General features: G+C 40.3%; 1 protein-coding gene across 1 annotated transcript; it reads right to left on the reverse strand.

The window, feature by feature from the left end:
• Nucleotides 1–10,299: 10,299 nt before the first annotated feature.
• On the reverse strand, nt 10,300–50,091 carry DNAJC12 (DnaJ heat shock protein family (Hsp40) member C12). Its single transcript, XM_046026231.1, has 5 exons — nt 49,851–50,091; nt 36,973–37,051; nt 23,573–23,712; nt 18,968–19,172; nt 10,300–10,619 (listed from the first exon to the last, which is right to left on the reverse strand). The coding sequence occupies exons 1-5, from the start codon at nt 49,926–49,928 to the stop codon at nt 10,525–10,527; spliced, it is 597 nt and encodes a 198-aa protein (XP_045882187.1). The 5' UTR covers nt 49,929–50,091; the 3' UTR covers nt 10,300–10,524.
• Nucleotides 50,092–72,089: the final 21,998 nt, after the last annotated feature.

Genomic DNA, 72,089 nt, shown 5'->3' on the forward strand with positions numbered 1-72,089 from the left:
TGCTATGTCATGAAGTTAAGCCATAACCCCAAAATAAATGGCTTTGAAAATGTGCTGTTGTACATACATGTGACCATAGTTGCTAGACACACTGGAGAATTCAAACAAATTATTGAAGAAAACTTGTCCAGGTTTTGCCTTACTTTTCATTCAAAGAGAAAAACTATATTATCAAAGCATAGTTCCCTCCCTTTATAAAGTTTGGTTTCAGGAAAGTATGTAAGTGTTTAAGAATAAAAGGTGTCCTGCTAAGATACAAGGGAGCAAGTACAGGAAGTGCTATACAGAGCGTGACCCATCATAAACCCACATTCTAGTGGAGCTATTTCTCATTTCTTACTTGGAGGTTTCAGACCATCATGGGAGAGAAGAGTAAACAAGAGCTGGTCTCAATCTTGTCAACAACTGGGAAGTGCATCCGTAATAAAAACGAAGTGGACTGCAGGAGTGGGAGTGGTTTGCCCCTCGACAAGCGCTCAATGTCATCTGTGCTGTAAATCAGTCTGGTGGAAAATGGGGCGGGGGGGGGACTAAAACCCTGATTCTTAGATTCAAAAATTCCCTTATTCAGTCTAGTATTTGTTTGAGGGCTCACCGGGGCCACACAAGCCTTATGACGGGCAACTGTAGCCCAAAATTTCGTTTTATTAACTTAACATGCTCTATTTCTTCACCCCAAGGATGTATCTGGTGAGATGCTGAGGCTGCAGAGGCTGACCTCCACCGCTGGCCCCAGTTCCGCACTGTGGCTTGGTGCTCTCTGACTGCTTCCTGACCTGGGATCAGACCCAAAGTTCCCCCAACCAGGCCTCCCCTGAGACGCCCCACTCTCAGGAGAAGAGCCCCATGTCCAGCCCGGTTGAGCTTGAGATTTATTTCTCCTCACACCAACTCCCACACAGGTCCTTTGTCTTTTCTTTCTTTTTTTAAACAAGTGGGGAAGGGCAGAGGAAGAGGGAAAACTGTAAGCAGTCTCTACCCTCCAGCAAAGAGTCCAGTGCAGGGCTCGATCCCACAACCCTGAGATCATGACCTGAGCCAAAATCAAGAGTCAGTTACTTAAACAACTGAGCCAACCCAGGCACCGCCGGTCCTTAGTCCTTTAGTGTTCTTTGAATAAACACTTTATTTTCCAATAAAATTAAAAACATGCCTTAAAAAATTACTTTGTTTCTATTTCGAAGCAAAAATTTGCAGATATGGTAACAATGCCAAATCATATTTTACTGAAGTGGTAAAATTTTAATAGAAATAATTCTCTAAACAACTGGTTTTGATTTTTTATTTGATAAAAAGGTAAAAATTCAAATAAAGTTAAGGGAACAAACACAAAATTGTATTTGTTTAAAAAAAAGTTTCATCCAAGAAAAAGGAAAAACAAAGTTTTCATCCATGTTATGGACTAAATTGTATACCCCCAAAACTCGTATGTTGAAGTCCTAACCCTCCTCACCTTAGAATGTAACCTTATTTGGAAATAAGATCTTTAAAGAGGTGAATGTGTTCAAAGGAAGCTGTTAGAGTGGGGCCCTAATCCAATGTGACTGCCATCCTCCTAAGAGGAGGCAGAAATACCAGGGGTGTTTGTGCACACAGGTCATGTGAGGACACACTGAGAAGGCAGCAAGGCAAGAAGAGAGGGCTCAAAAAAAAGAACAAGCCTGCAGGGACCTTTGGGTGGCTCAGTTGGTTAAACATCCGCCTTCAGCTCAGGTCATGATCCCAGGGTCCTGGGATGGAGTCCAGCATCAGGCTCTCTGTTAAGCAGGTAGCCTGCTTCTCCCTGTCCCTCTGCATGCCACTCCCCTAATTGTGCTCTCTTACAATAAAATCTCAGAAAACAAATTTTTTAAAAACCTGCAGATACCTTGATCTTGGATTTTTAGCTTCCAGAACTATGAGAAACATTATTTAAACCACCCAGTCTGTAGTATTTTGTTATAGCAGCCCTTGCAAACTAACACAATCTACTATGATACTATTTCATAAAAGGAAACACATTTTAAACCACAAAGGACATAATTACTAAATAATGTAGCTTAAAAAAAAAAATAGAGTGCCTGCGTGGCTCAGTCAGTTAAGTGTCTACCTTTGGCTCAGGTCATGATCCCAGGGTCCGGGATTATGCCCCCTTTGGGCTCCTCGCTCGGTGGGGAGTCTGCTTCTCCCTCTCCCTTTCTCCACTCCCCCTCGTGCTCTCTCTTGCTATCTCTCTCTCTCAAATAAATAAATGAAATCTTTAAAAATAAATAAATTAAATATAAAAACTTTCTATATTCTTTTTTCTCTCATTTTGCTATGAACACCAGTGAAAACTCTGTAATTGACTAGTGAAAACTTTGTCATTGACTAAGGAACCCCTGCTCTAAAATTGTTTTTCTCTGGGGCTCCTGGGTGGCTCAATTGGTTGTCTGCCTTTGGTTCAGGTTGTGATCCCAGAGTCTTGGGATAAGCCCTACCTCGAGGAGCTTGTTTCTTCCTCTTCCCCTCCGCCTCCCCCTGCTTGTGTGTGCATTCTCTCTCTCTCTCTCTCAAATAAATAAAATCTTTAAAAATAAAAAAATAGATTGTTTTTCTTCTTAATTTTTCATTCATTTGTTTGCAAACTAAAACACAATCACAGACTACACATGATCATCAATAATTCCAACCTAACAGGCCTATTCTCATTGTGAGAACATAGTTTATAAATATATCACTTACTATATATAACAAAAGAAATCTTGTAAAAACATGTCTTCTTTTTTCTTTTCATTCTTTTTTTTTAATTTAATTTATTTTTTTCACTGTTCCAAAATTCATTGTTTATGCACCACACCCAGTGCTCCATGTAATACGTGCCCTCCATAATACCCACTACCAGGCTCACCCCACCCTCCCCCTCCAAAACCCTCAGTTTGTTTCTCAGAGTCCACAGTCTCTCATGGTTTGTCTCCCCCTCTGATCCCCCAACTCACTTCTCCTCTCCATCTCCCAATGTCCTCCATGTTATTCCTTATGCTCCATAAGTAAGTGAAACTATATGATAATTGACTCTCTCTGCTTGACTTATTTCACTCAGCATAATCTTTTCCGGTCCTGTCCATGTTGATACAAAAGTTGGGTATTCATCCTTTCTGATGGAGGTATGGACCGTATCTTCTTTATCCATTCATCTGTTGAAGGGCATCTTGGTTCTTTCCACAATTTGGCGACTGTGGCCATTGTTGCTATGAACATTGGGGTAGAGATGGCCCTTCTTTTCACTACATCTGTATCTTTGGGGTAAATACCCAGTAGTGCAATTGCAGGGTCATAGGGAAGCTCTATTTTTAATTTCTTAAGGAATCTCCACACTGTTTTCCAAAGTGGCTGCACCAACTTAGACTTCCACCAATAGTGTAAGAGGGTTCCCCTTTCTCCACATCCTCTCCAACACTTGTTGTTTACTGTCTTGTTGATTTTGGCCATTCTAACTGGTGTAAGGAGGCATCTCAGTGGGGTTTGGGTTTGAATCTCCCTGATGGCTAATGATGATGAACATTTTTTCATGTGTCTGTTAGCCATTTGTATGTCTTCTTTGGGGAAGTGTCTGTTCATGTCTTCTGCCCATTTTTTGACATGATTATCTGTTTTGTGTGTTTTGAGTTTGAGGAGTTCTTTACAGGTCTTGGATATCAGCCCTTTGTCTGTACTGTCATTTGCAAATATCTTCTCCCATTCCGTGGGTTGCCTCTTTGTCTTGTTGACTCTTTCCTTTGCTGTGCAGAAGCTTTTGATCTTGATGAAGTCCCAAAAGTTCATTTTCGCTTTTGTTTCCTTTGCCTTTGAAGACATATCTTGAAAGAAGTTTCTGTGGCCGATGTCGAAGTGGTTACTGCCTATGTTCTCCTTTACGATTTTGGTAGATTCCTGCCTTATATTGAGGTCTTTTATTCATTTTGAGTTTGTCTTTGTGTATGATGTAGGATAATAGTGAAGTTTCATTCTTCTACACATAGCTGTTCAATTTTCCCAGCACCATTTATTGAAGGAAATTCCTTTTTACACTATATATTTTTTTCCTGCTTTGTCAAAGATTATTTGACCATAGAGTTGAGGGTCCGTATCTGGGCTCTCCACTCTGTTCCACTAATCTATATGTCTGTTTTCATGCCAGTACATGCTGTCTTGGTGATGATAGTTTTGTAGTAAAGCTTGAAATCAAGCAACGTGATGCTCCCAGTTTTGTTTTTCTTTTTCAACATTTCCTTAGCAATTCGGGGTCTCTTTTGGTTCCATATAAATTTTAGGATTGTTTGTTCCAGCTCTTTGAAAAATGCCCGTGGAATTTTGATCAGGATGGCATTAAAAGTACTGATGGCTCTAGGCAGTATAGGCTAGAAAAAAGAACTTTTAACAATGTTTATTCTTCCCATCCATAAGCATGGAATGCCCTTCCATCTTTTTGTGTCTTCTTCAATTTCTTTCACGAGTGTTCTGTAGTTCTTCAAGTACAGATCCTTTACCTCTTTGGTTAGGTTTATTCCCAGGTATCTTAGGGTTCTTGGTGCTATAGTAAATTGAATCAATTCTCTCATTTCCCTTTCTATATTTTCATTGTTAGTGTATAAGAAAGCAACTGATTTCTGTACATTGATTTTGTATCCTGCCACATTACTGAATTGCTGTATGAGTTCTAGTAGTTTGGGGGTGGAGTCTTTTGGGTTTTCCATATAAAGTATCATGTCATCTTCGAAAAGAGAGAGTTTGACTTCTTTGTTGCCAATTTGAATACCTTTTATTTCTTTTTGTTTTCTGATTGCTGTTGTTAGGACTTCTAGTACTATGTTGAATAACAGTGGCGAGAGTGGACATTCTTGTCGTGTTCCTGATCTCAAAGGAAAGGCTGTCAGCTTTTCCCCATTGAGGATGATATTCACTGTGGGTTTTTCATAGATAGATTCTATGAAGCTGAGGAATATTCCCTCTATCCCTATACTTTGAAGTGTTTTAATCAGGAACAGATGCTGTATCTTGTCAAATGCTTTTTCTGCAACAATTGAGAAGATGATGTGGTTCTTCTCTCTTCTCTTATTGATTTGTTCTATCACATTGATTTGTGAATGTTGAACCACCCTTGCATCCCATGGATAAATCCCACCTGGTCATGGTAGATAATCTTTTTAATGTACTGTTGGATCCTATTAGCTAGGATCTCGTTGAGAATCTTGGCATCCATATTCCTCAGGGATATTGGTCTGAAATTCTCCTTTTTGGTGGGATCTTTGCCTGATTTGGGGATCAGGGCAATGCTGGTTTCATAAAAAGAGTCTGGAAGTTTTCCTTCTGTTTCTGTTTTTTGAAAGGGCTTCAGGAGAAGAGGCATTATTTCTTCTTTGACTGTTTGGTAGAATCCATCAGGTTCTGGGTTCTTGTTTTTTGGGACGTTTTTGATCACTGGTTCAATCTCGATACTAGATATTGGTCCATCCAGGTTGTCAATTTCTTCCTGATTCAGTTTTGGAAGTTTATAAGTTTCCAGGAATGCATCCATTTTATCTAGGTTGCTTAACTTATTGGCATATAACTGTTGATAATAATTTCTGATGATTGTTTCTATTTCCTTGGTGATAGTCGTGATCTCTCCCTTTTCATTCATAATTTTATTAATTTGGGTCCTCTTTCTTTTCTTTTGGATTAGTTTGGCCAATAGTTTATCAATCTTATTGATTCTTTCAAAAAACCAGCTTCTAGTTTCGTTGATGTGTTCTACTGTATCCCTAGTTTCTATCTCATTGATCTCTGCTCTAATCTTGATTATTTCCCTCCTTGTATCTGGAGTTGACTTAATTTGTTGTTGATTCTCCAGTTCTTTAAGGTGTAAAGAGAGCTGGTGTATTCTGGATTTTTTCAGTTTTTTTGAGTGAGTCTTGCATAGCTATGTATTTCCCCCTTAGGACCACCTATGCTGTATCCCATAAGTTTTGGATGAAAGTGTTTTCATGAACTGTTTCCATGAACTGTTTAAGTTCCATGAACTGGTTTCCATGAACTGTTTAAGTTCTTCTTTGATTTCCTGGTTAATCTAAACATTCTTAAGCAAGGTGGTCTTTAGCTTCCAAGTGTTTGAATTCCTTCCAAATTTTTCTTGTGGTTGAGTTCCAGTTTTAAAGCATTGTGGTCTGAGAATATGCAGGGAATAATCTCAGTCTTTTCATATCAGTTGAGCCCTGATTTGTGACCCAATATGTTGTCTATTCTGGAGAATGTTCCATGTGTGCTCAAGACGAATGAGTATTCTGGTGTTTTAGATGGAATGTTCTATATATATCTATGAGGTCCATCTAGTCCAATGTGTCATTCAATGCTCTTGTTTCTTTATTGATTTTCTGCTTGGATGATCTGTTTATTACTGAGAGTGGCTTGTTAAGATTACCTACTATTAATGTATTCATATCAGTATGACTCTTTATCTTGATTAACAGTTGTCTTATGCAGATGGCTGCTCCCGTATTGAGGGCATAAATATTTACAATTGTTAGATCTTCTTGGTGGATAGACCCTTTAAGAGTTACGTGGTGTCCTTCTTTATCTCTAACTACAGTCTTCAGTTTAAAATCTAATTTTTCTGATATGCAAATTGCTACCCCAGCTTTCTTTTGAGGCCCATTGGCATGAAAGATGTTTCTCCATCCCTTCACTTTCAGTCTGGATGTATCCTTAGGTTCCAAATGGGTCTCTTGTAGACAATATATGCTTGGATCCTGTCTTTTTATCCAATCTGCGACCCTGTGCCGTTTTATGGGAGTGCTTAGGCCATTCATGTTGAGAGTGATTATTGAAAGATATGTTTTTATTGACATCATGTTGCCCATGAAGTCCTTGTTTCTATAGATTGTCTCTGTAAATTTCTGTTCTATGACACTCTTGGGTTCTTTCTTCTTTTATAGAACTCCCCTTAATATTTCTTGTAGTGCCGACTTGGTGGTCACATACTCTTTTAAACCTTGCCAGTCTTGGAAGCTCTTTATCTCTCCATCCATTTTGAATGTCAACCTTGCTGGATAAACTGTTCTTGGCTACATGTTCTTCTTATTTAGTGTCCTGAATATGTCTTGCCAGCCCTTTCTGGCCTGCCAGGTTTCTGTGGACAGGTCTGTGTTATTCTGATGGACCTTCCCCTGTATGTAAGGAATCTCTTCCCCCAGCTGCTCTCAAAAGCTCTTATCTAAAATTATGATTCATCAGTCTTGCAGTCAAGTGCCTTGATGTCTTTCTAGATTCGTTCATCTTAGGGGTGTTCTTTCTACCTCTAGGACACAAACGCTGGTTCCACTCCCCAGATTGGGAAAATTCTCGATGAAAGAATTCCCTTTCTTTTTTTTTTTAATAAGATTTTATTTATTTATTTGACAGAGAGATCACAAGTAGGCAGAGAGAGAGAGGAGGAAGCAGGCTCCCTGCTGAGCAGACAGCCTGACGCGGGGCTCAATCCCAGGACCCTGAGACCATTACCTGAGCCGAAGGCAGGTCTATCCTGAGCTACCCAGGCGCCCCTGAATTCCCTTTCTGACATACTGTTTATGTCCATACCCAGTAGCTCTGATGGAGAGGGCACAGTCTCTGAATTTTTCCTCTGTTGGGTGTTCCTCCTCCTAGTCATTTTGGTGAGAGGTCATTGAGGGGATGTGTAGCTGAATATATCAACTGTGATCCTGGCAAGGTGCACCCTGAAACACTTCTGAGCAATCGGAAGTCACCACCAAAAAGAAAGAAAAAAGAAAAAGAGAGAGAGAGACAGAAAAAAAAGAGAATACCCAGCCAGAATGGGCCCCAAAGGTAAGATTTATAAGGTATACAAACACAAACGGACAAACCAAAAAGACTGACAAAAGTAAATGACAAGAATTTAAAAAAAAAAAAAAAAAGAACCCAGCCAAACTGGACCCCAAGGATGAGATTTATATAATACCAGAATAAAAACAAATACAAAGAAACATGGACAGAAGAAAAAGATGGGAGGGTGATTATAAATCCTTGATGTGGGCCAGGACATTTGATTCTTCCTGGATGTATCTTGATATCTTTGTTAAAGGACTCAAATTTCCAGAGACAAAGGGAGATTAAAACTGGTTTATATATAGGGGTAGTATTGTTCAGAGCAAGAGGATTACCTTGAAACTTGTCTCTATATGTATATTTTAAAAAATAGAAAAGATAACGAAAAATACAGGTATATGTATAAAAAAACTAAAGTTAAAAGGTTATTATGGAATACATTGTATTAAACCTCTAGTTGTAATGATAAATAGGTTAAAAAATTTAAAAAGAATAAGAATAGTGAGAAAAAATTAAAAATAAATGTTGTATCTATGAAATATACAAGTTTTAGGGCAATACCGGGAGCTTAATATATTGTTTTCCTCTGATACTGGGATTTTACAGTTTTGTGGGGACCCTGTGGTGGTGTCCTCTCATTCTTTTGGCTGGCTTTCTGGGGGAGGGGCCTGCCGAGTTGTTTTTCAGGCAGTCTTGCTTGGGTTGAGTCCTTCTGCTCCCTATCAAGGGGCTGGGCTCTGTGGAAACCAGCTTTTTAGGCTTTTGTTCTTTGGAGGTTTTTGTTCTTTGGTGACTTTTTGCGGCTTATTGGAGTTTTAGTGGAAAGCAAACTGCACCTAGACCTCCGACTCAGAGAGAAGCCTCAGTCCGCTCCCCTCTGGGTGGTCCAGAACACCCCAGCTCCCCCTCTGCAAACTGCTGAGCCGTGCAATCTCCCATCAGGCAGGGCCCGTTCCCAGTCACCGTCTCAGGGGTTGCCCAAAGCACCCACTTGGCTCCACACCCTCATGCAGCTAAAACCCCTAGCGATATTGGACCAGGGAGCCCCACTTCAGGTGGCTTCCTTTGCCAGGACAAAGGGGTAGTTCCTTCAAGTCTGGGCTAGGAGTGTTCAGACTCTCCGCAGATCCTAGAGACCAGAGGCTAGCACCCAGAGCACTCTCAGGTGCGGGTGGGGAGCACAGTTCAGACCCCAGTGGTCGCGCAGCGAGCACAGTGTGCAAAAGGCTGTGGTTCTAGAGAGTGCCCACCAGACTCCCTCACAGGCTCCCTCACGGGGGCAGGAGTGCACCCCAGCTGAGTGGTGGTGCAAGCCTCACAACCCTGAGCGTTCTGGGACCAGGAACTGGAGGCTCCACTGCCGCACTCTCTCTGGCATGGGTGGTTGCCTGTGGTGGCCGACCTGGGTCTGTGGGCTTAGGCCTGTGCCTGTGACTGCCTCATTCCACCAGTTGCCCGTGAGGATCTTTTGCTCTTTTTGAGTGCTTTTAAACCAGACTCCATTTTTTTAAAAGATTTTATTTATTTATTTGTTAGAGAGAGAGCGCGCGCGAGCGAGCACAGGCAGACAGAGTGGTAGGCAGAGGCAGAGGGAGAAGCAGGCTCCCTGCCGAGCAAACAGCCCGATGTGGGACTCGATCCCAGGACGCTGGGATCATGACCTGAGCAGAAGGCAGCCGCTTAACCAACGGAGCCACCAGGCGTCCACAGACTCCATTTTAATGCTGATTCCCTACCACAGGGCACTTTCGTGTCGGGGTATTACTTTCCCATGGGTTGCTTCTGGTGGCTCCCTCCCCCTTCTGTTTATCCTCTGATATCAGTCCAACTGATCCAGAAGTGTATAATCCTACATCTCAGGCTGGTTTCATGGGTGTTCAGAGTGTTCTGGTAGCTAATTAGCTCACTTTAGGAGACCGGTTGAAACAGGGTCTCCTACTTCTCTGCCACCTTGCCTCTCCTCCCAAAACATGTCTTCTCAAATAAATAACCTTTTAATTTTATAAAGACTAAAATTAAAGTAGAAATAGCTAATCAGGGGCACCTGGGTGGCTCAGCGGGTTAAGCCTCTGCCTTTGGTGCAGGTCATGGTCTCAGGGTCCTGGGATCGAGCCCCGCGTCAGGCTCTCTGCTCAACAGGGAGCCTCTCTCTCTGCCTGCCTCTGCCTATTTATGATCTCTCTCTCTTTCAAATAAATAAACAAAATCTTCAAAAAAAAAAAAAAAGAAAGAAATAGCTAATCAAATTATTTTCAAAATACAGTTAAATTACAAATTCATTGTGAATTTTGGGAAGTGATTTATTTCACTCTATGGAGTTTAGACAAGTAATTTCACATTTCATTTTAAGTCAAGAGTCAGAAAACATTTCTTGTACAACCAGCACTAAGAGAGATTATGGTATATCAGTGAATTATTTAAATACAGAGATAGCTTTTTAAAATGGAGTTCTACAAGTAACATTAACAGGAAAATACACACCATACAAGCTAACTTTGGATCTAAGAGTTTAATGTATTCAAAGATTGAAAGAAACTGTCTGAAACTCTTCTCATTTAAAAAACACATTGTGATCGAATGGGTTTAAGGATGGAGGAATCAATCAGTACTAAGAGATTCACAAACATGACAGAGAAACATAACATTTATAAGATTTAAACAAAGCCTTGTTGGCAACACAGGAGATGGTCTTGTTTTCTCTCTCCCCAATTGAGCAGTAACTTTTCATATTTCATAGTTTCTGAATTTCCTCAGGAGTTCTGACGGAGCATCCCCAGACCAGCGGAAACGAAGGTGCCAAGAGTTCCCATCTGAAAAACCTTTAAAGCACAGAAGAGTTTTTAAAATCAGAGAGGTAGCAAAAGAAAACTCACAGTGTCATGGCAAAATGGCTTGCTGATAAGATTTCACTATAATAAATGAAATGTAAGTAAGCCTTTAATATGGATTACCAATATCTTATAGAAACTGATTATCTTAAGTAGACATTCAAGTTCTTTTTTCCACACACACACACTTTGATTTGGCCTGGTGCACCCATTCATTTATTCATTTGTAAAGAAACATTTTTTGAGCGACTATTACATATTGCCAGCCTCTGTGCTGAGTACCGTGAGACAGCAGTGCCTGTCTCCTGATGGGGGTCACAGAAGAATCCAGAAAACTATTAATGTGGCCCCCCCCCAAAAAAAAATATATATATAAGTATGTATACACACACACACACACACATATATATGGAGGGAAACACATAGGAGAATGGGAGACCAGAGAAAGTCATTCAGTGTGGACTTGGCAGAATAAAGGTAAAGTGAGAAAAGACTTCTGGAAAGAAGTCACATTCAAAGTGACCATGAGTAGGAATTAGCTAGACCAGAATGTCTCAAACTTCCATACGCATAGTCATTATCTAGAGATTTTATTATACTGGAGATTCTGATTCTGGATGTCTGGAGTGGAGCCTGAGATTCTGGATTTTTTTTTTTTTTTTTTTTAGATTTTATTTATTTATTTGACAGAGAGAGACACAGTGAGAAAGGGAACACAAGCAGGGGTAGTGGGAGAGGGAAAAGCAGGCTTCCCCCTGAGCAAGGAGCCTGATGCAGGACTGGATTCCAGGACACTGGGATCATGACCTGAGCTGAAGGCAGATGCTTAACGACTGAGCAACCTAGGCGCCCCGATTCTGGATTTCTAAGCAGCTTCCTTTCCTGACCACTTGATGCAAATAGTACCCAGCCCCAACCTCTGTCCCTCTTTGTCCCCTTACCCTGCTAATTTTTCTATAAAACCCTTGTGAATATTTGACATTAAATATTCATTTATTTATATATTATATATGGGGAGACCCCACTCCAAAAGGGGGGACTTCTGTGTGGTCACAAAACATAACAGTAAAATGCGGCATATATCCCAGATTTCTTTTTCTCTTTGATTTATCTATTTTGATTTTTGTCTATTTAAAATTTTTATTTATTTTCTAAGTAGGCAGTATATTCACATGGCTAAAATTCAAAAGGCACAAAGATTTACTCCAAAAGTCTTCTGCCTTCCTCTCCTCTGATGTTCCCAGTAGACAAATGTGTTACCAGCTGCCTGCCTATCCTTCCAGAGATAGTCCAGGTATGTACAAGCAAATACATGCATACATTCTCCAACACCACCTTCCCACTCCTTTTTTATCCTAAATGCTAACAGATGGTCCACTAGTCTCTTTTTGACTTTCTGTTTCTAATATACCTTGATGTTTGCTTTTTTTTTTTTTTTAATTTATCAGAGAGAAAGAGAGCACAAGCAAGGGGAGTGGCAGGCAGAGGCAGAGAGAGAAGCAGGCTCCCCGCTGAGCAAGGAACCCTTCCTTCCTCAATCCCAGAACCCTGGGATCATGACCTGAACTGAAGGCAGTGGCTTAACCCACTGAGCCATCCCGGCGTCCCTGATGGTTGCTCTTTATATATGAAGAGCTTTCCCATTCTCTCTTACAGTGGATGAGTATTCTATTGTACGATAAACAAAAACACAATGCATTTATTTGCTATTCTGCAGTGAATAACATGGCATACATGTCATTTTGCACATGGGTGATCTGTAGGATAAAATTTGTGGAAGTGGGATGGCTGGGTCAAAGTCATCGTGCATTTGCAGTTTTAACAGACACTGCCAGACAGTTCTCCATAAAGCTTGACCCAGCAGCAGCTGATTTTCCTATACCATCATTAACACCACGTCAACAAACTTAGTAACATTTGCCAGGCAGATGAGTACCAAACGGTGCAGTTTTAATTTACCTTTCTCTTGGTATGAGTGAGTTAAAGCATCTCTTCATATGTTCCAAGGCTATTTGTGTATTTTCGGTTCTATGAATTATCTGCTCATTTTTTTTTAACCGGATGGTTGATCCTATGTCTCACTGATTCACAGAAGCATACATTAAGAGAAGTTATCATTTCACTAATTACAATGAAATGAAATATTTTATATGTTTAAAGCTGCTGTATTTTCTGTCTTAAACTGCCTATTTATAAAGTCCCACCCTTTTACTTTTGAAATATTGATCTTTCTCTTCTTGATTTGTAGAGCCAACTTTTGACTTCTTATCAACAAGAATTAGTTTACATGGCTGAAAGAGAATTCTGTGCTTAAATGATTAACAATAAAAGGATATTTGTAGATATCTTCAGTGACGGAATTTGGGAGTTCATTTGCAACGAAATTGGAAACAGCTTTCAAATAGCTGCCAAAGTAAAAGGTCAATGGTAAAGGATCTCTGGAAAAACAAATAATTTATTCCACAATAGTAAGATTTCTCTAATTCTAAACAACTTTGTTAAAAATTAAAGAAAAGGTCATTTTCCTTCTCTACTAGAAGGAGGGTAAATTGGCAAAAAATCTGCTGCAGACAATTTGGCAAAATCTATCAAACTCGTTAAAAAGTGTAAACTTTAACCCAATAATTCTACTTCTAGAAATATATCCTAAGGAAATAATCACAGATGTTCTCAAGGGTTTAACCATAAGGATATTTATCATGATTTATAAATGTTTTTAAAAATCAAGAAACAATCTAAATCTTCAGCAGTGGAAAGTTGGTTAAAAGCATTTGATATATTGGAGCACCTGGGTGGCTCAGTGGGTTAAAGCCTCTGCCTTTGGCTCGGGTCATGTTCCCAGGGTCCTGGGATCGAGCCCTGCATCAAGACCTGCATCAAGGCCTGCATCAAGCCCTGCATCCAGGTCTCTGCTCAATGGGAAGCCTGCTTCCCTTTCTCTCTCTGCCTGCCTCTCCACCTACTTGTGATCTCTGTCTGTTAGAGATCAGAAATCTTTTTAAATCTTTTTTAAAATCTTTTAAAAAGTGTTGATATAGTCAATAACAATTTTTTAATATTTATGGTCATAGAAAAATTCTCATATCACTGACAGATAGTTAGAAAACAGTTTATAGGGGCGCCTGGGTGGCTCAGTGGGTTAAGCCTCTGCCTTTGGCTCAGGTCATGGTCTCAGGGTCCTGGGATTGAGCTCCGCATCGGGCTCTCTGCTCATCACGGAGCCTGCTTCCCCCTCTCTCTCTCTCTCTGCCTGCCTCTCTGCCTACTTGTGATCTCTCTCTGTCAAACAAATTAAAAACAATTAAAAAAAAAAAGTTTATAGAGCTGCCTGGGTGGCTCAATCAGTAACTGTCTGTCTTCAGCTCAGGCTCTGGGATGGAGTCCCACATAGGGGTCCTGGTTCAGTGGGGAGTTTGCTTCTCCCTCTGTGGGCTGCTCCCTCTCTCTCTTTCTCTCTGACAAATAAAATCTTAAAAAAAAAAAAAAGCTTACAGAATAATATACAAAATATGCTTCCATTGCTATCTTAAAATATTATCTAAATATCTAATCAGAAAATATGCACAGAACAGTTGACAGTGGTCATTTAAGAAAACGGTCTGTTTGTACTCTCTTTAGAATTATCAGAGAAAACAAATTTAAGAATTTTCTTTTCAGGAAAAATCAAAAGGAAATTTCTGACAACCTGTGCCTGAAATACACACACACACACACACTCACATACACACAACATGTACAGTATGGTCCTCTTAATTTTAGGTATACTAACATATATAAAAATGCACCAAAAGATCAATAATAGGTATGTTTCTAGGTGCTAAGATTACAAGTTGTGTTTTCTACCTTTTGCTTGACCACATTTCTCACATTTCTACTATAAATATACTTGTTATTTTACAATTTGAAAAAGGTGTTTTCTAACTTGGGTTCCAATAGAAATAGACCCCCAAACAAGAATTCCAATGTAAGTAGCTAATTTGTTGTTTGTTTTTGAGTAGGCTTCACACCCTACGTGGGGTCTGAACTCATGACCCCAAGATTAAGAGTTGCATGCTGGGGCACCTGGGTGGCTCAGTTGGTTAAGCGTCTGCCTTTGGCTCAGGTCATGATCCTGGGGTCCTGGGATCGAGTCAGACTCCCTGCTCAGTGGGGAGTCTGCTTCTCTCTCTCTGTCTTCCCTTCCCCCTGCTCACATTCACATGCTCTAGCTCTCACTCTCTCAAATAAATAAATAAAATCTTAAAAAAAAAAAAAAAAAAAAAAGAGTTGCATGCTCTCCTGATCGAGCCAGGGTCAATAAGTGGTTAATCTGAAAGCTAATTCAGGGAGGTCCTGGTAAGAAAATACGGAAAGGAACCAAGTTTGTAAAAGGTACGTTATCAGGCAGATTGCTACCCTGGGCAACCAGGGCTTGATTGCACTAGAGAGCCCTGGAAGACAGTATAAAAACCCCCACAGAGTTCTCCAGTTTGAGAAGTAAAGGAGCCTCCCACTCACATTCATCAATATCTATGGCTAATCCAAAGGTGTTTATTTCCTGGCACTTATTGCCACACTGGCTCAACTGCCATAGAAAACCCTCGGTAGAAACCATAGAATGAGCAATCCCAGATGTCCAGAGCAGCACACATCAGCTACATATGATCTTTTTTTTTAAATTCCAGACATTCCATAAACTATTTTATTCTAGAATGGCACTGATCAGAAGCCATATTTATTGCATATTTAAGTGGAAGAAAGGAAAAGTGAGATTGTCTCACACACCAGTGTTCGGGGGCTGTGCTCCATATTTTCCTGGTTGCAGTGAAGTGTCAGAACAGGCTGGGGACTATTTAACAGATGGCCATCACAGAAGAGACATCAAAAGGCAAACTCCAAAGTAAATATGAACCACTGCTTGAAGAAATTAATGAATATGCTGAAAAAGTAGGTGAGAAGCAACTCTGGACTCGGTAAAGCAGACATGAATAATATTTCTTAAATGTGGATGTTACAGAAATTTACACTGCAGTAAAATAAAGGTACAAATAATCATACAACTGCACTTTGATATATCAAACTCCAACTTTACGGTGTTACTCTTTACAGCCAATAATCTCTCTTTTTCTTTTTAAAGATTTTATTTATTTATTTGACAGGGAGATCACAAGTAGGCAGAGAGGCAGGCAGAAAGAGAGGCAGAAGCAGGCTCCCTGCTGAGCAGAGAGCCTGATGTGGGGCTTGATCCCAGGACCCTGAGATCATGACCTGAGCCTCATGACCTGAGCCGAAGGCAGAGGCTTAACCCACTGAGCCACCCAGGGGCCCCTAAAGCCGATAATCTCTTAAACAGCATTAAGAAATGGTAAATGTGGCCTTTAGTAAAATTTCGTAATTCTCATTCTCCAAGACAGCTTCTCAGACAAGTGACCCTCCTCTCACTGCTCCCCCCACCTTCCATCCCTCAGTCACAGTAAGAGAATATACTTCACCATGGGAGGGCATCAAAACTGACATCAGACTGGGGCGCCTGGGTGGCTCAGTGGATTAAGCCGCTGCCTTCGGCTCAGGTCATGGTCTCAGGGTCCTGGGATCGAGCCCGTGTCGGGCTCTCTGCTCCGCAGGGAGCCTGCTTCCTCCTCTCTCTCTGCCTGCCTCTCTGCCTACTTGTGATCTCTCTCTCTGTCAAATAAATAAAATAAAAAAATTTAAAAAAAAAACTGACATCAGACTGTATTACACACACGAGACTAACATAACACTGTATGTTAATTACACTGGAATTTGAAAATTAACAATAATAAAATAGGATTACAAAAAAAAACCTGACATCACAATTTATTCTGAGTAAATTACAATATATCTATCATGTGGAATCCTTATCTGCTATCTAAAAGGACATAATAAAAAAAATAAAAGTAAAAGGATGAGTTAATTCTAAATGTAAGAGTCTAAGGAAAAGCCCCATAATAATAAAAGCTAACACCAAAAAAGCACCTACCAGGTACCTCTAAATATTTTACATAATTTATTTATTACTCAAGAAAACCGTATGACACAGACACTAACGTTCTGGCCATATAATAAGAAAACACAGATACAGAGGGGTTAACTTGCTTGAACAAGGTCATGCAACTCATCTGTGGAAAAGCAGGGATTTGATTCCAGACTTTGTGCTCCAGGCACAATGTAGCAGTATAACACCATTATTTTTAAAGCCCTCGCAAGTGAACATGTATTTCTTACAGGCTTGTATTAGCATAGAGGACAATGTGGAAGGAGACACACCTGGGCATCTGCATTGGTTACTTCAGGAAACAGAAGCAGAGAATGATGGGAACCTGGGGTAAGACACCAAGTCACTATCTATATGTGCTTCTTTGAATTTTCTAATAACAAGCTCCTGTTAATTTGGGGTATTTAAAAAATATCTAAATAAGTGATTTTTTTCAAAGATTTTATTTATTTATTTGACACAGAGAGAGAGAGAGAGATCACAAGAAGGCAGAACAGCAGGCAGAGAGAGAGGGGGAAGCAGGCTCCCCAGATCACGACCTGAGCCAAAGGCAGAGGCTTAACCCTCTGAGCCACCCAGGTGCCCCATAAATAAGTAGTTTTTTAAAGGAAGAGAAAATTTTCTAGAATCTGATGCAAGGGATTCCAGCCTCATGCCTGAGGCTCTGAAGTGATCAGATGTCCCTCCTTCCCCCCATTCCCCGCCCCCCCCTCGCCGCCCCCAGTGAACTCAGACTAGATCTGAATCTGAAACAGAGAGGCACAGAGAGGCCCCAGGGGTTCAGGAAGCACAGATCTGAACATTCTGGGCTGAGTAAAGAAACATTTGTGTGTTTGCCTGTGTGTGCCTGTGCGTAGGTCTCCATTTTTACGTGTGTTATTTGCCTAAAACACTGTTTTTTTCTGAAATTCGGTCTTCTGCTTTGATCAGCTTGTTACATTATAACCATGCCCAGATATGAGGCTGATGCAATCCATGCGTGGACTCCACAAAAGGATATCCTGAGTAACCAGCACAGACACCTGAATTGCACCCTAAAAATCTTTATTCTTTTCAGGTAATGAGCATGGAGAAGTTCTCCCCAAAGGGAGATTTCAAGTGACTATTTCTAGAAAGACTGTAATTCACCACAAACTAATTATCTTCTTTTCTTCAGTAACTATTCAAGGATTCAAGGACTTTCAGGAGCCTTTGGTTTAAAGGTTAAATTCTAAAGAGATGCTGAATCACAACCCCGAGAGCCTAGCAAGACTCTGAAGGACAATGACAGTGTGTGTACAAAACACACTCATACAAGATCAACACAGTGGGATGGCTGGAAACACAAAGAAATGATCACAATAGCTGACATTAACCCAAGACCGCTGGGTAGGTGAATCACTGTGATAAGCATTTTGCATGGATCTCATTTAATCCTCACAATAATTCTATGAGAAGGTACCGTCACAATCTTGATTTTATAGGGAGGAAACTGCAATCTAAGGAAGTTAAGTAACTTTTACCAAGTAACACAGATCACAAGTGGTAGAGCTAGGTAGTATAGCTTCAGAACTTAATCTCTATAATGCCTGCTTCAGTGGAGCTGTCTATCATCCAGAATGTCTCCAGAGCTAGTTCCAGATGTACCTTCTCAAGGTAGTGCAATGCCTTGCCTTACACACAGACTCTGAAGCCAAGTTGCCTTCGTCCAGCTCCCTTTCCTGCTGCACACAAGCTGGAGAGCTTTGGGAAAATCACACTCAGCCTCCCTGGACTTCAGGTTTCTCATCTGTACAATGAGCAATACGGTGCCAAACCTCACAAGCTTGTAGTGAGGAGTAAATAAATTGTCTATGAATTAAACATAAGACAAGATAATACATGTAAAGTAATGCACATAGAGAACATTTCTATACACAGTAAACACCCAGTAAATGGCAGTGTTATTTCAGTCCAGCACAAGACACTCCCAGAAATGCCCCAAATTTCCCTCGCAAGGAATGTATTGGGGACTGTGTCTGCCAGTGCCTGTGTCAGTGCTAAGTATCTTTTAAGGTGATAAAGTAATCCTTAAATTTGGCACTACTGTTTAGTTGGAAGAGGTCGAGAATAAACGCAGTATAAACCAAGCCCTTTAAAGATTTTATTTACTTATTTGACAGACAGAGATCACAAGTAGGCAAACAGGCATGCAGAGAGAGAGGGGGAAGCAGGGGGCCCGATGCGGGGCTCGATCCCAGGACCCTGAGATCAGGACCTGAGCCAAAGGCAGAGGCTTTAACCCACTGAGCCAGCCAGGTGTCCCCAACCAAGCCCTTTAATTTCAGACCTTCTTTGTTCTGCAAAGCTACATGACTTGACTTACTTGGAGAATCAGGATTTTGTGGCGAGAATGACTTCTCCAAGGACTTGGATTCTTTTTGCTCCATTTTCTCTGTGGTTGAACCCAGTTCCTCTTTCTTTATTTCTCTTTGCTTGTTCCATTCCTCATTTTCAATCTTGTCGGTATGAGGCTGGTCAGATTCTTCCAGCATCAGATCTTTTTTCCCTCTGACAGCCCAGTGCATTGACTACATTAATTAAAAGTAGACACAAAATATAAAATCAATATGATATAGTATTCTGTATTTAAAGTTCAATGTGTGGTAAAACCTGACCTACTATTAAGAATTTTTCTGTAGGTTTTATTTCAAAACAAAAATGTAAATTTTGGGGTGCCTGACTGGTTCAGTCAGTGGAACAGGTGACTGTCTCAGGGTGGTGGATTTGGGCCCCAGGTTGCCTAGAGCTTACTTAAAGAGAAAGAGAGAGAAAGAGGGAGGAAGGGAGGAAGGTGGAAGGAAGGAGAGAAGGAAGGAAGGAAAGAAGGGAGGAAGGGGAAAAGATGGGACACTTGGCTGGCTCAGACAGTAGAGCATGCAACTCTTGACCTAGGGGTTGTAAGTTCGAGCCCCACTCTGGTGAGGAGATTACCTAAAAATAAAATCTTTAAGGGACACCTGGGTGGCTCAGTAGGTTGGGTGTCTGACTCCTGGTTTCAGCTCAAGTCATGATCTCAGATCTCAGGGTCGTGAGATTGCGTCCTGCATAGGGCTCTGCATTTGGTAGAAGTCTGCTTAGGATTCTCTCTCTCTCTGACCCTACCCCATCTCTCTCTCTAAAATAAATAGGGACACCTGGGTGGCTTAGTGAGTTAAGCCTCTGCCTTCGGCTCAGGTCATGATCTCAGGGTCCTGGGATCGAGCCCTGCATGGGGCTCTCTGCACAGTATGGAGCCTGCTTCCCCCTACCTCTCTGCCTACTTGTGATCTCTCTTTCTCTGTCAAATAAATAAATAAAATCATTTAAAAATAAATAAATAAATTTTTTAAAAAAAGAAATCTTTTCTTCAAACGTTAATTTTAGGGGCATCTGGGTGGCTCAGTCCATTAAGCATCTGGCTGCAGCTCAGATCATGATCTCGGGGTCCTGGGATCGAGCCTTGAGTTGCTTGAGTCGGCTCTGCTCAGTGGGGAGCCTGCTTATCCCTCTTCTTCTGTTCCCCCCCCCAGCTCATGCTCTTTCTCTCAAATAAATAAATAAAATCTTTTTTTTTTTCAATGTTAATTTTTAAAAGGGACAGCGGCCTTAGCTGGTGCAAAAAATGTGCTTTTGGTTTGGTTGGTTTGGGTCTGTTGTTGTTTAGTTTGGTTTCTTCCTTTTTCTGCAGGTGCACAAAGAGGCTGTCCAGAGGTTTTATCCATCAGGGAAGGGATATCCGGAAGGTCAGTGAAAAATAGAAAATAAGAAATTCAAGAATTCGGGGCCCAGAGAGCTGAAAATGTGGTCCTTCAACATCACAAGTCTGTTAAGTGTCGTGTACAGTGAATTTACTACAGGCCTCAGTACTTCTTTCTCAGAATAAAAGTGTCTCCTATTTCCCTTAGATGGTGTTGAGGATTAATGACTTACCTACAGTAAATGCTTTGATAGATGCCAAAGATATCCTGAGATAATAGTTTTATTCATCCATCCACTTTTTAAGAATAAAATATTTTAACATCAGGCCCCTGTATCTGCTGATCCCAGTTAAAGAAATACACAGGGGGAAAAAAAAAAAAGAAAGAAATACACAGGGGAAAAATCCAAACAGTATCTAACCTCAAGTTCGGATGTCTCTCATTCTTTGCACTTCAATCAAAGGACTAATGTAAGAGCGATGCTAGGCAGCCTGGTTTGCTGGGACACAATTAGGCCTTATTTCTGTGCTCACAGAGCGTATTTCTCAGCTGCCCTAAGATATTAACTGGGCAGAACAACATTTAACATCGAGGAAACTAGTGTGGAATGACTCAGCTCAACAGAAGGATCATCAGTATAAATATCAAATGATAGCAGTTGATAGAGACTAAGAGGGACATTAGGAAAAAGACAGTCTGTGCAGCAAAATAATAAACTGCACCAGACCAAAAACTCACTGTGTGCAGTGGGTGAACCAATGCTAAACAGACACCAAGCCTGGGTGCGAAGGCCACTGTCCTACAGTCTATGAAATTGTTATGTTATTTATTCTACCTTCTCCATTAACTTATCAGCTTTCTTTAATGTGTTTTTTTTCCCCTAGGAAGTCATTTTTAAAATTCTGGACCTTCGGGCACCTGGGTGGCTTGGTCAGTTAAACATCTGCCTTCATCTCCAGTCTTCATCCCAGGGTCCTGTAATCCAGTCCCAAATCCGGCTCCCTGCTCCGTGGGGAGCCTGCTTCTTCCTCTTCCTCGGCCCCTCCCTCTGGCTCATGCACTCTCTCTCTCTCAAATAAATAGATAAAATCTTTAAAATAAATAAAGTAAGTAATCTCATTTAATTCTAGACCTTGTTTAATAATAAAAAATTGTGCCTACATGCCAGTAAAGATTAAATAGACAAATAGAGGGACGCCTGGGTGGCTCAGTTGGGTAAGCGGCTGCCTTCGGCTCAGGTCATGATCCCAACGTCCTGGGATTGAGTCCCACACTGGGCTCCTTGCTCGGTCGGCAGGGAGCCTGCTTCTCCCTCTGCCTCTGCCTGTCACTCTGTCTGCTCTCTCTCCCTCTATCTCTCTGACAAATAAATTTTAAAAATCTTGGAAAAAAAAAAAGAAAAGAAATAGACAAATAGAAAAAAATCAATTGATTTATGTGAGCCATGGATAAGCTAAATAACTATTCAAAATTGACTAGCTGTTTTTATTCTGGATCAACATGAGTAAATTTTTTACTTGCCTGGGTTATCTTTGACAAGCTCTTGGATAACATTCATTTAGGACAGACTGTCTTCCAAACAGACCCAGAAGGTACTGAATTACGCACTGTTTCCTGGGGAAAGGGTAACCAAACGGGCATAGTAGGAAGCTTCCCCTATCGACTGTAGCCATCTGGACTCACCCCAAGGACACCTCACCAAGCCCAGGAACCCAGGAACAATCAGTGGACAAACAGAGCCACATGAGGGTAATTGGCAGTCCCAAAGAGCCCTTCCAGAAGGGATCAATTTGCCAAACAATCAATTCACCAAAAATGTGTGCCTATTAACTCTTTTTTCTAAAGGTTTTTATTTGTTTATTTGAGAGAGAGAGAGCATGAGCAGCAGGAGGAGGAGGAGCAGAAAGAAAGGGAGAAGCAGACTCCCCACTGAGTGCTGAGTCTGATGTGGGGGTTCCACCCGAGGCTCAGGGTTCATGGCCAGGCTCAACATCAGGACTCTGAGATCATGAAGTAAGCCAAGTCACAGTTCCTCTGTTGGGATGTCTGGGTGGCTCAGTCAGTATCTGACTTGATTTCAGCTCAGGTCATGATCTCATGGTTGCAAGATCAAGCCCCACTTTGGCTCCACACTGGGCATGTAGCCTGTTTAAGATTCTCTTAATTCTCTTAATTCTCTCTGCCCCTCCCCTCTGAAATATATATATAAATACATATAATTTTTATATATTGAAATATATGTATAAAGGTCAATGTAAGAACAAAGTAAGTGTCTAACAGTAATTATGGTGATTACTCTCATATTTTTTAAAGATTTTATTTATTTATTTGAAAGAGAGAGAATGAGAGAGAGAGCATGAGAAGGGGGAAGGTCAAAGGGAGAAGCAGACTCCCTGAGGAGCAGTGAGCCCGATGCGGGACTCGATCCCGGGACTGCAGGATCATGACCTGAGCCGAAGGCAGTCACTTAACCAACTGAGCCACCCAGGCGTCCTGATTACTCTCATATTTAGTTTTTTTAATAGCATGAAGAAAGAGAACACAATGATTTTAAAAGTCTCTCTGCATCAGTACAATGGCTCTTTCACCAGAATTTGTAACAAGAATAAATTTAAAATAATTTACAGCTTTCTTTAATTAATAAAGCTCTGTTTTTTATAGAATTTATAAGCCTTACGAAGAGAACTAAAAGGATGGAAGAGAAGACTTTGCACTGGTTCAAAATTCAGCAGTATTATATGAGCAACTTCAGAAGCACAGTTGTCAGAATGTAAAAAACAGGGCGCCTGGGTGGCTCAGTGGGTTAAAGCCTCTGCCTTCGGCCCAGGTCATGATCTCCGGGTCCTGGGATCGAGCCCCACATCGGGCTCTCTGCCTGGTGGTGAGTCTGCTTCCCCCTCTCTCTCTGCCTGCCTCTCTGCCTACTTTTGATCTCTCTCTCTCTCTCTCTTTCTCTCTCTCTGTCAAATAAATAAAACCTTTAAAAAAAAAAAAAGAATGTATTAAACAATAAATGCCAGTGAGGAGTGTAGATATGGAATCAAACAGCCACGCAGAGGGACAATCACAGTTATCAGCTCTTCTGGCACTGATCCACTGAGCTCCCCTCCATAGGGTTTGTGGACACTGAGTCATATCCGTATTCTATCAGCTTCTTGGTCTTCTCCCTCCTACTGTCTGTTGACTTCTTAAGCTACTACATGAGTCTAATCCATGGGCAGCCTGAGCTTCAGGCTCAGAGAGAAACCTACCGTTTTCACCGAGTCACTCAAAGCTTCCCACTGCTGGAATGGCATCGACATCTGGCTCCTGCGCCAGTGGTCATAACGGGCACGGCTCTCCGTATTCGTCAGAACATCCTTTGCCTTCTGCAGTTTCTGAAAAGTCTCCACTGGAAAACAGATCAAAAGATGAGCACTTCTCTCTTGAAGGAGTTATTTTAAACTCCCAAGCAAAGGGATCTCACTGGAACAGGTCTGTTATTTATCTGCTATGTGACCTTGGGCCAGTTCGCCTCTTCAAGCTTTAATTTCCTCCTGTGTAGAATAAATCACAAGGACAAGTGAGGTCATGTATGTACAGTGCCTGGCTCACCGTTTATCCACTTTCTTTTCTTTTTTTTTTTTTTTTTTTAAAAGATTTTATTTATTTATTTGACAGGCAGAGATTACAAGCAGGCAGAGAGGCAGGCAGAGAGGAAGAGGAAGCAGGGTCTCCACAGAGCAGAGAGCCCGATGCGGGGCTCGATCCCAGGTCCGTGGGATCATGACCTGAGCTGAAGGCAGAGGTTTTAACCCACTGAGCCACCCAGGCGCCCCATTTCTTTTCTTTTTTTAAAGAAGTTTTTTTTTTTTAAGATTTTATTTATTTATTTGACAGAGAGAGATCACAAGTAGACAGAGAGGCAGGCAGAGAGAGAGAGAGGGAAGCAAGCTCACTGCTGAGCAGAGAGCCCGATGCGGGACTCGATCCCAGGACCCTGAGACCATGACCTGAGCCGAAGGCAGCGGCTTAACCCACTGAGCCACCCAGGCGCCCCATCCACTCTCTTTACTGAGCTCCAGTGCCAGGGCTGTTTCGGGTGTTGATGACACAGGTGTGAACAATAGACACGAACCATCTAGTGGGATTGACACTTAGAAACATCAAAAAAAAATTACAGTTTTGTCTACTCCGAAGACGACTACCTTTGATTGGGTAGTGATCGGGCTAGAGGAACAGTGGAAAGGAAGACCCTAAGGCAGGAAGGAGCACAGTGATTTAGAGAAAATAGAAAAGGCCCATGTCCAGGCGCCTAGGTCGCTCAGTGCATTAAAGCCTCTGCCTTCGGCTCAGGTCATAATCTCAGGGTCCTGGGATCAAGCCCACATCAGGCTTCCTCATAAGTGGGGATTCTGTTTCTCCCTCTCCCTCTACCCATCAATACCCAGCTCATGCTCTCTTTCTCTCTCTCAAATAAATAAATAAAATCTGGGCACCTGAGTGGCTCAGTTGGTTAAGCGACTGCCTTCAGCTCAGGTCATGATCCCAGGGTCCTGGCATCAAGTCCTTCATCAGGCTCCCTGCTCAGTGGGTAGACTGCTTCTCCTTCTCCTGTCCGCTCTCACTATCTCCGCCTCTCTCTCTCCAATAAATAAATTTTTTAAAATCTTTTTAAAATAAAAAAATAAATAAAAATCTTTTTTTAAAAAAAATAGAAAAATCTGTAGTGAGAGTAAGTAGATTCATGGTTACCAGGGGCTGAGCAGGGGGAAATGGGAAATGATTGCTAATGAGTACAGGGTTTCTTTCTTTTTCACAACAACCTTATGACGTGGATATTATTATCATTATGATTATTATTATTCCCATTTTACAGAACCTAAGCCTAAAGGAGTCTATGTAACTTATCCAAAGTCCCAAAACTTCAAGTGACAGACCACAAATCAAACCCAAGCCTGCCAGGCCCCGCAGCTGCCGCTCTCCACTGACTGCCTTTCTGCTTCTTCCATTTTCTTGCAATGGATGTTACCCTCCAATCCATAGCTTCCCCTCCACCTCCAGAGATAATGAAATGTCATCATTCACCAATGAGATCCTAATTGTGCCCTTGAGAAGCTCAGAGTCTAGTAAGGAAGCAGACATATAAGCAAATCACTTCAAATTTAATGTGATAGAAATATAGAGGCAAGATTTCTCCACTTGGGGAATCAAAATATTTTATTAGTTTTCTCTATACTTGGATCGTCCTTGACTTTTTCTCTCACGTCTCACTTCTAATCCCTTAGCAAGCCCTACTGGTTCTACTTTTAAAATATATCTAAGATCTGACCCCTTCTTGCCACTTCCACTACCCCCACTCTGGTTAAAGCCACTGTCTTCTCTTGGTTGGAGTTTTATACTAGCTTCTCAGCTGGTCTCCCTGCCTTTGTCTCAGTCTGTTTTCTACAAAACAGTCAGAGAGATCTTTTAAAAAATAAGTGACATAGTATCACTCTTCTGCTCAAAATGACTTTTAATGACTTCCCAATTGTTACAGTAAAATTGTAATTTCTTACCACCAGTGGCATGGCTAATAGGTCTGATATGTTCTGCCTGCCTTTTACCATCTCTTCCTTCTCTGACCTCATTTTCTTCTATTCTCCCCATCTCCCCTTGCTACAGCCATAGGAGCTTCCCTGATGCATCTTGAGTACACCAAGCACACTCCAGCCCCAGGACCTTGGCACTTACATCCTTTCCACAGAGAATACTTTTACACCAGGCACTCGTATGTCATCTCAGATCCTGTCTTGTAGAGGGGTCTTCCCTGACTATGCTGTATAAAATGACTGCCCACCAGCACCATGCCTTTATCTCCTTTGCCCTACTTTACTTTTCTTTATAGTACTTGCCCCCAGCCATTATGTAGTTTTTTGTTTATGATCCGTCTCCTCTACCACAACACAAACTCTGTGGAAACAGAGACTTTATCTCTTTTTTCGGTCTCTGCTATATCCTTTGCACTGAAACAGCATAGCAGGTGCTTGAGAGGTATCTGTTCAATGAACCAATGAATGAATGCTTCCTATTTTGAGTGTGAGAAAGATAATATATAGTGCTATTCCCTGAGCTCCAACCACCAAAGAAATGACACATATCATTAAAACATTTTGTGAATTAGGAATATTTTAATACTGTCAATGGGGAAACTAATTTAAATTGCCCTGATAGTGTTTAAAAATACCTTATGGTGGGGGGTTGCCTGGGTGACTCAGTCGGTTAAACTTTTGACTCTTGATTTCCACTCAGGTCATGATCACATGGTCGTGGAGTCTAGTCCTGCACCAGGCTGCATGCTCAGTGCAAATCTGCTTGAGATTCTCTCTCTCTCCCTCCCCTTCATCCCTCCCCCTGCTCACATGCACTCTCTCTCTCTTTAAAACTAAATAAATAAATAAAATCTTTTTCTAAAAAAAAACCATGAGAAGTAATCAAGAGTCTCTCAAACAGGCGTTGAGGCAAATGTACAGTCAATACTGACAGTATTGGGACGCCTGGGTGGCTCAGTGGGTTAAACCCCCGCCTTTGGCCCAGGTCATGGTCTCAGGGTCCTGGGATCGAGCCCCGCCTCAGGCTCTCTGCTTGGCGGGGAGCCTGCTTCCCCCCTCTCTGCCTGCCTCTCTGGCTACTTGTGATCTCTCTCTCTCTCTGTCAAATAAATAAATAAAATCTTAAAAAAATGATACTGACAGTATTGAAAATACTGAAACGCTTCTGTACCCAGGTGGTAGAGAATTGCCATTCCTGAGCCCCTCTCCTCCAAACACCACCACTTTAAATGTTGCCCCAACAATCAGAGATGCTTCCTGCCATGGCAATGCCCCTCCAAGACCTGTCCCAAAGCTGGACAGCACAATACCTAATAAGCCATTAACTAATATCACCACTGGAGGTATAGCAATTAGTGGGCTAAAGGGAAGACCCTAAAGTTGGAGCTATTGAAAATTACAGGAGAATAAACAAGCTAATAGAAAGCATCTTGCCATAGCAGCTCACTGTAGTGAGTAATCCTTCCTACTGCTGATGACAACTTAAATATCCCACTGTACAAACACTGTACAAATAAGATGTCACTTTTTCCAAAGGGAATAAAAAGCTCATTAAATTATCACCACAGATGCACATTCCAGTTACTACTACAGCAGTGTTTATAAAGATTTACATATTTATCTATGAGTCACCTGCACTTTGCACATTACTGTTAGCCTGTTTCCAGAGTCTGCAAAATGAAAGAAGCCTGCCTGGGACTATTCTGCTCTCAATCCCTCGAAAACTGATAAGCAGAAAGCGAAAGATACTTTATCTTTCCTGATAGCTGGCCTTTCCTTGTTCCATCCTCTCCACCACATTTATTAAAAAAATGAGTTTGGGTTTATATTTGTCCTTTAATGTATCAGCTAATCAAATGAGTCACAACAAGATAAACATTTACCCGTTCTGGGGAGAAAGATCTCATTTTACAAGCTTATAAGAACAAATGATGCGGGGACCTTTGAGAGACATTCCGTTTTAACTCCTAGATCTACTCTGAAAATACAGAGGTTCTTTTAAATTCATATTTCACAATTGAATTTGTATTATTATAGTCACTTTTTTAATGTAGGCCACTTAAACACTTATTTGAAAAATAATAAAAAAATATGATGTCAGACCATACTTCGAAAAAAATCTGGAGGAAAACATACCACTGTTAATAGTGGTTCCCTGGCAGGAAGCGATAAGAGCAGACTTTCACTTCCAACATTATTTATTACTGTATGTTATTTTTATTCAAAGGGAGAAAAAAGCAATAAAGGGTTTTTAAAGTGAGAGGGCATGGAGGCTTGGAAAGATATCAGTTAGCAAGGACAAGGAGCTCTCCTTCAAATATCCAAATGTTTTTGCAGCCTACACATCAATAACAAAAATGCCATTTCACAGATCTTTAATTTAGTCTGAAATCCCTCTCTTCAGGGTCAGAGAGAAACATATAAAGCATTGGTCTGAAATAGTTACTGTCATGCAGATACATAGGACTGGCATGAGAACCAGCCAGGAGCTCTTGTGCTCTGTGACACAATTTCTGCAGCACACTGGGTGTGGAACCTGCTTAAGATTCTCTCTCTGCCTCACCTCCTAACCCACTCTCATGCACAAATGCACGCACACTTTCTTTCTAAAATTAAAAAAAAATTATCTTGGAATACTGCATAAAAACAAGAAAAGAAAGTCCACTGAATCATAATTGCCAACATTCATTGAGCTATTCCGGCATACAAGCTACCTCATTTAGTCTTCACATGAGATGCATTAAGCAATATACTACTAGTCTACCCAGGTTTCCTATGAGAATGCTGACGCTAAGAGATTGCCCAAGGTCAACTAGCTCATCGAGGAGCAATCCAGATAGACACGATTGTTCTCCATATCTACTATTCCATCATGCTAACAGATTAGTAATTTCAGTGGAAATGGTTGAGACTACACTTAATGAACCAAAAAGGTATATATACAAGTTTAATTTCTCCTACAGCAGTTGCTCTATAAGCTTTCACCTTGATAAAATAGATTTCAAAATCTACCTAATGTATTCTGGATTTCTGCCAAACTAAAATTCGGCATCTGGGTGAATTTTTTTTAAAAATATATAAATACATATATATATATATATATACACACACACACATATACACACACACACACACACACACACATAAATATTCTTAGTATTTTATTTATTTATTAAAAGATTTTATTTATTTATTTGACAGAGAGACACAGCGAGACAGGGAACACAAGCAGGGGGAGTGGGAGAGGGAAAAGCAGGCCTCCTGCTGAACAGGGAGCCCGATCTAGGGCTCGATCCCAGGACCCTGGGATCATGACCTGTGCCGAAGGCAGATGCTCAAAGACATGGCCACCCAGGTGCCCCAATATTTTATTTATTTTTTTAAGATTTATTTATTTATTGGGGCGCCTGGGTGGCTCAGTGGGTTAAAACCTCTGCCTTCGGCTCAGGTCATGATCCCAGGGTCCTGGGATCGAGCCCTACATCGGGCTCTCTGCTCCGTGGGGAGCCTGCTTCCTCCTCTCTCTCTGCCTGCCTTTCTGCCTAGTTGTGATTTCTCTCTGTCAAATAAATAAAATATTTAAAAAAAAGATTTATTTATTAAAGAGACAGTATATGCATGCGTGGGAGTCAGGGTGGGGCAGAGGGAAAGGGAGAGGGAGAGAATTTCAAGCAGACTCCCCACTGAGCAGAGCCCAATGTGGGGCTTAATCTCTTAACCCTGAGATCGATCACAACCTGGGCTAAAACCAAGAGTTGGACACTTAACCAACTGAACCAACCAAGTGCCCCATTTAATATTTTAAAATACTTTTATCAGTGCCCTTAATCCTTCTCCAAGTGTATAAAGACCCACTGAAATTTTCAGAAAGTCATATCAATCCAAATTGAGTAAATGGATCCCTAAACAGATTTGAAATCAATTTCTACCTACAGGTTGACTCATCTATCAAGTGCAAGCCTGACAGTGGAAGATATTGATGTCTGTGTACCTTTCATTTTAAACAATATTTACAGTTCAGTGTTTCCCTGAACAAGAAGCCTTGAGGTAGCCCACACGTGAAAACACCCATCACTATAGCAACCAAAAATGGCAATGATTGCACAGTGATTCATCATGTATCCCAAATAGAAATTGCTTGCCAGGGACAAAGAAAGAACTCAAACCCACGTTTTATTGGAAAAGAACCCAGTTAAAGAATAACCTGGGGTGGTGGTTGCTTTTAAGTGTTTATTAAATTTTTGTACTTTTATGTTAGGAGACCTAACTTTTTTTTTAAGATTTATTTATTTATCTGGGAGATTGAGTGTGAGCTGGGGGTGGGGGAGACTGAGGGCAAGGGAGAAAGAGAATCCCAAGCAGATTCCCCATCTGAGCTCAGAACCCCATGCAGACTCAATCCCAGGACTCTGAGATCATGACCTGAGTCAAAATCAAGAGTTGAGCCACCCAGGAGTCCCAGGACATCTATTTTAATAGTAACTCCAGTTCAAAGAGGTAATTAATATATCTCCTAAAGAAATGCTCATGAATTTATTCATTCAGTCATTCAATAAATGATTTGCACAAAGTAAGTGTTTTCCATGGTGGGTACAATGTGAGGTGTGGGACACAGAACTGTGAACAAGATGGCGGGAAACCTGCCTCACTGAGCTTTCAGTATGACTGACAAGCAAATAGACAACAACGAGACAGTGTGATACACAGTTTTCTGCATGATATATAGGGTTCTCTGAGTAGGTAGGGCCATGACTTTACAGAGGGAGTGATGGCTAACCTGAAACCTGACACAGGAGTGACCTAACCAATCAAAGCAAAGCAGAGAAGTATACTGACGTTAGAGGGAGCCAGACAGAGGAAGCAGCAGGCATAAAGGTCTGAAGTGGAGGGGAAACTGGGTGTTCAGTTGGTTCCTTAAGCATCCAACTCTTGATTTCAGCTTAGGTCATGATCTCAGAGTAGTGGGATCAAGCTCTGCTCTCCCACTCTGCCCCTCCCCCACCCATGCCTGCTCTCACTCTTAAAAAAAAAAAAAAAAAAAAAGGTCTGAGGTCTGAAGAGCTGAACACAGGGCATATTAAGGAGCCAAGGTAGTTCTGTGTGGCAGAAACATGGAATAGTGGGCATGATGGTGGAGAGAAGATGAAAATGGAGAGATGGGGAACACAGGAAGGGGCTTGTACATAAAGGCCAGCAATCACAAAAAATGAACTATTGCTACCTGTACAAAATGGGCAAATATCAGACTTAATGCAAAGCAAAGAAATCACACACAAAAGAGGACTGTTTGATTCCATTTATGTGAAATTCAAAGCCACGAAGAACTAATCAATGATAATAGAGAGCTAAAAATGGGAGAGGATGCTGACTTTAAACAGGACGTGAAGGGCACCTGGGTGGCTCAGTGGGTTGAGCTTCTGCCTTCAGCTCAGGTCATGATCTCAGGGTCCTGGGATCGAGTCCCACTTCGGGCTCTCTGCTCGGCAGGGAGCCTGCTTCCCTCTCACTCTCTCTGCCTGCCTCTCTGCCTACTTATGATCTCTCTCTGTCAAATAAATAAATAAAATCTTTTAAAAAAATAAATAAATAAACTGGTTATGCATACACAAGTTTATCAAGTTTATACTTAAAATTCATTCACATCACCTTAAGCAAATTATGCCTTAATAAAAAGGGTAAAAATCAAATGACTGAAAGTTATAGTTAAATCTAACAAAGAAACGACTTCATATATTGGAAAATGACCTCGTTATACAGATCAACAATTTCTAGAGAAAATTAATAAAGAGCTATAATATAAGGGAAAATGTTTTTAATGGAGAGGGGTTTGAGTTTTATCATTGTGTAATCTGGATTAAGACATGTATGTGGATTAATCATAATATTTTCCTTATAGAAAAGTCATATACATATGCATACTACACACAAACCTGTAGTATGTACAGATAGTAAATATAATCATCTAATTTAAGATAGTATTACCTACCCTGAGGTTAAAATCAGGGTAGAAAAACCCAAAGGACTTCAACTGCATTGGTAAAGTTTTTGTCTCTTTGTTTTTTTAGAGAGAGAACGAAAGTGAGGGCACACAAGTGGGGAGGAGCAGAGGGAGAAGTAGAATCCCAAGCAGGCTCCACACTCAGCACAGAGCCCTACACAAGGTTCAACCCCATGACACTGAGATCATGGCCCTGAGATCATGACCTGAAGCCAAGAGTCAGACATCTGAGCAACTGAACCACCCAGGCACCCCTGCTTTTTGGTAAAGTTTTAAGCTAGGTATACATATATGGGTATTTGCTATAGTATTCTTATACCTTTTTGTACATATTACATATTTTTTTCATAATTAAAAAGAAATCCACTACCTGTGGTGTGAAGCAATTAAAGGAGTGCTATAGGGATCCAGGCAAGAAATGATGGTGACTTATTACTTTAAGGTCTGTGAAGGCAGAGGGAAAAGGACCTCCAGGAGAGAAATGTGGAAGGCAAATCACTAGCATTGGGTAATTAACCAGTGGTAGACATAAGGAAGAGTGTGATAGGTGTCTGCTTGATCAACTAAATGGATGGTGGTGCCATTTATTAAGATGGGGAAACACAGAAAAATGAGCAAGATTTTAGAGAGGGTGAGAGGAAAACGAGTTCAGTTTCTGACAGGGTGACTGAAATATCTTAGAATCCAAATGGATTCTAAGAAGCAGTCAAAACTAGAGTTCCAATATAGGACTGAGAAGTGAGTTAAGGATTGACTTGGGAGCTATCAACAAAGAGCTGATGATTGAAATCACAGATTTGGACTGTAAGGGCCTATTTAGCCAGAGCGATTCCATCAGGTTGAACAGTGGTTTTGTTGTTTATGCAGTAAAACTTAAACTAACCCTGCTGCCCACCCCCCAGGGGACTTACTTAAAAGCAAGTCGGGGAAACCAGTCCCTGGTAACAAAGCCCAAAAACAAGGGCGGGTCAGGCCAGGTGGAGACATCCAATCAGTGGGGCGTGCATACTGTCTCCCTAGCTACCAAGGAATGTGGGCCTCATCTTTTGGGTGCCAATTCTGACCAAGGTGATAGGCTAGTTCAAATATCTACTATAGGGTAAATTGTGATTCAACTGGTCACTTGTGTGTGACCTAGCATGACTATGCAGCTTTCTCTGTGTGTTGCAATCTCATTGGCCACCTGTGTGTGGCCAGGCTCAACCACATGGCCCTTGCCCTTTAAAAGTTAGTTGGCAAGGCTGGCGGGGTGGGGGGGAGGGTTTGCCCTCTCTGTAAGAGGCGGCTCTGACTGGTCAGTTTGATTCTGGATGCTTAGTAGAAATAAAGCTTTGCTTGACCTTCGCTTTTTATCAGTCTTGCTCCTTTGATTACGGACCCAACAGGACAAGACTCCAGAGAGAGGGCGCCTGGGTGGCTCAGTGGGTTAAGCCTCTGCCTTCGGCTCAGGTCATGATCCCAGGGTCCTGGGATCGAGTCCCGCATCAGGCTCTCTGCTCAGCAGGGAGCCTGCTTCCTCCTCTCTCTCTCTGCCTGCCTCTCTGCCTACTTGTGATCTCTTTCTGTCAAATAAATAAATAAAATCTTAAAAAAAAAAAAAAAAGACTCCAGAGAGAAAGTGGGGAGTAAGCCCAGAATAGAGTTTAGAGGGAACCTTAGGGCAGAAGAGAAGGAGTCACAACAGAGACAGAAAGATCAGCCCAAGAGGTTGGAGGAAAAGCAGGAGTATGTATTTTGGTATCTAAGAGAAAAGAATGTTTCAAGAAGGCATGGTCAACAGTGTCAATTTCTGATGTAAACACAGGGAAGATAAGAGCTAAAAAGTAACTGTTGAATTGGCAGCCGGGAAGCCTTGGCGGCTATTCCAAGAGTCATTTCCAAGAAAGGTGAGGGGAAAGTCAGACTAGGATAAATTGAAAATTGGTGAAGGAAAGTAGAAGTATCAACTGTGAACTTTTTCAAGAAGTTTGGCTCTAAAAGGAAGGAGAGAAACAGAAGAGGAACAAGAGAGAGATGGGTCAAGGAAAGATAATTGGTTTGTATTTTTTCAAGCTGAAATACACATAAGCATTTATGTCAAAATTTATGACGATGGAATTTAAATTATGATAAAGAAAAAACAAAACTATGAATGTATTATCATATGTTGTATAGAGACATATTCAGTTCCCCCAAATGAAAGAAATACATACAGCCAGGTTCTCATCAAGGCAATCACCTGGTTACAAACATATTTGAGACATGTTAACACTGGGGCGCCTGGGTGACTCAGTGGGTTAAGCCTCTGCCTTCGGCTCGGGTCATGATCTCAGGGTCCTGGGATTGAGTCCTGCATCGGGCTCTCTGCTCTGCGGGGAGCCTGCTTCCTCCTCTCTCTCTCTCTCTGCTTGCCTCTCTGCCTACTTGTGATCTCTCTCTGTCAAATAAAAAAATCAATTCGCAAATCAATCAATGTGATAGAACAAATTAATAAGAGAAGAGAGAAGAACCACATGGTCCTCTCAATTGATGCAGAAAAAGCATTTGACAAAATCCAGCATCCATTCCTGATGAAAACGCTTCAAAGTATAGGGATAGAGGGAACATTCCTGAACTTCATAAAATCTATCTATGAAAGACCCACAGCAAATATCATCCTCAATGGGAAAAAGCTTGCAGCCTTCCCGTTGAGATCAGGAACACGACAAGGATGCCCACTCTCACCACTCTTGCTCAACATAGTATTAGAAGTTCTAGCAACGGCAATCAGACAACAAAGAGAAATAAAATGTATCCAAATTGGCAAGGAAGAAGTCAAACTCTCTCTCTTCGCAGATGACATGATTCTTTATATGGAAAACCCCAAAGACTCCACCCCCAAACTACTAGAACTCATACAGCAATTCAGTAACATGGCAGGATACAAAGTCAATGTACAGAAATCAGTGGCTTTCTTATACACTACCAGTGAAAATACAGAAAGGGAAATGAGAGAATTGATTCCATTTACTATAGCACCAAGAACCATAAGATACCTGGGAATAAACCTAACCAAAGAGGTAAAGGACCTGTACTTGAGGAACTACAGAACACTCATGAAAGAAATTGAAGAAGACACAAAAAGATGGAAGACCGTTCCATGCTCTTGGATTGGAAGAATAAACATTGTGAAAATGTCTATACTGCCTAGAGCAATCTATACTTTTAATGCCATTCCGATCAAAATTCCACCGGTATTTTTCAAAGAGCTGGAGCAAATAATCCTAAAATTTGTATGGAATCAGAAGAGACCCCGATTTGCTAAGGAAATGTTGAAAAACAAAAACAAAACTGGCGGCATCACGTTACCAAATTTCAAGCTTTACTACAAAGCTGTGATCACCAAGACAGCGTGGTACTGGCATAAAAACAGACACACAGACCAGTGGAACAGAGTGGAGAGCCCAGATATGGGCCCTCAACTCTATGGTCAAATAATCTTCAACAAAACAGGAAAAAATATACAATGGAAAAAAGACAGTCTCTTCAATAAATGGTGCTGGGAAAACTGGAAAGCAATATGCAGAAGAATGAAACTCGACCATTCTCTTACACCGTACACAAAGATAAACTCGAAATGGATAAAAGACCTCAACGTGAGACAGGAATCCATCAGAATCCTAGAGGAGAACATAGGCAGTAACCTCTTTGATATCAGCCACAGCAACTTCTTTCAAGATATGTCTTCAAAGGCCAAGGAAATAAAAGCGAAAATGAACTTTGGGTACTTCATCAAGATCAAAAGCTTCTGCACAGCAAAGGAAACAGTCAACAAAACAAAAAGGCAACCCACAGAATGGGAGAAGATATTTGCAAATGACAGTACAGACAAAAGGTTGATATCCAGGATCTATAAAGAACTCCTCAAATTCAACACAAAAAACAGATGATCATATCAAAAAATGGGCAGAAGATATGAACAGACACTTCTCCAATGAAGACATACAAATGGCTATCAGACACATGAAAAAATATTCATCATCACTAGCCATCAGGGAGATTCAAATTAAAACCACATTGAGATACCACCTGACACCAGTTAGAATGGCCAAAATTAGCAAGACAGGAAACAACGTGTGTTGGAGAGGATGTGGAGAAAGGGGAACCCTCTTACACTGTTGGTGGGAATGCAAGTTAGTGCAGCCACTTTGGAGAACAGTGTGGAGATTCCTCAAGAAATTAAGAATAGAGCTTGCCTATGACCCTGCAATTGCACTGCTGGGTATTTACCCCAAAGATACAGATGTAGTGAAAAGAAGGGCCATCTGTACCCCAATGTTTATTGCAGCAATGGCCATGGTCGCCAAACTGTAGAAAGAACCAAGATGCCCTTCAACGGATGAATGGATAAGGAAGATATGGTATATATACACAATGGAGTATTATGCCTCCATCAGAAAGGATGAATACCCAACTTTTGTAGCAACATGGATGGGACTGGAAGAGATTATGCTGAGCAAAATAAGTCAAGCAGAGAGAGTCAAGTATCATATGGTTTCACTTATTTGTGGAGCATAACAAAGAACATGGAGGACATGGGGAGATGGAGAGGAGAGAGAGTTGAGGGAAACTGGAAGGGGAGATGAACCATGAGAGACTATGGACTCTGAAAAACAACCAGAGGATTTTGAAGGGGCGGGGGGTGGGGGGTGGGAGGTTGAGGAACCAGGTGGTGGGTAATAGGGAGGGCACGTACTGCATGGAGCACTGGGTGTGGTGCAAAAACAATGAACACTGTTACGCTGAAAATAAACAAATAAAAATTTTTTTAAAAAAGACATGTTAACACTCAAGAGCTAGTAATAAAGCATAAAATGGGCAAATTTTAAACCAGGAAGCAGCACATTACAGCTAAGGAAAGATGTAAGTTCCATATTATTGGGGGAAAAAAACCCTACACGGTGCTCCCCTCCTACCATCCAATGGTGCAAAAACATTCTTGGGCATTGAATGAAAGAATAAGTGTGAGCATAACATACAAGAAGAAATTAAGTTATTATTCAATAGCTTTTTAGTTCTAGATGCTATTCATTTTCATGGGAAATAGGTATTAATAAATACTTACCAGCTTTAGAGTTTTCAGGATGCTTGTCAGGGTGACATTCCAAGGCTCTGACTTTAAATTCTGCCATGATTTGTTCAACCTAAAATAAAAATCGATGTTTAAAATAAGGAAGCGAACTTAAATGTCATAAAGGAAGAAGCTGGGCATCATTCCTTCTCAAAACAGCCATATTCAACCCAAATTTTTCTTTTGATCTTTATATTTGTATTCTGACTTTTTACTCTAAGAAGTAATTTCCTCTGTAATGAAACTCAGAAAGCATCCAATGAAAACTTCTATCCAAATAGTAGTCCGTGAAAACAACTGAACATTCTACTGCATTTAGATGATGGCCCAAGACACCTGTGACCCTAATATATACTTAAATGTCAAAAATGGTCAGATAGATGGATGGGACTGGAAGAGATTATGCTGAGCGAAATAAGTCAAGCAGAGAGAGTTAAGTATCATATGGTTTCACTTATTTGTGGAGCATAACAAAGAACATGGAGGACATGGGGAGATGGAGAGGAGAAGGGAGTTGAGGGAAATTGGAAGGGGAGATGAACCATGAGAGACTATGGACTCTGAAAAACAACCTGAGCGTTTTGAAGGGGCAGGGGGTGGGAGGTTGAGGACCCAGGTGGGGGTAATAGGGAGGGCACGTACTGCATGGAGCACAGGGTGTGGTGCAAAAACAATGAATACTGTTACGCTGAAAATAAATAAATAAAAAGAAAAAACAAAAAAAATGGTCAGATAGGTCTTCCTAAGAATACATAAATTTAGATGTGTTCACTCATCTGAGTTCTTTTTTTTTCATCATCTGAGCTCTTTAGAATATGCTTAGCCATCATTCTTTTTTTTTTTTTTTTTTTTAAGATTTTATTTATTTATTTATTTGACAGCGAGAGAGAGAGATCACAGGTAGGCAGAGAGGCAGGCAGAGAGAGAGAGAAAGAGAGGGAAGCAGGCTTCCTGCCGAGCAGAGAGCCCGATGTGGGATTCGATCCCAGGACCCTGAGATCATGACCTGAGTGGAAGGCAGTGGCTTAACCCACTGAGCCACCCAGGCACCCCGCCATCATTCTTTATTCAAGGATGACTGTCTAGTTTATAAATTATCCATTATAAAGTTCCCTCTTTCTGCTTTTGCCCCTCTTTTTTCTTTATTAAGAATTTTGGGGAGGGGCGCCTGGGTGGCTCAGTGGGTTAAGCCGCTGCCTTCGGCTCAGGTCATGATCTCAGGGTCCTGGGATCGAGTCCCGCATCGGGCTCTCTGCTCAGCAGCAAGCCTGCTTCCCTCTCTCTCTCTCTGCCTGCCTCTCTGTCTACTTGTGGTCTCTCTTTCTGTCAAATTAAAAAAAAAAAAATTAAAAAAAAAAGAATTTTGGGGAAAAAAAGAGGATTTTGCAATTTTTAAAAAAGGACAGAATTCAAACCTGTTAATTTTGTTACCAATTAACAGTGTGGCTAGAGGACTTGGGAAAAGAGAAACTTCATCCCAAACTAACATGAGGCTGGAGAGGCATTTTTATTTGATTTGCTTTCACTCAGCCCTCTAATCCTTGTTACCATGAATCAGCAAGACTTGTCTTTGTTCATTGTAATTCCAATGACAGCGACAGGAGACAACAGTGGTTATATGGCTCAGCAATCTGATTGCTTCATTTTATTCTTTTTTTAAGATTTTATTTATTTATTTGAGAGAGAAAGAGTGAGAGAAAGAACACAAGAGGTGGAGAAGGAGAGGGAGAGGGAGAAGCAGACCCCCTACTGAGCAGGGAGCCCAATACAGGACCAGGAGAGGGGCTCGCTGAAGGGCTCCATGAGGGATTTTCATGCGGGGCTTGATGCAGGCTCCATCCCAGGACCCTGTGATCATGACCCCAGTGGAAGACAGAAGCTTAACTGACTGAGCCACCCAGGCGCCCCTGATCGGTTTCTTTTAAATCTCATTTCTGCCCAGACTTGAGGCAAGTTTGTAACTTCCATGTGCCTCAGTTTCCCATCTTTACATTGCATGGTAGATAGAATTAGGGCCTTTAACACAAAGCCTAATCATAGTAAGAGCTCAATGATACCTAAAACCAAAGGTCGGTGGCTAGGTAACTATCCTGAAATCATTTAGCTAGTTACTAAAAAAGCTGAATTTTTTGTTAACCAAGCACCTGGACTTAGTTGGACTTACTGGATTCAAATCCAATAATCTTAACTACTCTTTTATATAGTCGAATTCTTCAGACTTAGGGACCTATAAGTTCCATATTTACTATCCACTAATCAATGAAAGCAAATTATTCTCTTAATTAATTAATTAATTGTGTTTCCTCTCCTTGGTACTCCCTTTAACCACAAAGCAGTTACCATAAACTGCTCGTATAACAAAGAAAAGTGAGAATGAAGCTTGTTTTTAAATTTTAAAATATTAAAAATTCTAAAGATTCTAATATAGAAAGCATTTTTAATTAGGTTACTTATGAATATTCACAATCTCTCTTTGAAAAAGTTTGTATCAATACAGAACAAAAAGTAAAAGTCCCTTTGAATATTCACAATCTCTCTTTGAAAAAGTTTGTATCAATACAGAACAAAAAGTAAAAGTCCCTTTGCTCTTCATCCCTCCAGGATAACATCCCCCCTTCAAGACATTTTTTTACACACTCATACACACATTTATGTATATATATTGGAGGATTTTAATAAGCTAAATAGATAAAATTATACCTATGTATCAAAGGTAGAAAATTTGGGGGGGGGTGTTGTTGTTATTGTGTTTTTTTTTTCCTTCCTATCCCATTAGAAAATATTCTAGTAACAGCCCACTGAAGCAAATTAATAAAAATGGTTAATTCTCAAAAGTGCTAATGTATGTGATTATTAGTTTCTTCGTTATATTTTCTTTACTTTGCCAATTTTATATTTTAAAAAATTAAGAATACTCTATATCTGTCTTTCATTACTCTTTATAGTTTTAGTGTCACAAAATTTATCAAAGTCACCTATGTAGGGCTGGTTCTCGGTAAACTAACGAGTAAAGTGGGTCAGTTTGTCTTGAGGATGTTCTATTTATCTCCTAGCATCCCCACCCCATGTGCCAACCACAGCCCCTGGACTAGTGAGGCTCTCATTTCAAGGTCCACTGAATCCTGCCTTCCTGACCCAATGCTCAATGGTCTGGAAAACTGCCGATTATGCTGGCCAATAAACATACAAACAATGTTCAACTTTACTCAAAATCAAATAAATCAAAACATCCAGGGCATGATAATGACCTGTATCACTCAGGCTAAAAAGAAATGAACATTTTCCTGCTCTCCCAGTAAGGATGCAAATTTCCTAGAAATAAATAAATATATATATATTTAATATATGTATAATAAATATATATATATATATGTATATCTATATATGAAAAGCCTATAATTTTTTTCACTCTTTGATATAACAATTCCAATCCTAGGAATTTGTCTAAGGAGATAGGGGTGGGAAAATTATTTAGTTATAAGAAGTTTCAATGAATAAAATATTATAAATATCAAACAAAAACTTATGTGTCCAGTAATAAAAGATTAAATTTAATTAAAATATTGCTATAGGCTGAAATATGTTGCAGTCATTAGAAAATCATCTTGTAGTAGAAGACTTTCAATAATCAGAGAAAAATTATATAACATATATCTATGAGGAAATATAAATATAAACTATAAATATAAATATAAACTATATTATAACTAATTAATTATATTATATATATTATATATATTATATATATAATATATATTATATAATATATATATTATAACTAATTATAACTAATTAATATAAACTATATTATAAACTAAATATAAAATATAAACTATAAATATAAATATAAATATAAACTATAAAGCATTATATGCAGCATAAAACCATAGTGTTTTACCTTAAAAGGGATTATGTTATGTGTGTGTGTGTGTGTGTGTAGATACATTTAAATAACAGAGAAAGATAGGGAGAGAGAGCACAAGCAGAGGGAGCAGCAGACAGAGGGAGAAGCAGCTCCCTGCTGAGCAAGGGGCCCAACACAGAGCTTGATTCCAGGAGGCTGGGATTGTGACCTAAGCTGAAGGCAGAAGCTTAACTAACTGAGCCACCCAAGTACCCCAAGCCAAGATTTATTGAGACTTAGTATATGCCAGGCACTACTCTAAGCACTATGCATATAATATCTCATTTAATTCCCACAAGCACTCTATGAAGTGGGTACTGTTGTTTTTCCCATTTTACAGATTAGAAAACCAAGAAATAGAAAAGTTAAGTAAATGTCCCAAGGTGACACACCGAGTGGCACAGCCAGTATTTGAATGAAGGTAGTCTGACACCAAATATGTATGGAAATGCACTTACAAATATGTACACATGGGAAGCTTAGGCGGCTGGGTCAGTTAAGCATCCAACTCTTTTTTTGTTTGTTTGTTTGTTTTTTTAATTAATTTATTTATTTTTATTTGCTTATTTACAGCATAACAGTGTTCATTGTTTTGGCATCACACCCAGTGCTCCATGCAGTACGTGCCCTCCCTATTACCCACCACCTGGTTCCTCAACCTCCCACCCCACCCCACCCCCTCCCGCCGCCCCTTCATAACCCTCTGGTTGTTTTTCAGAGTCCATAGTCTCTCATGGTTCATCTCCCCTTCCAGTTTCCCTCAACTCCCTCTCCTCTCCATCTCCCCATGTCCTCCATGTTCTTTGTTATGCTCCACAAATAAGTGAGACCATATGATACTTGACTCTCTCTGCTTGACTTATTTCGCTCAGCATAATTTCTTCCAGTCCTGTCCATGTTGCTACAAAAGTTGGGTATTCGTCCTTTCTGATGGAGGCATAATACTCCATTGTGTATATGGACCACATCTTCCTTATCCATTCATCCGTTGAAGGGCATCTTGGTTCTTTCCACAGTTTGGCGACCGTAGCCATTGCTGCAATAAACATTGGGGTACAAATGGCCCTTCTTTTCACTACATCTGCATCTTTGGGGTAAATACCCAGCAGTGCAATTGCAGGGTCATAGGGAAGCTCTATTTTTAATTTCTTCAGGAATCTCCACACTGTTCTCCAAAGTGGCTGCACTAACTTGCATTCCCACCAACAGTGTAAGAGGGTTCCCCTTTCTCCACATCCTCTCCAGCACACGTTGTTTCCTGTCTTGCTAATTTTGGCCATTCTAACTGGTGTTAGGTGGTATCTCAATGTTGTTTTAATTTGAATCTCCCTGATGGCTAGTGATGATGAATATTTTTTCATGTGTCTGATAGCCATTTGTATGTCTTCGTTGGAGAAGTGTCTATTCATATCTTCTGCCCATTTTTTGATATGATTATCTGTTTTGTGTGTGTTGAGTTTGAGAAGTTCTTTGTAGATCCTGGATATCAACCTTTTGTCTGTACTGTCATTTACAAATATCTTCTCCCATTCCGTGGGTTGCCTCTTTGTTTTGTTGACTGTTTCCTTAAGCATCCAACTCTTGATTTCAGCTCCGGTCCAGATCTCAGGGTCATTGTTGTGACCCCATGCTCAGCAAGAAGTCTACTTCTCTCCCGCTCTCCCTGTGCTCCTCCCCCAACTCATGTGCGTGTTCTCTCCCTCTCTCTCCCTCTTCCTCTCTCTCTCAACTAAATAAATCTTTTAAAATATATTTACACATATGTGCACGAACTTACGTAACACATCAATGGGGCACCTGGGTGGTTCAGTCAGTTAAGCGTTTCTGCTCGGGTCATGATCTCGGGGTGATGAGATCAAGCCCCACCTCCGGGTCCATGCGCAGCATGTAGTCTGCTTGAGTTTTTCTCTCTACTTCTCCCTCTTCCCCTCCCTCTAAAATAAATAGATCTTTTTTGGGGACACCTGGGTGGCTCAGTGGGTTAAAGCCGCTGCCTTCGGCTCAGGTCATATCCCAGCGTCCTGGGATCGAGCCCCACGTCGGGCTCTCTGCTCTGTGGAGAGCCTGCTTCCTCCTCTCTCTCTGCCTGCCTCTCTGCCTAGTTGTGATTTCTCTCTGTCGAATAAATAAAATATTAAGAAAAATTTAAAATAAATAAATAAAATAAATAGATCTTTTAAAAAAAAACATAAATGCACCATATGTGCACACATGCATATGGCAAAGTCCCAGATTTTAAGCATTAGGTGAACATTTTTCTCCGCTGTGTCTTCCTACTGCACGTTTCTTTATTGAAAATTGATTAGTTTTAGAAATTAAGTTTCAAAACTTAAAAAATGTACCTTTTCCATAGCGTATTAGCACAATCTTTAGATCTGTGTCAGGAAATACTCTATTGTGCAATAGGCACTAATCTGATTCCCACTTGGATGGATCTTCTCCACATTTCCCTGGCCACACAAATGCCCTCTGTCCCTCCCTCCGTGTGTCTAAATTTTGACCCAGTAAGATCACTTCAACCCTCATCTCTTCTCCAACATTTTTTCAGGTAATCTTCCTTTCATTCCTGTTGCACTTATAAATAGTACCGCATAGCACAGTATTTATTTTTTCTCAAATCGTTCCCTTTGTATTAGCTTTGACTCCTCGGCTGGCTGCCAAGTGTCTTACACACGTGCAATATTTCTCACCTTTTCGTTTTGTTTTGTTTTACCCCCATCACTTCCAGTACTGGCAAGATACCAAGTGTTGAATAAATACTGAATTATTGACTGACAGAAGTTCTTTAAATAACATGATTATAGCATAAGAGGAGCTTCTGGAAATTGTGATATAGTCATTAAAAGAATGAACTGATTCTAGTGATGGGAACTGACATGCTATAGAAAAGAGAAGACTCATTTCAATAAGTGGGTTCATTAGTATCCATCATTTCAGTTCACTTACGTGACACAGGATTTTTCCCATAAAACTCCAAATATTAACGATATCCCTGAAATAAATCCTATGAGATGATCCCACATCATTCTAATCAAATGATAATTAAAACATGAGCCAGAGAAACAATTTGAGCCACAAAATATATAATGGTAGTATTGCGTTGTAATCCAGAAAAATTCAATAACTATTAATTCATAGGGACAAAAATAGTTGAATAAATAAATATGGGAGAAAGGATAACTTTTCTTTATGGAAGAATTCTTAGTAATAAATGTAAAATGAATGAGGAAAATAGAAAGTCACCATCGGGCAAACACCATAGTAGTAAGTTATTGTTACAGGGAAGATCCACAAGGGGCACCTGGGTGGCTCACATAGTTGAGCATCTGTCTTCCACTCGGGTCATGATCCTGGGGTTCTAGGATCAAATACCACATCAGGCTCCCTGCTCCCTCTCTGTCTGCTGTTCCTCCTGCTTGTGCTCTCTTGCTCTCTCTTTCTCAAATAAATAAATAAAATCTTTTTTAAAAAAAATCCAGCACACAATGCTAAAAGCCTGAGGAGACACACTACAGTCTCAAAGAATCATCACCAAAAGTATTTGTTAATTACAAAAGGGGAACTAGTACCTCTACAAGGCAAGATCCTGGTAGAAAAAAACTGACAGATACCACCTTAACCATGTGTTCAGGTCAATAAGACATAACAGCATCATGTAGCCCTGATGTGATACACTGGAAAAAGTATAATATGGCTTCAGCAGTGTTCTTTCCAAAAACACATAACCTCAGTCTAATCAAGAGAAAATCTGAGGGGCGCCTGGGTGGCTCAGTGGGTTAAGCCTCTGCCTTCGGCTCAGGTCATGATCTCAGGGTCCTGGGATCGAGTCCCGCATCGGGCTCTCTGCTTGGCGGGGAGCCTGCTTCCTCCTCTCTCTCTCTGCCTTCCTCTCTGCCTGCTTGCGTTCTCTCTCTGTCAAATAAATGAATAAAATCTTTAAAAAAAAAAAAAGAAAATCTGAAACAAACCAAAATTGAGAGACATTCTACAAAATAACATTACTTTTCAAAGTGTCGAGGTCATGAAAGATAAGGAAGGTATGAGAAACTGTCACTGTGGAGGAAACTAAGGGAACAAGACAACTGACTGTAATAAAGAGTTTTGGCTTGGATCTTGGAAGAAGAAAAGACATTAGTAGAAAAACTGATGAAATTAGAATGGGAACTATCCTTTAGATTAGAGGTTGACTAACTCTGGCCCAAAGGCCAAATCTGGCCTGTCACCTGTTATTTAAATAAGGTTTTTTTGGAAGATAGCCATCATCATTCATTTCACATGTTATTACCCCTGGCTACTTTCTTGCACTGGCAGAGCTGAGTAGCTGTGACAGAGACTGTAAGTCCTGCAAAATCTAAAATGTTTGCTAGCTCAAAAGGGCGGGGGGGGGGAGCGGTGGGTGTCTGGGTGGCTCAGTCAGTTGAGTATCATTCTCTTGATCTCTGCTCAAGTCTTGATCTCGGGGTCATGAGTTCAAGCCCTACATTGGGCTCCACACTGGGCATGGAGCCTACTTTTCAAAAATAATAACAATAAAGTAAAATGTTTGCTATCTCAGGGACAACACCAGGGTGAGACAAGCAGGATGCTTAGGTTTAAGGAGGTTCTCTCTCTCTCTTAGGTTTCCGCACAGTGCATGACCGTGAGAGTGTGTCCTTAAATTTTGTATCTTGGGTGGCTCAGTTGATTAAGAGTTTCCTTCAGCTCAGGTCCCAGGTTCCTGCTCAGCAGGTAACCTGCTTCTCCCTCTGCCTGCTCTGCCTGCCACTCCCCCTGCTTTTGCTCTCTCTCTCTCTCTCTCTTTCTTTCTCCGGCAAATAAATAAATAAAATCTTTGAAAAAAAAAAACTTAAAAAAAGAACTTGGAAAAAAAAGTTTGTGTCCTAAGTGCCCTTCTTGCCTCACTCCAGTCCTGACTGTCTATCCGTTCTTTTACCAAGAAAAAAAAAAAAAAGCCTCTTGGTCCCTGGTTAACACTTCGTACCAATGTTAATTTTCTGATTTGCATAATTTTACTGTGCACAATAATTGTAAATATAATGTTTACACTAAGGGAAGCCAGATGCAGTGTATATAGGAACTCTGTGTTATTTTTGCAAATTTTCTGTAAGTCAAAAATTATTCAAATACGTGGAGCACAGAGGACTGTTAGAGCAGTGAAACTACTCTGTATGATAAATGGTATTATACATTGTCCAAACCTATAGAATGTGCAAACCCAAGGGTGAACCATAATACAAACTATGGACTTTGGATGATAATAACGTGTCAATGTAGGTTCATCATTGTAACAAGTGAACTATTCTAGTGGAGATAATGATAACGGGGGGGGGGGGGGGCTACGCATGAAGGGAGGGAAGGAAGTATAGGGGAAAGCTCTATACCTTCTGCTCAATTTTGCTATGAATCTAAAACTGTTCTTAAAAAGTATTAAAAATCATTTGGGGGTTGGGGGTGCCTGGGTGGCTCAGTTGGTTAAGTGCCTTCAGCTCAGGTGGTGATCGTGGGGTCCTGGGAGGGAGCCCCATGTCCAGCTCCCTGCTCAGTGGGGAGTCTGCTTCTCCCTCTCCCACTGCCTTTCCCCTACTCCCCCTTGTGTTCTCTCCTTCTCTCTCTCTCTCAAATAAAGAAATAATATCTTTAGGGCATGACTGGGTGGCTCAGTCAGTTAAGCATCTACTTTTGACTCTGGTCATGATCCCACAGTCCTGGGATCAAACCCCACACCCTGGGATCAAAACCCTGGGATCAAAACCCACATCTGCTTCCCTGCTCAGCAGGAAGCCTGCTTCTCCCTCTGTCTGCTGCTCCCCCTGCTTGTGCTCTCTCTCTCTCTCCCTGACAAATAAATAAATAAAATCTTTTTTTTTTATTTTAAAAAAGAAAAAAATCATTTTGGAGGGTGCCTGGCTGGTTCAGTCAGTGGAATGTGGGACTCTCCCACATTGTGTGTAAATATTACTTAAAAATAAAATTTTTCTTAAAAAGAGTCATTTTGGGGCACGTGACTAGCTTAGTTGGTAGAGCATATGACTCTTGATCTTGGGGTCCTAAGTTCAAGCCCCAGATTGGGCATAGAACTTACTCAAAAAATTTTTTTAAAAAGGAAAAACTTTTTCCAAAATAAAACATTTTAAAAAATGTCAATTATGGAGTAGTCTAAACTTACAAAGTTCCAGGTGTACAGTATTACTGTGAGGCCAAAGCAATGCTCATGCCCACGCCCATGCCCACAATGTGCCAGGCACTATTCTAAGGACTTTATTTATCATGTCTCATTTAATCCCCACAACAACTCTATGAGGTGGGTACTACTATTATCCCCATTTGCAGATTAGGAAACAAAGGCAGAGAAAAGCTAAACCATTTCCTAAGATCACATAGCTAGTACATGTTAAGGAAAAAAATAGGTGTCTCCATTTATCTATCAAGTTTATGCTCAATTTTCAAGTCTGTGAAATCTTGAAATCAGGATGTCTTCTAATCAATACTACTGAAATGGTAACCAAATATCAAAAAATCAAGTAAGGTATAAACCACAGAGGATGGCTTAGAAGATTTCATAACATGTGTCTTTTGTGTAAAATTTGATTCAAGGCGAAAAAGCTGACTAACTTGGAATTAACCTTCAGTAAATGTTTTTGAAATGAGGGTATGTTGTTTTCCACTCAACACTGTGGAAATCGTCCCGGGGTTTATGTATGTCATTTCATTAATTTTCAACGGGAGCTTTATATTTTAAGAACTATATACTAAAGCAAAAGAATTATATGTGTGTGTGTCAATACAGTTGTTTTAAATAGAATCAAAATATAAATTGCATAAGTTGCTTTGAAATAATAATTGCTGAATTGTTTTTGAGTAAGAATAGTTCTGGTCAACTTTTTAAAGCATCATATCAAGGAATATTTAAAGTAAAAGAAATCCATCCACTACAAATCAACTAAAGGAAACGTCACACTTAATACTCAAAAAATGGAATTAAAATATTTTCAGAGGTGCCTGGCTGGCTCAATCAGTAGAGCATGTGATTCTTGATCTTGGAGTTGTGAGTTCAAGCCCCACACTGGGTGTGGAGATTACTTACAAATTTAAAAAATTAAATATTTTTAAATGGGAAATATATATGTGAAAACAGGGGAAAGATACATATAAAAAGAATTGACAAAATTGTGACAGATCACTTTAAATAAATGATTGTAATCTAAACATGGTATGTCATTGGCAGAATCAGTAAAGAAGGAATGGCAAGACAATGTTTTTATTCTCCTTTTAATATATGCTACAGTACTTATAGGGGAAGTTTGACTATAACTGGTAACAAACTTGCTAGCTATAATGAAAGAGACTGTCATAAACATTATAAATAAACAATAGGATCATTTTTTTCAGTCTATTCAAAACTTATCCTCCTTCTCCTTCTTTGTAGACTGAGGACACAATAACATAACTACAAAAGACTGACTAAAAGGGTCTAGACATTTGTTATGGGAATATAATGACCTTTACTTCATAACTTAGAATAACAATATTTCTTTAAATCCAAATTGTGAAGCTTATCAAGTTAAATTATGTTCCTTTGATTTTAAAAAGCTCCTTCAAAACCTATTTGGCAGTAGCATAATTCATAACACAGGTGGTAAAAATGTCAATAAGCTTTCTCAATTGCTATAAGTAAACCACCACTAAAGTAAACAAGAATGACATAAAGGAAACAAGAGTGACACCCTAAAGGAGAAATATACCGCTAAAGGAGTATTATAACCTGGTGTGTGCATGTGTGTGTGAAGTGTGTGTGTGTGTGTGTTTAACTACAGGATACATAAGGTAACTCCCTCAGTGTGATGAAGATAGAGATTTTAATCCTTTAGTCCAACGTCACATTTTATTTTGCAAACAAAATTAAGCATATTTTATTACTAAACTCCAGCCTTATGAAACAAAGATAAATAGAAAAGAATTTTGCTTTAAAATATTTTGATATTAATAGCTATATTTTAGGGGAAAAATTAATAACGATTATATAAAATATAATATATTTAATAATATATTGAAAGGTACTTCCTATTCATTTCAATGGTATTTAAAACATTGAAAAACTAGGAATAAATGAAATATTTAACAATAAGGGAACAATCAATTGTGATACAACAACAAAATGAAATGTGCAACATTAAAATATGTACGAAGAGTGTTTAATAACATGGAGAAATCCCCGAGTGGGTAAAAAGCAGGAATCAACAAGTAAATATATAATATCTTGCCAAACATGTCTCCAAAAATATATATATAGGAAAAAGACTAAAGATTAATAAATCACATATTAATAGCATTAATCCTGGGGAGTAGAATTATAAATGAGTTTTCCATAATTTAAAAAACTTTTACTGCCTTCATCATTGTCTATGTGGTCCTTTAAAAACATTATTTTATTGTAGATCCAGTGAACAACTACAGAGCTTTTCACATATTTTGTTTCAGAAGCCACCCTTTTAAGTAATTTCTCGCACATGATTTAAAATGTTAACATAAAAGGATGTTTCTTGGTTTATATAATTTAACTGCTCGTGTAAAAGTACATATTTTAATAAAACATTTTAAAAACACTAATTACTAGAAAATCACATTTCATCTAAATTTTAGTATAAATTACCATAATGAAGATACAACTTAGGTATTCTGTGAAACACTGCCAAGAGCATTACAATAAAATTTCAAATACATAATTTTAGTGTATTTGAAATAGAGTCTATGGGCATCTGCCAGAATACACAAATTCGGTCAGAAACATCTAAAAATCACAAAAGGACACTACCCCAGTAAAGACCCAAGATTTAAATCCTCAACTTCCTCTAAGCCAAACGTGCTTTAAAAGAATATAAGATTAGGTTTTTAGGCAACGTGACTAAAAGTTCGAAGTTACCACCTTAAATAAAAACTTGAAAAAGAAGAGCATTACCCACGGTCTTACCGAAGACAGTTCATCACATCCCAGCAGCACGTAGAAATCTTCAGTGTCTTCTGAACTGTAATTTAGTATTGCATCCATTTCAATGACTAAATCAGCTTCTTTTCCCTCTAAAACAAGAGACAGAATAAGCTGTGAATTAATCGGAAAAGCCTTTTTAGATCTTGTTTTCAGCAGCAAGTTCCAAATGGCAATAATGAGATTTGAGGCTGGTCACAGTCAGTACACCAGATGTCACCCTAGACCTTTGTAAACTCTACATTTCATTGGCTGTTTGCGGAAGAGGAAAGAATAGGCCACGTGCCGAGCTGTAGCAAAGCTGCCTGGGATCTGTAGTTTCAGTTTACAGTAAGTAATGCACTTGAACCATTCATTTTATGGGTTGAAAAAGACTGACTATTTTTACATACTCCCCAAATACCCATTTCTCCATTTCCTATGTATTTTTATCTTTTTTCCTCTTTTTTTCAAGAGATAGAAGAAAATTTGAAGCAATATAATCAAACTCCTAGAATTGTTAAATCTGAGTAAGGGGCATTTTTGGAGTGTTTAAAATATTTCATAATCTTTTTTTTTTTAGTTTTTTTAAAGATTTATTTATTTATTTGACAGACAAAGATCACAAGTAGGCAGAGAGGCAGGCAGAGAGAGAGGAGGAAGCAGGCTCCCCGCTGAGCAGAGAGCCCAATGTGGGGCTCTATCCCAGGACCCTGGAATCATGACCCGAGCCGAAGGCAGAGGCTTAACCCACTGAGCCACCCAGGTGCCCCTTCATAATCTTTTAAATAGTTTGGGAGTAAAAGGAAATAGACTAGGAGAGCAAATTTTCAATCATTCAGTAATTTATTCATTCAACAAGTATTTATTGAGAACCTGATTTGTGCCCAGTGTGACTATGGGAAAAGGTGTGGTAAGTCAGTCAGTCAGTTCTTTTACTTTTTTAAAAGATTTTATTTATTTGACAGAGAGAGAGCACAAACAGGGGGAGCATCAGGCAGAGGGAGAGGGAGAAGCAGGCTCCTCACTGAAAGTCTCGATCCCAGGACCCTGGCATCATGACCTGAGCTGAAGGCAGATGTTTAACCAACAGAGCCACTCAGACGCACTAGTCACTTCTTTCAGGAGCTTACATTCTGGTGGAGGGAGACAGACAAGAAACATACAAACAAACAAGATCAATTAAAATAGTGATTTATACTCTGCAGGAAATAAAACAGGACAGGGAGAGGAGAACTGTATGATGACCAGGTTTGTTTCACTGTAGCCTTCCTCCTGAGCTAACTCTCTCCAGGCTAGTGAGTCTGGCCCAAGGTGGGTTTAGGGAACATGTTTCAGCTAGATGTGGCCCCAGGGTGATTTGCAGGTCAGGTCTAGGATTTAGAGGAGAAGGTGAGTGGTCACAGATGTAACATTTTAACCACCTTAACCTTTTAAACATTATCACCTTGGGGCGCCTGGGTGGCTCAGTGGATTAAGCCGCTGCCTTCGGCTCAGGTCATGATCTCAGGGTCCTGGGATCAAGCCCCGCATCAGGCTCTCTGCTCCACAGGAAGCCTGCTTCCTCCTCTCTCTCTGCCTGCCTCTCTGCCTACTTGTGATCTCTCTCTCTGTTAAATAAATAAAATAAAATATTTAAACATTATCACCTTGGAAAAAAGAAATGGTCTCTTTGAGCTCACCTATATACATCCTCTTTAAGGTTTATTTCAGAAAATAAATAAAACACCGAAGCACCATTTTTACAAAGTCTTCATTATATATCCTCTCTCACTACGTTTCTGCATGGAATTTTTTTTTTTTTAAAAGTATAGCTATTTTTGTTCTGGGGAATTTACATCCTTTGGGGTATTCGGAGGCCTACTTGGGTATCATAAAATATTGACCAGAAGAACTGACAAATGGCCTTAAAATGATGGGAATTTGCTGCTATAGAAAGTAGGGTGGCAAGTCCTCAAAAAATTAAATATATAATTACCATATGATCCAACAATTCCACTTCTAGGGATAGACCCAAAAGAATGGAAAGCAAGGACTTGAACAGGCATTTGTACACCCATGTTCATAGCATCGTTACTCACAACAGTCAAAAGGTAGAAGCAGCCCAAGTGTTTGACACAGGAAAAAATAAAATGCAGTATAGCAGCACCTGGGTGGCTCAGTCAGTTACGTGTCTGCCTTCAGCTCAAGTCATGATCCTGGGGTCCTGGCATCCAGCCCTGCATTAGGATCCCTACTCAGCAGTGAGTTTCCTTCTCCCTCTCCCTCCCCTGCTTGTGCAAGCATGTGGGCATGCTCTTTCTCTCTCTCCCTCCCTCTCTCTGTCAAATAAAAAAATAAAATTCTTTTAATAGGATTTAAAAAAAGATCTTATTTATTTATTTGATAGAGAGTGAGAAAGAATGACAGGGGAGAAGGTCAGAGGGAGAAGCAGACTCCTCATGAAGCTGGGAGCCCAATGCGGGACTCAATCCCGGGATTCCGGGATCGTGACCTGAGCTGAAGGCAGTCGCTTAACCAACTGGGCCACCCAGGCGCCCCAATAAATAAAATTCTTTAAAAAACAAAATGATGTGGGGCACCTGGGTGGCTCAGTGGGTTAAAGCCTCTGCCTTCGGCTCAGGTCATGATCCCAAGGTTCTGGGATCGAGCCCCGCATCGGGCTCTCTGCTCCGCGGGGAGCCTGCTTTCTCCTCTCTCTCTGCCTGCCTCTCTGCCTAGTTGTGATTTCTCTCTGTCAAATAAATAAAATATTTTTTAAAATAAATAAATAAATAAATAATAAAAAACAAAATGATGTAGAAACATACATAATGTCTGAGTGATGTTCACCATCTAATTTTTCGTGAAAAAACGGTTAGAAGCCAGTATGTACTGTGTCAAAATTCACTGAGCATGAAGATTGTACATGTCACGGGGTCAAAGTTATATCTCAATTTAAAAACTAAAAACATGTAAAAATTTTAAAATATATATGGCACCATGCCAGTTTTATAAATATATGTTATGTGCATTTACAAAATATGAAAAAGCATATATACCAAAACAGACCAGTTATCACTAGATAATAGGGTCACAAGTGGTTTACATTTTATTCTTTTTAGTCATCTACATTTGCTAAGATAAACATATATTATTCTTGTAATAAAAAAGGAGCAATAAAAAACAAGTCAGTAATAACTGCAAAATGACAAATAGCACACAGCTATTTACTGCCTTAATAGAGATGATGACTCGGAGGGTTTATTCTTTGTTTGGTTTAGTTCAGTTTGTTGTACATCCTACTATGACTGTGTAATTAACCAGTTTACTCATCCTGGGAAGCTAACATTGTGCTATACAGTTGACAAAGAAGAATAAAATGAATGCACCCATCACAGGGCTTCCCCTCTCACAGGTGTCTCAGCTACTATCTTTTCTGACTGGTAAGTTACAAGAATCATAATGCAAGGTAAACAACACCAAACCCTGTTCCTTGTTCCTAAATGATGTTTATACTTCAGAACTTTTTTTTTTAATACTTCAGAACTTCTTTTAAGGGTAAAGTATTGCATTGTTTTATCTACACTAAAGTTGTGATCAAAAATAGAAAAATGGTAAGAATATGCCATATACTGTATAGAATATATCAAATACCATACGCCTGAACAAAAACCAACTCTAAATTTCACCAAATGACAATCCAAAATGATAAAATAAGTTTGGGTCCATATATGTACATATAACATGCAATTAGAGTGTATATATTATATATAAATTAATCAAATGCCTAAATTTAACACTTTCATTATTTACTAATATACAAAATGATCAAATGACTTCACAATATTTAACTTTTTTCCACAATATTTAACTTTTTTCCACAATATTTAACTTTTAAGATTTTCTTTAACCTACATGTTTCAAATCATATATTATGAAAAATGTGTATTGTGAGTTTATAACAATAAGGCATCTACCTTTCATTCTAAAGTGAGATTTTGGGGAAAAGTTTGTCTTATATCTAAACATACATAATCCTTTTTCAATTTGGGAATTCTACTTCAATAATTCTCACTTTTAAAATCATTTTCATAATTCTTTTCTCTTTTTTGTTTATTATTCAGAAAAGTTTTCATTACATATTTTTTTCATTACTTTTTTTTAAAGATTTTATTTATTTATTTGACAGAGATCACAAGTAGGCAGAGAGGCAGGCAGAGAGAGGGGGGAAGCAGGCTCCCCACCGAGCAGAGAGCCCGATGTAGGGCTCGATCCCAGGACCTTGAGATCATGACCTGAGCTGAAGGCAGAGGCTTTAACCCATTGAGCCACCCAGGCGCCCCTCATTACGTATTTTAATAAATAGATGCAGTCTTTATAGGGTATTGTTCAGAAAAGGCAATAAGACAAGACAAACAGATGCTTTGAGAAAAGTTGGTGTGCCACTTATTTATTTCTATTCTTTCCCCAAAATAAATTTCCAAACCTGCCATGGCATCTCATTGAAGGGTATGTTTCTAATGTTCATTGGGGCTTTTTTCCCCAATAAATGTAACAAAAATCACTTTGGGACCTCTGCCTACTATTTATAGAAATGATAAATGATAAAGCTAGAACCATTCCTCCTTGTGCCAAAATAAATTACATATAACCAAATAACTCAGAAGCCATAGAAAAAATTAATAATCATGAGTATATAATTTTCTTTTTAAATAGGCTCCACAACCAGCGTGGAGCCCAATGTGGGGCTTGTCCTTAGACCATGAGATCAAGACCCAAGCTGAGATCAAGAGTCGGAGGACTTTCACCAACTGAGCCACCCAGGCCCCCCGTGAGTATATCAATATTAAGTGCATTTGTGTGGCAAAAAAAAAAAAAAAATCAAAATCAGAAGGTTAATAATGTACAAAGAGAACATTTCACAATTCCCATAATAGACAAAAGACTAACTTCTTTAATTTACAAAAAGTACAGACAAATTATTAAGAAAAAAATTAAGAACCCTGTAGAAAATGGGCAGAGAACATGGCTACTTTCAGAAATATAGATGGTCAATACACATATGCGTGCAACCTCATTTATGACTATGAAACTGCTAATCAAAAGAAAACAAATTGTTCATCTTTCAGAGAAGTGGAATCTCTTAAGTTTGATAATACCAACACTGAGCAGAAGTGGGGAAATAAACACCTTTATACATTTTTGGATAAGAGTGTTAATTGGCACAATTTGATAGTATTCATTAATTTTTATAAAGCTATTATCTCCTTAACTGGGCAGTTTTGTCTCTGTGAGTTCACCCTGTGGATTTACACCAAAATATGTTCAAGGTGATCATTTCAACATTCTTTGCAACAGAAAAAAAAAATCAGAAACTACCAAAATGTCCCTCACTGGAACAGAGAAGATAGCAGATGACTAAATTATGATATTTGTGGAAGAAACTACTATACAGCCATTAAAAAGAGAGTAAGATAGCTCTTTCTCTGCAAGTATGAAAAGATCTCTAAGATTGATTATCAAATGAAAAAGGTAGTTTGATAAGAGTATTATAGCCCCGGGGCATCTGGCTGGCTCAGTGGGTTAAGTCTCTGCCTTTGGCTTAGGTCATGACCTCAGGGTTCTGGCATAGAGCCCCCAGACCTCAGGGTTCAGGCATAGAGCCCCCATCGGGCTCTCTGCTCAGCAGGGAGCCTGTTTCCTTCTCTCTCTCTGCCTGCCTCTCTGCCTACATGTGATTTCTGTCAACTAAATAAATAAAATCTTTTTTTAAAAAAAGAGTATTATAGCACTATCACTTTTTAAAAGATTTCATTTATTTGACAGACAGACATCACAAGGGGGGGGGAGGGGCGTGGAGGAAGCAGGCTCCTTGTTGAGCTCAATCCCAGGACCCTGAGGTCATAACCTAAGCCAAAGGCAGAGACTTAACCCACTGAGCCACCCAGGCGCCCTGGCACTATCACTTTTGTGTACTTTTAAAATAATATGTACATTTGCGCCTATAATTAATTCTTTAAAAGGCTGGTGTTTTTCTTCTTGGGGAGGGAGTTGGGCGGGCACAGAAGAGAGGCTTTCAGTTTTAGTGCATGACTTTCTGAACTGTTAGTATCAAGTCAAGGAGCAACTACCATTCGTTTTATTTACATATGATCGTTGAAAAACAAACTTTAAAAAAATACATACTGCAAAATATATATAATAGGAATCATGTAGAACTTTTTAAGAGTTAAAATTCTTTGCACCTCAAGACTCGCGGAGTCAGATGCCCAAGCCCAGGCCAATCCAGATCAGAAAAAAAAAAACAAAACCATTCGCCCCTGGCCCGGGAGCCGGTTCTCACCGCGGGACTACAACTCCCACCAGGCATCGCGAGATTAGCATGAAAGGGGCATGGCGGGAAGTCGCGCCTCCAGAAACCACCCTCCGGAAGTGGTTTTGGTTTAGGTTTTATGGGGTTTGGCTTTTTAAAAAAAATTTTTCCCCCTCCTCATCAAGTGCGGTAGTCTTTAAGTGGGAAGGGAAAAAACAGCTCAAGGTGGGTGGAAGAAAAAGGAGAAAAGCTAGAAGTTGAAGACTAACAAGCCTCAGAAGCTCCGAGCGAGAAAAGAAATTAGGCAGCCTACAGGTGGGCTCTGCGCAGCCGCCAGAGTCGTTCTCAGACTGGCTGTTGTCCTTCCCTCTCCTTTCCTTCCAGTCTCGCGCTAAATTTCTGTCGTAATAGACAAAATCGGCACTTTTCCCTTGCAGCTTTTCACATCCCGAGTTTTCAAAGCGCTAAACGCAATAGTTGCAAAACTGCCTTCAACCGTTCGTCCTGATTTCCCGCAACGCAGGCCCCCGCCCCCTGCTCAGACTGGGATCCTGGACACCGCTTGCGCGCTGTGATGAAAAGGCCTCCATCTCTGACCTAGCTCCTATCTCCCAACGCCTGCTCCTCAGACGCTACTGCTCTGGTCCAGCATGAGATCCATGCAAAGATAAACGCAGCCTGCCAGGACCTTAGCCTCCACGTGTGTCAGTGTCACCAGTTCGTATAACAAACTAATAAAATCCCTCCCTGGCTGCAAGAGCAAAACAGCATTTTGAGACCAGCACAGGGTATTAAAAAGGAGTCTTGCTGCTAAGGCAGACATAGAGTAGAATTTGTGAAAGATTCTTTAAAGGCTATTGATGCCTTAGCACCTTTACTCTCAAGCAATTTAATTAAAGGATTTGTCAAAAAGGACGGTGACTGAGGGGCGCCTGGGGGCTCAGTGGGTTAAAGCTTCTGCCTTCGGCTCAGGTCATGATCCCAGGGTCCTGGGATGGAGCCCCGCATCAGACTCTCTGCTCAGCAGGGAGCCTGCTTCCTCCTCTCTCTCTGCCTTCTTCTCTGTGATCTCTGTCTGTCAAATAAATAAAATCTTAAAAAAAAAAAAAAAGACAGTGACTAAAAATTCCTATCTCAAGGCGAAAAATAAAAAAATAGCTATTTAAACTGTGATGATAATGCCTCTGGCAAGATACACAAGAAACCCATGAGTACCTGCCTTCAGAGAAGGGACTAGAAGACCCAAGTATAGGAATGGTAGGTAAACTTTATACTTTTATACCTTTGGAATTTTTGCTAAGTGTGTGTGTATTTTTAATTTTAAAAAACTTACTCATTTTAATGATCATAAAAATATGGTTAATATGCCATTTGTTGGTAAACAAAGAAGCCACAAACTTACTGGTTTGTGTCTATTACTATAACATTTATTTTAAACAACAGAATTCCTTAAATAGGCACTTGATTATGTTTGGGAAGCAAACATTAAAGCAAATATTAAAAATGTCCCTGACGGGGTGCCTGGCTGTTTTAGTTAGTGGAGAGTGCAACTTTTGATCTCGGGGTTGTGAATTTTAGCCCTGCATTGGGTATAGAGATTACTTAAAAATAAAAAATCTTTTGGGGCACCTGGGTGGCTCAGTTGGTTAAGTGTCTGCCCAGCTCAGGTCATGATCCTAGGGTCCTGGGATTGAACCCAACATTGGGCTCTCTGCTTAGTGGGAAGTGAGCTTCTCCCTCTCCCTCTGCCTGCTGCTCCCCCTGCTTGTGCTCTCTCTGTCAAATAAAAATCTTTAAAAGCTAAAAAACAAAAAACTTTTAAATAAATAAGTCCCTGACATTTCAGCTTTCCACCCCCTTCTCAAATAGAATTGCAGTGGAGTATATAAGTAATACGGTAATCAAATCAGATATGATGGTAATTTTAAGAAAATAGTGACTTAAGGGTGTGAAACTGGACCAAATCATTCATGAGATAACTCCTGGCAGTAAGATCTGTGATTCTCTGGTCTTATGAGTCCTGATTCCCAGAACCTAGACAAGTGATCTCTAGTGCAGCTACATATTAAAATCACTTGGTGAATACACACACACATACCAATGCAAGGACCATCCTGTAGACTAATTAAAAAGGAGTCTCAGGGCGCCTGGGTGGCTCAGTCAGTTAAGTGTCCACCTTTGGTTCAGGTCATGATCCTGGGGTCGTGGGATCAAGTCCTGTGTAGGGCTCTCTGCTTAGCAGGAAGCCTTCCTCTGCCACTCCCCCTGCTTGCGTTCCCTCTCTGGCTGTCTCTCTGTCAAATAAATAAAATCTTAAAAAAAAAAAAGGAGCCTCTATGGATGTGGCATGAGTATTTTGTAAAAAAGTTTCTCCCAGAGATTCTAATGTGCATCAAGGTATAACAGACTGAGGACATTGATCTGATTATTATCACTCAGGCAAATTAGTGGAATAAAAACAAGAAACTTATTGTTTTTTTTTAATTTTTATTTATTTTTTTAAGTAATCTCTAACCCAAAGTGGGGTCGAACTCACAACTTCCAAGTTTAAGAGTTGCATGTTCTACTGACTGAGCCAGACCAGTATCTCAAAACCAAGAAATTTTATTTATTTATTTATTTTTAAGATTTTATTTACTTGAGAGTGAGAAAGTGAGAGAGGGTATGACTGGAGAGGGCGGGGGGGGAGGAAGAAGCTGACTCCACTCTGAGCGGGGAACCCAATGCGGGATGATACGAGCCAAAGGCAGACACTTCACCGACTAAGACCCCCAGGCGTCCCCCCAAAACAAGAAATTTTCATTAATATTTTTTATGTCTTGGTCCCCATCCTCTTTAGTAAATTCAGGGAATCCATTTGATTTTGTGGTAAACTGACAGATACCATATGATTCTGTGGAAGCCCAAGCTGCCAAATGAACGTTTGCCAAAAGGAACTGAAATCTAAATATAGAGAAATACTCATGAGCAGCTTGGTGGCTCAGCACAAATTCTCTGAGTACGTGGTATGTACCCAGCACTGTGAGAGATCTAAAGGAATCTGTTTAGTGGTTCCTCACAAGGAACTTCCATGGCAATTAAAGAGATAAGATTGAACTTGTGATGCACAGATCAAATCAGGCCTACCAAACTGTGTTCCTAGATATGAATTAGTTGCCAACATTTTAAAGTTGGGAAAACGTACATAAAATTCCAGGCTTCTATTTCCTTTTGAAACATTGGAATATCTGACAATCTGGGGTTCACTTGCCATTCCCAGTGGCAACATTTGCCTGGAACCAAAGTGGAACTATCCCCTTTAGATGGGGTCTGTGCTGTCATGTCACAGTCATGTCACGGTCTCCTGATTCCCTGTTGTTCACTGACACTGAGGCCAAGTGTCAGTTGCCAGGCATTGTCACTTACATTTTTATCATAGAGTTAAAAGTGGAATATTTCTTGATCCCTATTTTTATCCAAAGACAGAGCAAGAAGGCCCTATGTTTCAAGAAAAACAAGAGGACATATTCCTTTAAGAAAATACAGAATGTATTATCAAGTTCTCTGCACTCACATCCTAGTCCCTATACACACCTGATTTTATGATCCGTGATCTACACTGATTAAAATATATATGCAATATCTATCTAGATAAGAAGCCAGATATTCAAAAAATAAACAAATAATTAAAAGACTTTTTTAAAAAAGTAGCCATATATTCAAGTATAGGTAACTGGTTAAATGTGTGTGGTCTAGTTAGGGATTCAATTCCAAGGTACCATTTACCAGCCATGATCCTACTGTAGGGGCCTACAGTAGGCTGCCCCTTAGGTTAGGTTGCCCTTCTCCATCTGTATAAGGGTAGTGATAATAGCAAGTACCTCACTGGGTTGATTTGAGGACTGAACAAGGTAACGTGATTTAACATGGTATCTGGTACCCAGTGACCGCTCCCTAAATGTCAGCTATTTTTATCCTGGTCAGGAAGAACTTAGGGCTGGAATAAGAAATGGACAAAGAGTTGTTGGGAAAGTTGTGCAGAAGGGGTGAGCTGCCCAAGATGGGAGAGAGACGTAACTTATCCAGGTGGAGAGAAGACACGGCAGTATAGGCCTGAGCAAAGGTTCAGAAGAGATAGTAACCAGGGCCTGGGTAGTTAAGTCATACAATTGCAAGGAAACTTCCTGAACTGCAACATTTTCCTAATGTTTTAATTTTAAAATCTGAAGATTTTGCATGCCCCTGTTCACTGTAGCAATTTGAGGGTTTTCTTCATGCACCATTTAGCAAGGATTTTTTTTTTTTTCATTTAGCAAGGATTAAACAATTCCAAGACTTTAAACTTTTGAGCGTGTCAGAGTTCCATAAAAGATTTTTTAGCTCTCTTGGGGCACCTGGGTAGCTCAATCATTAAGGGTCTGCCTTCGGTTCAGGTCATAATCCCAGAGTCCTGGGATCGAGCCCCACATCAGGCTCCGTGCTCAGTGGGATGCCTGCTTCTCCCTCACTCCCTCTGTTTTTCTTGCCTCTCTAGCTGTGTCTATGTCAAATAAATAAATAAAAAAAATAAATAAAAATAAATAAAATAAATAAATAAATAAATAAAATCTTTTTTAAAAAAGTTCCTTTAAAAAAAAATGAATGAATAAATAAATAAATAAAGATATTTTTTTTTAGCTCTTACCATGGGTTGCCTGTGCTTGGACACAGCCACCAGGCACTACCCCATAATGGCCACTAGAGGGACCAGAACCAAAGGAATCATCGACCATATTCACTTTCCTAGATTCCTACCCAATATTCTACATTAAAAAAACAACCCTTTTTTGTGTGTGAAGCATATCTTCTTATTTTATGCATTTTTAAATACTTTAAGAAATCCAGATTTCTCTTGAAGATAGAAAGTTTAAAGAGTCCCCAATACCCATCTATAAAACAGCTACTTAATAATGTTAAGGTTCTTGTGTGTTCTTCAAATATTTGCAGTTTATGTATAAATACATGTATTATTCTTTTATTTAAGCCCATTATTTGTCCCTGACTACTACTCTGATTTCATCTCCTACCACTTTCCCTGTTATGCAGCCTGTATTCCAGATCTTCAAACTCACTGAATTGTTCCAGCCTCAGGACCTTTGCACTCACTGCATTATTTTCCTTCACCACTCTTTTCCCACATCCTCCTCATTCAGGTGTCAGCTCATTTGTCACTTACTCAAGCCTTTTGTGTCATCCAGCAAGCAACTATATCCCAACCCCTGTCAGTATTTGTTACCTTTGTTTATTTATGTGCTTGCATACCTACTTTCTACTGAAATGTAAACTTTATGATAGCCAGAGCCTTGGCTGCCTGTTTACTTCTATATCCCTAGATTCTAGGACATATATTAGGGACTTAAAAGTATTTGTTAGCTGAATAAATAAGAAAGTGTTGTACAGGGCGCCTGGGTGGCTCAGTGGGTTAAAGCCTCTGCCTTCGGCTCAGGTCATGATCCCAGGGTCCTGGGATCGAGCCCCACATCCGGCTCTCTGCTCTGCGGGGGGCCTGCTTCCTCCTCTCTCTCTGCCTGCCTCTCTGCCTAGTTGTGATTTCTCTCTGTCAAATAAATAAAATATTTAAAAAAAAAAAAAAAAGAAAGTGTTGTACATACTATTCTGCAACTTGTTTTTTCACTTAGTGTATCTTGTATAAATTGTATTTTACTTTTTGTGGATATGCTTTATTCTTTCAGTTATATTATTAATTTTAATTATTTTTTTTAGGTTAGATATTCATATGGCTCAAAAATAGAACAATATAAAAAGGTATTCAGTGAAAAGTCTCACATGTAGATGGTAGTCTCACTACCATCATTTTAGTGAGACTAAATTTTAGTCTCACTACCATCATTTTAGTGAGACTCATTTTAATGAGTCTCACTAAGTAGATGGTAATCCAGCTACCATCTACTTAGCTCCCATTTAACCAGATAATAATTTATATTCATTTACTGTGTATCCTTCTTTATGCAAATACATATATATTCTTGTTCTTATTTTCTTCCCTTTTCACACAAAAGAGTATATTCTATACCTTCATTTAGTCATGCACAAACCCATAATTTATATGAATTTATAATTTATTTTACTTAATACTCTATTGATGGACTTTCAATTTTTGATAATTTTTTCAGTTGTAATTGTTGTTGTAATAATTATTTTAATGCTCAATAAATGTATTGCAGAATAAATCCCTGGAAATGGGATGACTGAATCAAAAGGTGTGTGTATACTGAATCATGAATGATCTTATCAAACCTCCTTCTAGTAAGATTGCCTCAATTTATACTCCCACCAACAATGTGCAGGAGCACTAACTTCCCACTCTCGCCCATGATACATATTGACTTAAAAATGTGTGCAGTCTGATGAATGAAAAATGGTTACTCACCATTGTTTTGATTCTCATTTCTTTAATTATGAAGAAGTTGAATACCTTTTCATGTTTTAAAAAGAGCTTTATTGATATACATTTCACATATCATATACTTCACCTACTTAAAGTGTATTTAGCATATTCACAGGTTCCCTGCTCGGTGGGGAGCCTGTTTCTCTCTCTCCCCCTGCCCCTACCTCCCCACCCGTGTTTGTGTGCATGTACTCTCTGTCTCTCACTATTTATATCTCAAATAAATAAAATCTTTTTTTAAAAGTATGTAGTTAGCATATTCACAACATCACCATAGTCAATTTTAGAACACTTGCATCACCTCAACTAGAAACCTGTGTGTGTGTGTGTGTATATATATATATATATTTTTTTTTAAAGATTTTATTTATTTATTTGACAGAGAGAGATCACAAGTAGGCAGAGAGGAAGGCAGAGAGAGTGAGAGGGAAGCAGGCTCCCTTCAGAGCAGAGAGCCGGACGTGGGACTCGATCCCAGGACCCTGAGATCATGACCTGAGCCGAAGGCAGCGGCTTAAACCACTGAGCCACCCAGGCGCCCCTATTTTTTTTTTTTTTAAGTAAGCTCTACGCCCACTGTGGGGCTCAAATTCATGACCCTGAGATCAAGAGTCGCATGCTCTACTGACTAAGCCAGCCCCAAAACCTGTACCTTTTAGCTATCCCTTCCTTTTCCTCCTGTTGCCCCCAGTCCTAAGAAACCACTAATCTCTTTTCTGTCTCTACACATTTGCCTTTTCTGGATATTGCATATAAATGAAAGCATATTTGCTTTTTTGTGACTGGCTTCTTCCACCTAGCGTAATGTTTTTAAGACTCCTCCATGTTGTGGCATGTATAGTGCTTCATTCCTTTTTGTGGTCAAATAATATTCCCGTGTATGGATATACATTTTTTTTAATCCCATTGTCATTGATGGACATTTGTGTTGTTTCCACTGGATTTTTTTTAAAGATTTTATTTATTTATTTGACAGAGATCACAAGTAGACAGAGAAGCAGGCAGAGAGAGAGAGGAAGGGAAGCAGGCTCCCCGCTGAGCAGAGAGCCCGATATGGGGCTCAATCCCAGGACCCTGTGATCATGACCTGAGCCAAAGGCAGAGGCTTTAACCCACTGAGCCACCCAGGCACCCCTGGATTTTTTTTTTTTTTTTTTTTTTTTAGCAACATAGAATTTTAGAGCAGTCAAGGACCTTAGAATTGTGAAGATGAGACTACATTTAGCAAATAGTCTCCTTAATTACTATAACTGAAGAGTCATTTCTGGTGGGTAAAATGCTACTCTAGGAAACACAACACTAAAAATAGCAACTTTGCCACAGGAGAGTTCTCTGTGTAATTTTTTTTTTTTTTTCTCTGTGTAATTTTAATGTTTCTCTTCTTCGAGCCTTAGTTTGTGTCTTAGCTCAGGCTACCCTAACAAACTACCATACACTAAGTGGTTTAAACAACAGGAATTTATTTCTTGGTTCTGGAGGCTAAAATTTGTCTCAGATCAAAGCGATGGCCAATCTGGTTCCTTGGTGAAGAGCTTCTCTTTGCCTTGCAGATGGCCACCTACTCATGGTCCTCACATGGTGGTGAGAGGGAAGCTCTGGTCTCTCTGTCTCTTAGAAGGCTTCCTCTGCGGATGCTACTTCCACCATGTGGGCTTCGCTATTAAGACCTCATCTAAATCTAATTACTTCCCAAAGGCCCCACCTCCAAATACCATCACACTGGGCAGGGGGGTTTCACTCCGTGAAGGGGCTGGGGCACAACCATTTAGTCCAGAACAGGTTCCCAAGTGTGAACTCACTGCTACCTACACATCGACTAACGAGTGAAACAGCATCAAGTTCTTTAAATTCCTTGGAGAAACACTTACCAAAAAAAGAAGTGGAAGAAGTTAACTAACACAGAAATATGATACCTTCTCTACATTCCTGTGGAGTTTATACCACCTCAAGTATCAGTCATGCCCTCATATGTCTACCCTTGAGTTCTTATGACAGACTAAATTAAGCAGTTCGACTTACAAATAGATAATTTACTAAATAAGATGATTTGAATGCAATCAGCATTCTCCTGGAAGCTAACCTATGAAGTATCACAAAATGGGGAACCATGGCCCTGCCTACCATTACAGTATTTCTCAGCACTGGTAGTTTGGATGACACAAGGAAGACTGTCGCATATGCTATAGGACACTAAACCTCGTGGTGCTCCAAATTAATAAACGCCAAAGGGGTCTCCAGTTATTGTGACTATGGAAAAGTCCCTCCTATATTTCCAAATGCTGCATGGGGTAAGGGAGTACTGGTGAAATCTTCTATTATTTATAAATGAGGAAAAGGTACAGAAAAGTCACTGAGCCAGATGATCTGACTTCTTCCAAAGTGTTCTTTCCATTGTTGCTCCTCACTCTCACTAGTCAAGGTTAAAAGAGGAGCTGGTATCCTCTTGGAATCCTAACCTTACTTGCCCACGTCTTTCTTGCCTTTCTTTTCCATTCCTTTTTTTCTCATTTTGCAAAACAAGAGGCTCAAGAGTCCAATTAAACAATTTCATCCATTTATTTTAACACGTATTCATTGGACACCTAGGGTCTGGGCTAGGGTCTAGAAGCACTGTGGTGAACAAAATAGGCACAGCCGCTACCCTCCTGGGTAAAGTGAGGGAGATGCAGAGTTTTAAAGTAGAATACACACATACAGGTAATTATTAACTGCGACAGTGGCAGAAATGAAAAGAACAAAGGAGAACGTAATTTAGAATTGGGGCACCAGGGAATATTTCTGAGAGGAAGTAACATTTATGGTGCCTAAAGGCCAATAGGAGTGAAGAGGAATACAGCTGAACAAAGTAGGAAGTAGGAAGGCATTGGGAAAGTCCTGTGTGGAGAGAATACCATCACATAATGACATAATAACGAGCACAGAGTAGTTTAGAGACAATGCTTGATGACATCGTATCCCTTGAGAGGGATACAAGGGCTTGCTGGCCACAGGAAGGAGTCTGGATTTTATTCCAAAAGTAATAGGGAGCCACGAAAGATTTTGAGCAGAGAATTAACATGATCTAATTTGTGTTTTAAATTTTTAAACATCAGGGGCACCTGGGTGGCTCTGTCAGTTAAGCAGCCGACTCCTGGTTTCAGTTCAAGTCATGATCTCAGGGTCCTGAGATGGGCCCTGCTCTAGTTCAGAGATCAAGGGAGAGTCTGCTTGAGAATTCTCTCTCCCTCTCCTGCTGTCCCTCCCCCTGCTTGCATGTATGTGTGTGTTTGTGACATGCACACGCACACGCTCTCTCTCATCAATCAATCAATCAATTTTTAAATTTTTCAAGATCAGGGATGCCTAGATGGCTCAGTTAGAAGAGCATGTAGTGGGATGCCTGGGTGGCTCAGTTGGTTAAGTGGCTGCCTTTGGCTCTGGTCATGATCCCAGTGTCCTGGGATCGAGTCCCACATTGTGCTCCTTGCTCAGCAAAGAGCCTGCTTCTCCCTCTGCCGCCGCCTACCACTCTGTCTGCCTGTGCGGTGCCACTCCCTCTCTCTCTCTAACAAATAAATGAATTTAAAAAAAAAATCTTAAAAAAGAAAAAGAAGAGCATATAGCTCTTGATCTCAGGGTCATGTGTTCGAGCCCCACATTGGCTGTAGTGAATACTTAAATAAATAAATAAAATTTAAAATTAAATAAAATTTAAAAGATCACTATGAAAGGGTACATGACGTGAGATTCCAGTTCAGTGAAGTTCAAGAACAGGTGAAACTGTCAGTCAGAAGGGCCATTCCTTACAGGGAGAGCAGTAAGACTGTAAAGGGCATAAAGAAACTTCTGGGGTCGTGGCTGCACAGGTGTATTTATTTATCAAAACTCATCCGGGACGCCTGGGTGGCTCATTTGGTTAAGCGGCTGCCTTCTGCTCAGGTCACGATCCCAGCGTCCTGGGATCGATTCCCATATCGGGCTCCTTGCTCGGCAGGGAGCCTGCTTCTCCCTCTGCCTCTGCCTACCTCTCTGCCTACTTGTGATCTTTCTCTCTCTGTCTCTCTCTCTCTGACAAATAAATAAATAAAATCTTAAAAAAAAAACTCATCAGAATGTTAGTATTTGTGTATTTCACGGCATGTACATTTTACCTCGACTAAAAAAATAAAGATCATTCTGGTTGCAGTTGCTTACGTGAAGCAGTTGGGTCAAGGGCAAGTCCCTTCCCTGGCCTCGGTTCTTGAATTCAGCCAAGAAAGGATTCAGAGCCAAACTCTTAAGCAAGCGTTTAATGGCAGTTTAAAGGAAGGTGCACTCTGGAGGTGGAAGAGCGGCAGGCCCAGAGGAGTGGCAGGCGGGTTGGGGGGGCTCACTAAGGGGGGTCAGGATTGTCTTCCCTTTTTTTAAAGCAATCTCTATGCCCAACCTGGCCTCAACCTCACAATCTCTGATATCAAGAGTCCCATCCTCTACAGACTCAGCCAGCCAGGCACACTTCTTTTTACGTTTAAATAGATTATGTGTCGGGGCGCCTGGGTGGCTCAGTGGATTAAGCCGCTGCCTTCGGCTCAGGTCATGATCTCAGGGTCCTGGGATCGAGCCCCACATCGGGCTCTCTGCTCCGCAGGGAGCCTGCTTCCTCCTCTCTCTCTGCCTGCCTGTCTGTCTCCTTGTGATCTCTCTCTGTCAAATAAATAAATAAAATCTTAAAAAAAAAAAAAATAGATTATGTGTCGGGGCACCTGGGTGGCTCAGTAGGTTAAGCTGCTGCCTTCGGCTCAGGTCATGATCTCGGGGGTCCTGGGATCGAGTCCCACATCGGGCTTTCTGCTCGGCAGGGAGCCTGCTTCCCTCTCTCTCTCTGCCTGCCTCTCTGCCTACTTGTGATATCTCTCTCTCTCTCTCTCGCTGTCAAATAAATAAATAAAAATATTTTAAAAATATATTAAAAAAATAAAAAATAGATTATGTGTCATAGCTAGGGCAATTCCTGACCAAGGCTGCAGCCAGTCATCTAAGGGACTCCTCCTACCAGTTGGAAGTGTTAGTTTTGGACCCTTATATGATCCTTGTCAGAAGCCTTCCCCTCCACTTCACTGTGAAGGGGTCAAAACAAGAATGTAAACATATTATAATGAAGCAGTAGGTACTGTCAGGCAGTGGCCCTAGGGAAGACTGCATGCGTATCCATCTGTCCCAGCTGTACGGAACTTGGTTTCTGTCCTTTTATCAGTGGAATAGCACTTGTTCCCTGCCAGTATCTAATTGCTTACTGTGTCACTGTCAGGGTCCAAACTACATAAAATTGAGGTTACAGACATTTTTTATTTTAAAAACCTGAGGCCCTGGGGCGTGTCGGTGACTCAGTCCTTAAGCATCTGCCTTCAGCTCAGGTTATGATCCCAGGGTCCTGGGACTGAGCCCCACGTGGAGCTCCCTGCTCATGGGGGAGCCTGCTTCTCCCTCTTGCTCTGCCCCTCCCCCCTGCTTATGTGCTGTCTCTCTCACCGTCTCCTCTGTCAAATAAATCTTTAAAAAAATAAAACCTGAGGCCCAGAAATATTAATAAATTAGAGTCTCCCAGGCCTCAAAGTACCATTTATTTAGTTCATTTAACAATACTGTGCTTGAAAAGCAAAAAGGAAGAGGGGTGAGTCAACTAATAAATATAAAGAAATGCCTTCTACATGGTTCCTGTGGAATATTTGCTCTAAATATCAGTTATGCCCTAGTATCATATGTACTCTTAGGATTTTATTGCAGACTATCAAACGTTTTGGCTTCTAAACAGAATATGTTAAGGTAAATTCAATGAGCGCCCGCCTGGAAGGTAAGGGCTGGGCTTCCCAGCTCTCTACGAAAGTGCCCATCGGTGGGGCTTCACAGCATATTGGAATCAGCTGGGCAGCTTTACAAATATTAACGCCTGGATCCCACCCCACCCCCATCCCTAGAGATTCCAATGCAATTAGTCTGGGGTTCAGCCTCAGCATTCAGATTTTTTTTTTTTTAAGATTTTATTTATTTATTTGACAGAGAGAGAGATCACAAGTAGGCAGAGAGGCAGGCAGAGAGAGAGGAGGAAGCAGGCTCCCCATGGAGCAGAGAGCCTGATGTGGGGCTCGATCCCAGGACCCTGAGATCATGACCTGAGCCGAAGGCAGCGGCTTAATCCACTGAGCCACCCAGGTGCCCCCAGCATTCAGATTTTTAACCACAGCAATGCTGGAAGGTAGCCAAGGTTGGAAACCAATGCCTTCCCAGTTCCAATCTTCTATCTTTAAAATGACTCCCATCAAAAATTGACTGAGCGTTTTTGCATAATAAGGACTCTAGAAACTGCCCTTGTCTTCTATTGGATTATGTAAAGAAAACTTTAAGACCTAACATTAAGATTTAGATTTTGGTACCTTCCCAATGCCCAAGTCTCAAACTGTTTCAGTGCTGACCTAGGCGGGGCCCCCTCTCCAGCCATCCACCCCGACTCTTGGAGCCCTGAGGCGGAGATTACATTTACCGTCTCTGGATACAAGCCTCTTTGGTTCAGGACCCTATTCCCCTTGGCAATGCGTTGAGTTTGCTTTTGAGTGTGTTTTCTGAATGACCCTCTTCCAGCTAGCTAGGTTAAGGTTTTTTGTCTCCCTTTTCCAGCTCTCTTAGGTCTAAGAGGGAAGGAATTAATGAGGAAAGAACAAACCCTTCCTCTTCCTTCCGCCTGACCAGGAAAGCTGGATGGCAGGGTAGGGGAACTGCAAATCCCAATGGGGGCAGTCTAGACCAATCACATTCTAGCCTCAGGCAAAGCAAAATCACCTCCTTCCTTCCTGATGTGTGTGTGTGTGTGTGTGTGTGTGTGTGTGTGTGTTTGGTGTTTTAAGGTATATTAATATTTGCCCCTACGTTCCACCCCCCCCACCCCAAATCTCCCTCAACTTGTTCAGGATTTCTGAAATTGCCTCATTTCCACCATGTATGTACAGTGTCATTGCAAAGCTCATTTTTTGATCACCTACCAAGTGCCAGGTGAAACATCTCCAAGTCCTGATGTTTAATTTAGAGTAAAGTGCTCTCTGTAAAACACATTCAACTGTGTAACAGTACTTTTCTTCATTGGACAGTTTGAGAATTTGTATTATAAAATAGTGAGATCCTGGGGCGCCTGGGTGGCTCAGTCCATTAAGCATCTACCTTCACCTCAGGTCATGATCCTGGGGTCCTGGGATGGAGCCGGAAGTCAGGTTCCCTGCTCAGCGGGGGTCTGCTTCTTCCTCTCCCTTGTCCCTTCCCCGCTTGTTCTCTCTCTCAAAATCTTTTTTAAAAAATAAAACGATGAGATCCTGCGACATAAGAATATTCAATGTTCTTTGAATATGTAAATATGGAGATAATGCAAACTTCCTAAATTAAAAAATTCAAGAATTACATGATTTCAGAGCTGGGGAGCTGAGTCAGTTACAAATATAGTTGATACTTCAGCTGCTAAACAAAAATCACTTCGCCACAGACCTTCGTTCTAACTAGTCTTGAAAAACGTGATGTTTGAATTGATGTAAGATCTTCAGGAGCATAGATACTGTTTAAAACAAAATGATCCTACATTTGAATTTTCTGAACATGCGTCCATTTCCCTGTGGAGGCTGAGAAAAACTTAAGGCCATCCCACCTCAGGTTTAGCCTTAGCATAAGTACAGCCATCTCTGACCCCTGTGCCTAAGGGCTGAACTTTTCCCTACTTTGCTTTAGTTCCAGGAAGCCCCACCCTGCTTTAGTTCCAGAGACCCCCACCCTGCTTTAGTAACAGGAACCCATAAATACCCCTGCCTTAACTAATGGGCTCGGGGTCCAAGTCCCTACTCCGCTGTGTCGGGTATACTTGGGCCCAAGCTTAAGCATGTCGAATAAACCCTCGTGTGATTGCATCGGTGCTTGGCTCCTTGGTGGTCTCTCGGACTCGAAAACTTGGGCACAACATTCCCCAGCTGAACAGTGAGTACCTGAATCTCAGGAACCTGCCTCTCATTTCAGCACCCCTTCCCCCACCGCAGCACAAGTTCAGTGAGGTCAGTGTTCAACAAATCTGTGTTGGATTTATAGTGCTTAGAGGAGATTGGTTCACTTCACATGGAAATTTATGAAGTAATGAGGTGGTAAAAAGATGGCCTCTGGGAAATAAATGTAAGGGAGAATTATGAAGCGAGAATCAGACTGGTTATGCTGTGTTCTCCAGGGGGAGGGACACTATTTCTGACAGACCAGAGTCTCCTGTGCCCAATGAGAGGCCATTGTCCCCTTTTCTTTCTTTCTCTTTCTTTTTTTTTTTAAATTTTATTTATTTATTTCACAGAGAGACAGAGATCACAAGTAGGCAGAGAGGCAGGCAGAGAGAGGAGGAAGCAGGCCCCCCGCTGAGCAGAGAGCCCAATGCGGGGCTGACACAACCCTGAGACCATGACCAAAGGCAGAGGCCTTAACCCACTGAGCCACCCAGGCGCCCCAGTTGTCCCCTTTTCTATTACTTGCCTCGCCCAGTGCTAAGGGAGGGGAGGCCTGGAGGGAATAAAGATCATTAGATACAGTCACTGACCAGGATTAATATTCTATAATATTATATTATAGAATAATTATTCTATTCTATTTATATATTTATAGTTAATATTCTATAATAATTTATATTTAATATAACTATATAATTATATATTATGTTATATATAATATAATATATTTATATATTATAATTATTATAATTAAAAGAATTATATTATACAATATTAATATTCTACAATATAATATAATATTCTATAATATTAATATTCTGGGGCCAAGGTCTTCAAACTGGAGGACTGGAAGATTTGCCAGGGGATACGTAGGTCCGTATGATGTAAGGAAATTGTATTCCCATACCCTCAACTATATAGCCTTTGGTAGCCTGATTCAGGCTATCCTTTCCTGTTTCCCTTTCATGATGGCATTTCTCCTACCTTACAAAGAAAAGTCACTGCCCACCTCTGTCCTGAGTACTGCTGCCCTGTAACAATGTTCCCTGGGTACAACTTCTAAAACAACACAGAGATGGACAATGAGAAATGGCCCAATTTAATGTTTAACCAGGATGCCATAAGCCCTTCTTAGCTTCCTGCCTTTCCCAAACTCAAACATATTTCCATTAAGGGTGGAACACTGATTTATAAGTGGGGTGTCCTGGCCTTTTGATGTTCTGAAATCAGCGTGGACAACGGGAGCAGTGGCAATTCTTGTTTGACCTAATTTCTTTCATCCTTCAACTATTGTCCAAGAATACACTGTTCATGAAGGAAAGTCTGGGAAAAGAAAAGAGAACTTCAGTTCTAGAATACTCTGGAACTATTGAAAGGCTTAAAATAGCTTTTATTATGAATTTAAGTTTTGTTTTGTTTTTTAGGTTTTTTTTTTTAAAGATTTTATTTATTTATTTGACAGACAGAGACTACAAATAGGCAGAGAGGCAGGCAGAGAGAGTGAGAGGGAAGCAGGCTCCCTTCAGAGCAGAGAGCCCGACGCGGGACTC

Source organism: Meles meles, chromosome 13, assembly GCF_922984935.1.
Source record: "Meles meles chromosome 13, mMelMel3.1 paternal haplotype, whole genome shotgun sequence".
Taxonomy (NCBI): Eukaryota; Metazoa; Chordata; class Mammalia; order Carnivora; family Mustelidae; genus Meles; species Meles meles.

Coding starts and splice junctions, on each gene's coding strand:
- DNAJC12 (XM_046026231.1), bottom strand. CDS start 49,928: ATGGATGCAATACTAAATTACAGTTCAGAAGACACTGAAGATTTCTAC. Junction 37,052..49,850: donor GATGTGATGAACTGTCTTCG/GTAAGACCGTGG, acceptor TTTTTATTTTAG/GTTGAACAAATCATGGCAGA. Junction 19,173..23,572: donor TGAGTGACTCGGTGAAAACG/GTAGGTTTCTCT, acceptor TAATTAATGTAG/TCAATGCACTGGGCTGTCAG.